Source organism: Coptis chinensis, chromosome 3 (genome assembly GCF_015680905.1).
Source record: "Coptis chinensis isolate HL-2020 chromosome 3, ASM1568090v1, whole genome shotgun sequence".
Classification (NCBI taxonomy): domain Eukaryota; kingdom Viridiplantae; phylum Streptophyta; class Magnoliopsida; order Ranunculales; family Ranunculaceae; genus Coptis; species Coptis chinensis.
Window position 1 is genome coordinate 86,920,359 of NC_141458.1, and position 72,089 is coordinate 86,992,447.

General features: G+C 37.4%; 3 protein-coding genes and 3 long non-coding RNA genes across 6 annotated transcripts; 5 read left to right on the plus strand and 1 right to left on the minus strand.

The window, feature by feature from the left end:
- The first annotated feature begins 21,847 nt into the window (after positions 1-21,847).
- LOC147511359 (uncharacterized) lies at positions 21,848-25,864 on the plus strand. Its single transcript, XR_015216978.1, has 2 exons — positions 21,848-22,701; positions 25,531-25,864. It is a non-coding gene; the product is annotated as an uncharacterized LOC147511359 (long non-coding RNA).
- A 1,390-nt stretch (positions 25,865-27,254) lies between these two features.
- Positions 27,255-28,214, plus strand: LOC147511360 (uncharacterized). The gene is made up of 4 exons (XR_015216979.1): positions 27,255-27,666; positions 27,761-27,830; positions 27,925-27,997; positions 28,091-28,214. It is a non-coding gene; the product is annotated as an uncharacterized LOC147511360 (long non-coding RNA).
- A 4,257-nt stretch (positions 28,215-32,471) lies between these two features.
- Positions 32,472-34,005, plus strand: LOC147511361 (uncharacterized). Its single transcript, XM_086598441.1, has 5 exons — positions 32,472-32,675; positions 33,021-33,346; positions 33,419-33,514; positions 33,604-33,702; positions 33,786-34,005. Exons 1-5 carry the CDS (start codon positions 32,472-32,474, stop codon positions 34,003-34,005), a joined length of 945 nt encoding a protein of 314 aa, XP_086454567.1.
- A 612-nt stretch (positions 34,006-34,617) lies between these two features.
- Positions 34,618-35,331, plus strand: LOC147511362 (uncharacterized). The gene has a single exon (XM_086598442.1). The coding sequence runs from the start codon at positions 34,618-34,620 to the stop codon at positions 35,329-35,331; it is 714 nt and encodes a 237-aa protein (XP_086454568.1).
- A 12,944-nt stretch (positions 35,332-48,275) lies between these two features.
- On the plus strand, positions 48,276-49,731 carry LOC147511363 (uncharacterized). Its single transcript, XR_015216980.1, has 3 exons — positions 48,276-48,562; positions 48,871-48,930; positions 49,050-49,731. It is a non-coding gene; the product is annotated as an uncharacterized LOC147511363 (long non-coding RNA).
- Positions 49,732-51,692: 1,961 nt separating this feature from the next.
- Positions 51,693-53,167, minus strand: LOC147511364 (uncharacterized). Its single transcript, XM_086598443.1, has 3 exons — positions 52,994-53,167; positions 52,618-52,792; positions 51,693-52,033 (listed from the first exon to the last, which is right to left on the minus strand). Exons 1-3 carry the CDS (start codon positions 53,165-53,167, stop codon positions 51,693-51,695), a joined length of 690 nt encoding a protein of 229 aa, XP_086454569.1.
- Positions 53,168-72,089: the final 18,922 nt, after the last annotated feature.

Consider the following 72,089-nt stretch of genomic DNA (forward strand, 5'->3'; position numbering starts at 1 on the left):
TTTCCATTTGTTGAAATCTCTTCTTAAGGAGGAGTATGGGCATATCAAAACCACCATTATGTTTGGGAAGAATGTTTTGAACTATTCTAAGGTGCAGACTGCGTTGACTAGTTGGGATATGATGAACAATAATGAAAGGGAGTCAAGAGAGTCGACTAGCACTACTTTTGTGGTAAGAGGAAGGTCAAATGACCGCCCGAATTCTGGTGGAGGTAGAGGCAAATCTTGTTCCAAGTCGAGAGGGAGAACTCTAGAACGTGATGAGTATGCCTTTTGTCATGAGTTTGCACATTGGAAAAAGGACTGCAAAAAGTTGAAACACAATAAGAAAGATACTGAGCATAAACAACCCAATGTCAACATTGCTCAAGGAGGTAATGATTTAGATGGTTCCAATTTTTCTTTTGCCATTATATCTAGTGTTTGTTTCATTGACTCTAGTGAATAGATTTTGGATACGGGTGCTACCTATCATGTTTGTCCCATACAGGAGTGGTTTTCAAGTTTCAAGGGGCTTGATAGTGGAGATGTGTTGATGGGGAATGATCAACCTTGTCGCACTCAGGGGATAGGTAATATTCGTCTCAGGATGTACGATGGAATGGTTTGGGAATTGGACGATATTAGATATGTTCCTGCATTAAAGAAGAATCTTATCTCTGTTAGTTTTTTGGAGGCTAAGGGCTACAAGGTAGCTATTGCAAATGGTGTTATGAAGTTAGTCTCGGGATCAATGGTTTTCATGAAAGGCATACAACAGAATAACTTGTACTGTTTGGAGGGTAGTACAATTACAGGGGAAGTATCTGTTACTGAGCATTCAGAGACAGTTGCTAAAGAGGCCACCAGATTATGGCATATGCGTCTTGCACATGCAGGCGAGAAGTCATTGCAAGAATTAGTGAGGCAGTGATTGTTGAAAGGTGCTAAGACCTGTAAGTTAGATTTTTGCGAACATTGTGTTCTGGGCAAGCAGACAAGGGTGAAGTTTGGCACCGCTATCCACCGTACACGAGGAACCTTTGATTATGTTCATTCGAATGTTTGGGGTCCTTCCAGGAATGCATCTCTTGGAGGGAACAAACATTATTATGTGACCTTTGTTGATGATTATTCTAGGCGTTTGTGGGTATATACCATGAGAAACAAGGATGAAGTCCTAGATATCTTTGTGAAGTGGAAGAAGTTGATTGAAACTCAGACTGGCAGAAAGATCAAAAGACTCCGTACTGATAATGGTGGTGAATACACGAGTGATCCGTTCTTGCAAGTATGTCAGGATGAGGTAATAGAGATACGCTTCACAGTGAAAGGTATGCCGTAACAAAATGGGGTAGCTGAGTGCATGAACCGTACTTTAATAGAGAAGGTGCTATGTATGTTGTCCAATGCTGGATTGGGCAAAACATTTTGGGCTGAGGCTTTGACTTATGCATGCTACATTGTTAACAGGTTGCCTTCGTCTGCAATTGAAGGAAAACTCCTTTGGAGGTTTGGTTAGGTAAACCTGCTTAGGATTATGATTCCCTTCGTGTGTTTGGGTGTCCTGCTTACTTTCATGTCAAAGATGGTAAGTTGGATCCTAGAGCAAAGAAAGCTATCTTTGTGGATCTGAAAGGTGGAGTTAAAGGTTATAAGCTATAGGATCCGCAAGATAAGAATTTTGTCTTGAGCAGAGTTGTGATATTTGATGAGGCTTTTATGTTGAAGTCTACTGACTCTCAGCAGGTGGAGAGTATGGCCAAAGAGGTATTGCAATAGGTGGAGATTGATGCATCTTCACGTAGTCCAGATGGTTTCGTATCTAGTTGATTGGTAACCATAGGTAGTCAGTCAGTTGATGTTCCAGTTATAGACACAGAATTAGTTAATACAGGTGATGGAACAGATGATGATGCAAAAAATATGGCTCCATTAGAGGAGCTGATTAATGTTGGTCCTTTGGCTCCAGTTCATGAGCCTATTGCAATTGGTAAATCTAAGAGAAATGTTCATCCATTGTATTGGCTAAACGATTATGTTGCCTATGCACTTCCCATTATTGAAAGCCTTGATGAAGACGCTCCTTCCTCATATTATGGAGCAATTCAGTGCTCGCAGTCAGAAAGGTAGAAGACAACTATGGATGAGGAGATGCAATCTCTTCATAAGAATGATATATGGGTGCTTGTAAAGTTACCTAAGAGTAAGAAGGCGATTGGCGGGAAATGGGTGTTTGCATTGAAAAAGGATATCTAAGTGGTGAGTTACGTTACAAGGCAAGATGGGTAGCTCAAGGCTATGCTCAGAGGGAAAGGATTGATTATAATGAGGTGTTTTCTCCTGTTGTGAAACACTCCTCCATACGCATCATTTTGGCCTTGGTAGCTCAGTATGATTTAGAGCTAGCCCAGCTCGATGTAAAAACTGCTTTTTTACATGGTAATTTAGAAGAGGAGATCTATATGACTCAGCCGAGTGGGTTAAAAGTTGCAGGAAAGGAGGATTTGGTGTGTAAACTGAAAAAGTCGATATATGGTTTGAAACAGTCTCCCAGGCAATGGTACAAGCGGTTTGATCGGTTTATGCTATGGCTTAAGTACACAAGAAGTCACTATGATCATTGTGTCTACTTTCGCAAACTACATGATGGTTCTTTCATCTACTTGCTCTTGTATGTTGATGATATGCTTATAGCCTTAAGAAGCAAGACTGAGATTGATAAGCTGAAACAGCTTTTGTCCTCAGAGTTTGAGATGAAGGACTTGGGTAAAGCTAAGAAGATTCTTGGCATGGAGATTTAGAGAGATAGAGCAAAGTGCAGAGTTTGTTTGTCTCAAAAGACATATTTGAATAAGGTATTACAGAAGTTCGGTATTGATGGGAACACTAAATCTGTGAGTACACCTCTTGCCCCTCATTTTAAACTTAGTGCTACTACGCCTTCGAATTCTGATGAGGAACGTGAGTACATGACTCATGTTCCATATGCTAGTGCGATTGGTAGTTTGATGTATGTGATGGTGTGTACTAGGCTGGACATTTCACAAGCTATTAGTGTTGATTAGTAGGTATATGCACAATCCTAGAAAGAAACATTGGCAAGCTCTGAAATGGATTCTACAGTACATTCTTGGTACTGTAGATGTTGGTTTGATGTTTGAAAGGGATACTAGTAAGCTCTGTATGGGTTATGTGGACTATGACTATGGAGGTGATTTGGATAAGCGTTGGTCCACTACTGGGTATGTATTTACTTTAGTTGGTGCTCCAGTGAGTTGAAGGTCTACTTTACAGTCTACGGTTATATTGTTCGACAGAGGCAGAATATATGGCAGTGACTGAGGCTATGAAAGAGGCTATTTGGTTACAGGGTTTGTTGGATGACTTGGGAATTGTGCAGGATCGGCTTAAGATTCATTGTGATAGCATGAGTGCTATATATTTGGCTAAGAACCAAGTTCGTCATGCCCGAACGAAGCACATTGATGTGCAATTTCACTTTGTCAGAGACATTTTGGAAGAGGGTGATATCTTACTTACTAAGATAGACACCAAGGAGAACCTCGCTGATATGTTAACCAAAGTGGTTTCTGTAGTCAAGTTACACCATTGCTTGGACTTGATTCGTATCTTTCATTTGAGATGATTTGGCTCTCATGAGCATATGTGAACTATGATTTGCTTTATCCCATTTAAAGGGTACGTAGGCAACCATTATGTGGTGCAGTCGTTGTTGGTAGTTTTGGACATTTGTTTGGTTCTTTGGGACATTTGTTTGTTTGGTTGGGTGTAGCAGATTGGTCGGCTCGAATTTGATAAATTCTCGCCGAGGTGGAGAATTGTTGGGATAGTATCTTGTTACTGATAAAGTAAGTTGGAGATGGTAACTTGTTACCAAGCAAGTGAAGCTTTTTCAGTATCTTGTTACCGAATTTGATTTTGGTATTGAGAAAGACGAATGTTTTTTTGGTATCCCAATGCTGAAAGAAGTATGACATCTCGGTATCCCAATACCGAATGTTGTCTGATATTTTGGCAGCCATATGTCGAAATAAATTGAAATTTTGTATTCCACCAAAATTTCAGCTACACTATAAAAACAAAGTTTGGGTTTTAACCCATGGAGTATAAGAGATTTGTGATTTCTTCTAAAAGGGGACTGACCAACCTCTTTTTGTGTGTGAGATGTGGTATGGTCGTTGAACAAAAGATAAGCGTATCAAAACCTAATTATCCCTCAATAAGTAAAGGATGAGTAGGGTATCATTCCACTTTTAAGTGTATGTTTATATGAAGGACAGGACTGGAAAGGGGGTTTGAGGGATTAAAAACTATAATTGTAGAGATTTTAGATTCTAATGCTAAACTAAACTAAACTAACTAAACTAACTAAACTTATACTAAAGCTAAGAATTGGAAATAGGGAGAGAATATGAGAGAGATAGATTCAAAAGATTCAAATTCACCAATGCTTTTGATTCAATGACTTTTTGCTTCATGTTGTTCTCTAAGTAGACTACAATCGGGCAATCGAGCGAGTGCCGATGCCTTTCTGGGTGAAACATCGTTAAACAATTAACTCTACTTAAGATTGTTCCTATGTTCATGTTACTAGTATCTTCTTTCCTTTTATGTGAGCTTGGGTAGCTATTCAATGAATCACCATCTAAGGCAAACACAAGGAATACTTCCCTTACTCTAAAACACTACACAACTAGAAGAAAAGTAGAGAATAATAGTATAATATTCAATTATAATAAATAAAACTCTATTCTAGCATTATATTCAATTGCAATAAATAAAATCATGTTACTAGCAAATATTCAATTGCAATAAATAAAACCCTAAACTAGCATGATATTCAATTGTAATAAATAAAAACCTTAATCTATACTTCCATCTCCTGGTGTGGGCAATGGAACTAATAACTAAAAACATAAAGAACTAACCTGATTGAAGAACACCATAAACCAGAAGAATCATTAAACCTTAAGCACCGGCTTCATCTCCTCCCTTGAAGGAGAAGATTAACCTTCCATATAGAAGGAAGAACACGAAGAACGAGAAGAAGAAGAGTCGAAGAACATAAGACTAGAAAGACTAATTTATTAAGACTCAGCTAGTTAAAACCGATATTTTATTATTAATCTCTCTCTGCCTCAAGTTCTGGAGACAAGAATATAAGTGAATTGGCAAATTACATGAGGCACTTATGTCCTCTATTTATAGGGGTTACAACGAGCTCTAGAAGCATTCCAAACAGTCATTTGTTTCCTAATACAAATAGACTTCTTTCAGAGTCCAACTTCGTCTCTAAAACTGAGAAGGAATTGGCTACAGTGTCGATTCATGCATCTGGACTCATTATCCATGCGTCTCAGACTCAATAAATGTGTCTGGACTCACGATCTATGCGTCCCAGATGTGAGCATTGAGTCCAGACTTACGATCCATGAGTCTTAGACTCAGAAGTCTATTTTCCCTCTTTTGCTCTATCATTCTATCCTCTTTTGCGGGCTTTGGTCCAAGCAACGAATCCTTTGGCCTTGGGCTTCCAAATAGGCTTTAAAATAGGTCCAAGTCGCATCTTTAATAGCTCCAATTCCTTAGCCTTCTCCATGATTGTCCACGGCTTCCCATGTGATCCTTAATGCTCCGAATTGCTCCGTTTTACCCCTTTTTCTCTAATATTCTACAAAACTCTCTTTTTCACCTGTAGAATCTTAAAACACAACTTATAAACACTATTAGACTCTACTAAGATGGCTAAACAAGAGGCATAATCGAGGGTTAAATAGCACCTTTTGAGCACTTATCACAACTCCCAACTAGCCATTTGCTAGTCTCTTAGCAAATAAGATAAAAAATAGATAAGTGATCAAAATCACATCCTAATAACAAAAATAAAATCCTAACTCATTTTCGCAGGCATCACGATTGCATTTACCATATACAACAAGGCTTTAAACCTTTAAATTCCCCAAAAAGGACGAGTTATAGTCTCGTGAGGGTTTTCAGGTGATATACCACAAAATCAATCAATAGCATGTTCAAGAATGATATTATTTTTCAGAGAGAGAAATTCCTTACCCACTTAGTACTTACTCCAATAGACAATCTCCATTGCTAACTACATTGCTGCAAAGACTCATAGATTATGATGGGAGATAGTAAAAATTGACAAAATTCTCAATCAAGGCTTATGTGTGTACTTAGTCAATCTCTTATACTCTCCTATCCAAAAAACGGAATCCCTAGTTTACCATAGGTAGATAATCTCGACTTTCAATCCTCACTGGTCATACTCTCAGAAAAGAATCTCTTAGAAGATGGTCTACTATTTTACCTCATGTATGTGGGGAAAAGAATAATGCATATGAACATCCCACATACTACTTTGAAAAACAAACTTCTGAATAAAAGTAGTCTCATGGAAAGAATGTCAATCACATATGAAGTGTCGGGTCCTTCACTTTAGCATCCTCTCACCTATTCTAGACTTGGTACCATACTGTAGTGATAAGCCATGGGTTGTAACTTGGCTTGGGTATTGGTTTATGAAGGAAAGGTAAAAAGGATTCTAAGGTTGTTTCTGAAAAACACTAAAGGTTTTGCTTCTTTCTTTGGAAGATTTCTTCAAATTATGTATTGCAGAGAAAATTCTTCCTTTCTCTTAGCTTTTCCATCCATTCTGTTCAACATTTTTTTTTAAAGCTTAGTGGTATATCCTTGATTAGTACTGGATATGCTTGTTTTCCACTAGCTTCTTTCACTTTGAATAGAATGATGGTCTTCATTGTATCTCTCTGATATTTCCTTGTAATCTTCCTTTTGTGGTCCTTGTTCCTCCTTGTGCCCCTCAGATTCTCGTAAAACATATGGGTATGGTGATAAAGATTTTAGCTATACTCCTTGTCTGGAGTTGGGTAAAGGATAAAGGGTTTTGGAAGAAAATGGCTTATTGTAAGGCTCAAAAGGGTTTAACATGATGGTCTTACTAGGTGGGATAAAGGCTGAATGGGTTCACTACTTGGCTTATCAGTATGATACTCTATTTCTAATAGACTACAAGACCTAATGGCTATCTCCCCAGTTGATGTCACTTCGTGATTAACCAAATCAACAAATAATGAGACTATATTACAACGACATAAAGAATTGAAAGATGTTGAGTCACTAAGACTCGGATTTTTCATAAGAACTCTCCAAAGAATGGGTATAAAGCTCAAGTCTTACGGGTTAAGTCTAAAAATTCTACTTCCAGTTTACTAGGGGTTTAAATCTCTCTTCTAGCAAAAGTATACAAAACTGATCAAGTATTATGGTGGTGCCTTGATAAAGAATTCTATCTACAAGAACTATGTCCGAGCATAATAAATAGTTTAAGCGGTAATGAAATCAAAAATATCAACTATCTATCAAACTCAACACTAAGTAGTATAGAATATATATCCCAGACTCATCATTAAAATTCATTTATCTCATGCTGCTGATATAGAAACAAAAATATTTTTGTTTTTGAAAACTAATTTTCGAAATTCATTTCTCAAGTACACCCTCCCCCTACTTATGCATGCATTGACCTCAATGTATAAAGAAGTAAATGAAATGGATGAGAAAAAGGTAGGATATTACCATTGATGCCAAATTTTTAAGTCTTTTTACGCCAGATCCCTAAGACGTAATGTGAGTCTTTTAAAGTCAGATTATCAAGACTTTATATCATGCATTATCAATTTGGAGTGAGGAGATCAGATTTTCTCACCCAAATCTGACGAATGTTTGGAGGGCGAGGAGGTCTCACCTTGTGGGTCATCAAAAATACTCCTTGATATGCTGGAAAGATTGTTGGTGAAGTTGCTTCTCTACCTTGAACTATTTTAGGTCTGATGATTGTGTGATAGGCCTTGTGGTTCCCCTGTGTAGAAGGTTGACAAAAATCTCTTTCTAATAGACAATAGTATCCGATGTGCCCTTTACCACCACAAGTGATGATAATAATGGATGTCCGGGTGACTCACTATTTCGGGGTGGAAGTGATGACGGGTTCACATACTTCTCTTGTTTCGACAATGATGGTGTAGAAGAAGCTTCAACAAGTGCAATTCTCTTTATCAATATGGTTCACTTTTCGCTTTAGAAGACTCATTTCAGGTTTCTAGATTACATTTGTTTTTCTAAAACTTCTTTAAGCTGATTTTCTAGTAAATGATTTTTAAGGGGCAGAAGTTTGTTGTTCATCCCTGAAATGTAGAGTTCATCTTCTCAAGATATGATACTCTCTCGTCAATTTTCCATTATGCTCACTTAAATCCTGAATTTTCTGCATAGATTCTAAGAACATGGCTAGCAACGCTCGTGGTGGGGTTCTCGGGTTCATCGCTTTTACGTAGATTGAGCACTTTCAATTGTATCTTCGAATGGGACGAATTCTTGTATCATACTATCAAGGAAGTACACCTCTCCACCTTCGGCTTCATCACAATCTTTATGCAACAGGTGAAAGATATTTATGTCCATGGACATCTTACCAAAGTTGATCTTCATTTCACCATTGTGACAATTTATCAAAGCTTTTGCGGTAGCGAGGAAAGGTCGACCTAGAATAATTGGAATTTTATCAAAGGCCTCCTTGGTGTCTATTACAATGAAATCCATTGGATAGTAGAAATCAGCTACTTGAACAAGAACATCCTCAACTATGCCTCTGGGAATCTTGGTAGAGCGGTCAGCTAACTTCAATTTGACTTGTGTAGGCTTTAGGTTCTCCAGGCCCAACGCTTGGTACACATGATAGGGCAAGAGATTAACACTAGCACCAAGGTCTAAAAGAGCATTACCCGTAAATTTTTCTCCTATCTTGCATGATATTGTAGGACTTCTTAGATCTTTGAGCTTGACTGGAGCTTGCTGATGGATAATAGATGTTGTTTGTCCAGCTAGAAACGCTCGCTTTGGAACATGAGTACTTCTCTTTATGTTGCATGCATCCTTCAAGAATTTGGCATATGATGGCAAATCGCTTGATTGCTTTTGAGAAGGGGATATTGATGTTATCTTTCTCAAATGCCTCCTTCATCTCTAAAATTGCTTGTCCTTTTTGCTTTGAGCAAAAACATAGGAAAAAGGTGCCTTTGGTACAAACACAGTATGTGTTTGCTCTTCTTTCTCTTTGGCTTTCTTGCATATCTTGTCTTGGTCATCTTGACAAATGGGAGTGGAAAGGATTTCCCCACTTCCTTTTGAACTTCATTTGAAATCTTGACCGATTGCTTCAGAAGCAATGTCATCATGAGAAGGTAAGTCAACCTTGTTGTCTATCTTCAATCGATCCGAGAGTAGTAATCGAGCTAACATGATCATGGAGGTGATCAATACTAGAAGTTGTCCCAATGTGGCATACATCTTCACTCTTCAATATTGGTTCCAATAAGCTAGGTTGAGTGGCTTTGTGTCTTTCTGCACAAAGCAAGTGGTGAGTTGGTCGACCTTAGCCTCTAGAGACTCCATTCTAGAACATTGACTTGCCCGAGATTGCCGGAGATTGAAATGAGTGCAAGAAGCTCTAGAACACTTTCAAACTTCTGATTTTTCCGTGATAGCAAAGTAATTGCATTCTCCAGGTTGGCGGGTGTGGCATAATTTCTCCTAGTATCGCACTAACTCTCCACTTGTATTGGAATTCTGGCCGGAGAGTATAATTGTTGTTGAGGAACCAACTGCGGAAACTTGACTTGTCCGTGGAATATAACTTTGATCTTGAGAACCGGGGGTCCAGCCGTTTCGTCTCCAATAATTGCCTTGAAAGTTATTACCACCTTTGTTGGGCCTCGAAATGAAGTTAATATTGTACTTTCCAACCGATGCATGTTGATAGTAACCAGGACATTCTAGAGTTGTATGAGAAGTGTCCGAACAGACTTCGCAGTATTGGCTAGCTTGCATGACTGGGAGAGATTTAGCTTGAGACTTGTTGAACTTGGAGGGACTCATAGAGAACTAATTAAATTTCTTACTCAGAGTTTCAATGCTGGTGGCCAGGCTGGCCAATGTAGACTTCAGTTCTTGATCTGATTGTTCATGTGCTTGGTAACCAAATTGCTTTGGCTCCCCTTCCATGCTAGCGACATCCTCGTTGCTAGTAGTCCATTGTTATGTTTCTTCAACTAGATTCTCGAGAAAGTTGTAAGCTTCCTCTCCATCCATTGATGTAAATTTGCCTTTGTGCATGGATCAGATCATCCGCTTGTTCATCATCGAGAGTCCTCGATAGAAAAAATGAGCCGGTGTGGCTCTTTTTCAGATCCATGATGTGGACATGAGACTAGCAGATTATTGAATTTCTCCCACTTTGATGATATTCTTCACCACCTTCCTTTTGAAATTGTTGATGGCTTGCTGCATGGCATCCTTCAGGGGTGGGTAGAACTTGTTCATAAACTTTGTTCTCAACTTCTCCCAGTTGTTGATTGAATTGATCGGTTGTGCAGTTAACCATTCAGATGCTTTACCTTCGAGTGAGAGTGGGAACATAATGATTTTGATACTCTCATCCCTGATATTCTGGTTCTTGAAAAAGTTCGGTGGTCGATAGAAATTTGTTCATGTGAACATAAGGCTGAACATTGTCTGAACCATTGAACTTTGGAAGCATAGAGATTATTGATGCTCTAAGCTCAAACTGGTTAGCTTCTGTTTCTGGAAAAACAATACTGCTGGGTGGGTCTCCAATGATTGGCGAATAGAAATCGCTCAACTTCTTCCTCTGTTGTGCTTGCATGGGTGGGATAGCTTCAGGATTATTGGTGTCCAAAACACCTCCATCATCAGTCGTCGCAGCATTATATCAATCCTTCTAGTATTCTTGCTATGGCGAAGATGATGAAAACTATCCTATTATGCTTGAATGCAATTAAACTAATATGCAACTATTCTAAATTATACTAATATGCAAAACTACTTTCCTTCAACTTGGTTGGGCTTTGCAGCTAGTATTTCGCCCGTTGTCTAAAGCTGTCTCTTCTAGGGTTATGGTGAATCACTTGGATTGCTTAAGTACCACGTCCCACAGACGATAGTCCGTTTGTCAAAATTCAGACAAGAAACACTAGAGTTTGATATTTCACTGTGTTGGCTTACAACTTCAATTGTTGAAAAGATCCTAAATGAAATTATACTAGAAAGCAATAAAACTAAACTAATTATGATGCAACTAAACTAAAAATGAAATAAAAAGAATGAAGATTCGACTAACCTGGATGGTAGATCTTGTTTTCGAGATGTCCTTCAAGCTTCTCTCTTTCTCAAAAAGATGGATGATACGGCTAAAATTACCTTAAGATCCAAACTTCAAATCTTGAAAGAAAACGTTAAACATAAACAACTTAAAACGGCAGCGGTGCCATTTGACCAGCCTCTTTTTGTGTGTGAGATGTGGTATGGTCGTTGAACAAAAGAGAAGCATATCAAAACCTAATTATCCCTCAATAAGTAAAGGATGAGTAGGGTATCATTCCACTTTTAAGTGTATGTTTATATGAAGGACGTGGATTTGGAAAGGGGTTTGAGGGATTAAAAACTATAATTGTAGAGATTTTAGATTCTAATGCTAAACTAAACTAACTAAACTTATACTAAAGCTAAGAATTGGAAATAGGGAGAGAATATGAGAGAGATAGATTCAAGAGATTCAAATCCACCAATGCTTTTGATTCAATGACTTTTTGCTTCATGTTGTTCTCCAAGTAGACTACAATCGGGTAATCGAGCGAGTGCCGATGCCTTTCTGGGTGAAACATCGTTAAACAATTAACTCTACTTAAGGTTGTTCCTATGTTCATGTTACTAGTATCTTCTTTCCTTTTATGTGAGCTTGGGTAGCTATTCAATGAATCACCATCTAAGACAAACACAAGGAATACTTCCCTTACTCTAAAACACTACACAACTAGAAGAAAAGTAGAGAATAATAGTATAATATTCAATTATAATAAATAAAACTCTATTCTAGCATTATATTCAATTGCAATAAATAAAAACATGTTATTAGCAAATATTCAATTGCAATAAATAAAACCCTAAACTAGCATGATATTCAATTGTAATAAATAAAAACCTTAATCTATACTTCCATCCCCTGGTGTGGGCAATGGAACTAATAACTAAAAACATAAAGAACTAACCAGATTGAAGAACACCATAAACCAGAAGAATCATTAAACCTTAAGCACCGGCTTCATCTCCTTCCCTTGAAGGAGAAGATTAGCCTTCCATATAGAAGGAAGAAAAAGAAGAACGAAGAAAGAAGAGTCGAAGAACATAAGACTAGAAAGACTAATTTATTAAGACTCAACCTAGTTAAAACCGATCTTTTATTATTAATCTCTCGCCTCAAGTTGGAGACAAGAATATAAGTGAATTGGCAAATTACATGAGGCACTTATGTCCTCTATTTATAGGGGTTACAATGGGCTCTAGAAGCATTTCAAACCGTCATTTGTTTCCTAATACAAATAGACTTCTTTTTTGAGTCTAACCGTCTCCAAACCGAAGGAATTGGCTATAGTGTCGATTCATGCGTGCGGACTCATTATCCATGCGTCTCGGACTCAATAAATGCATCCGGACTCATGATCTATCGCCCCAGATGCGAAAGATCGAGTCCAGACTCACGATCCATGAGTCTCAAACTCAGAAGTCTATTTTCCCTCTTTTGCTCCATCCTTCTATCCTCTTTTGCGGGCTTTGGTCCAAGCAACGAGTCCTTTGGCCTTGGGCTTCCAAATAGGCTTTAAAATAGGTCAAAGTCACATCTTTAATAGCTCCAATTCCTTGGCCTTCTCCATGATTGTCCACGAGCTTCCCATATGATCCTTAATGCTCCGAATTGCTCCGTTTTACCCTTTTTTCTCTAATATTATACAAAACTCTCTTTTTCACCTGTAGAATCTTAAAACACAACTTATAAACACTATTAGTCCACTAAGATGGCTAAACAAGAGGCATAATCGATGGTTAAATAGCACTTTTTGAGCACTTATCAGGGACTTTGGGTACGTGTTCTATTGAACAAAGTGAGTGTGTAACACTATTTGATTCTCTCAATTTGAAGCTTCTCATTTGGTTGTGGATTAGGCATAAGCCGAACCATGTAAATCTTTGTGTCTCTACTATTTGGTTGGTTATTTCTTACATAGTTGATACTTTGTTTGCTTTGTTTGTTTCTGATTCATCACCCCTCTCACATTGTTATTGTTGTTTGTCATTGTTATCGTCATTTGTAGTTGTTATCGCTTCCGTTGCATAACACGAATTCATTGGAATGATTAAGATCAATGTTGTAAGCAACACTGTCTAAATTAGCTGTCAGAGTTGTGGTGACTAGTGATCCTTATGTATCCTTACGCTTGGAAACCAAGTAAGTTTCTTTCCCTCTTGAAGTTTTACAATATTTACATACTTGGCTATATATTACTACCCAGAAAAACAAAAGGCTATATATTACCAAATGGAAGTTCATCAATTAAAACACGCACTTGTAATTAAGAGCGATGGGGAATGAAAGGTTAATGCTATCAATTCGGATCTGATCCCGCCTCACGAAGTTAGTAAGTTCACCCTTCCTTTTTGGAACACTTAATCTGGTTTGGAGTAGAACTAACAGTTAAAAACAACATGCACCAGGTCACCATCACCACTCTGAACCATCAAGCACACTTCTAATAGAATAACAGAAAATCCACTTTAGGCAAGGTCTTTAATGAAGAGAAACTGAGTGTACTATTTTATTTTCTTGTCTATTGTTTTACAGAAAGTGTATGCATGACAATGATACATTCACAACTCCTTGCAGTGAGATTCTTTTTTTCTCCAGAAAATGTCGATGGAATTAAGGAATTAACCAAATGAGCCCCACAAAGAAGAAGAGGCCTTTTCTTTCATTGATTTGCAATATCCAGGAAGAGGATCAACACCATTGAGGATGAAGGTTGCAAAAGATGCAATTTAGAAGGTATGAATGCTTCCAACTGGATGATAATAACCAATAAATAATAGTAAGTCAATCCTTGCAATTTTCGTTGACCATGCGCACATTATTGTTGGCAATTACTGTGAGTGCTTTTGCTGGAATATATTGTGCTAAACCTTGTGAACCTTTTATTTAGCCAAGGGTGCTTTAACAAACCTAAATATAAAGATATGGTTCTCGGTGTAAAACCCATAAATTTTCATAGGCAATTTGGGGTTTCGCATTAGACTTTGGAGATGAGCAAGGAACATTGTAGAAAAGGGGGGAGCTTGCTTAAATGGATGAATTCGTAGGCAAGTCACTACACCAGATTTAAAAAAAAAAACAAAGCTACCGACACTTTTGTTTTGTCTTTTTGTGAGCACGCCCACCACGTGTCGTTGAACTCCCCCTAAGCATCGGATCACATTATAAGAAAATAAGAAAATAAGAACCTGTTTCTTCACTCTTTCGTTCTCTATCACCAAAATAAGAAAATTACAACAAATCTCAAAATCTTCATAATATTTGATCGATCCTCAAATCCCTATCTTCAACAAATCACTCTCTTTATCAAATCTACAATCTCTTCAAGTAATTTCAATTATTTCTTTATCAAATCTACAATCTCTTTATCAAATCTAAGCGATTTCGTTTAGATTTTAACGTTTTTTAATCCGTTAATGATTAATTCATATAATCTTTAAACATGTAATCAGATTCGAAATTAGTTAAACAGAGTAGTATTGTAATCAGGTTGAAATTAGTGATTCATTGATTTGTAAATTTGGTTTTATGCGTTTGGTAATGAAACCTAGATGCATAATTAAAAGTTAGAAATTAAAATTACCAAATTCAACATTGTGATGATATTCTTTGAAGTATTATTTGTTTTGGTTTTCATGCCATACTCGGTTTTCACTTTTAATAGTTACTAAAATTGAAATTGATATTCTTCTATTTCAGGATAGCAAACAATCTCTCGAATCGGTGAAGAGCTGTTAGTGGCCTTGAAGCATCATTTGTTTAAGATCTACTTAGGGAGATCGAAAACATACAAACTATTTTGTATATAGATCGCAACAGAACTGGATCGTTTCTAGGTGCATTATCAATTTAACTTCTTGTCACATTCAGATCGAAGTTTTACGTGTTTTACATTCATCTTAAGGATCGGTGCAAATATCTGTTTTCTTTCTCGTGTGTGGTAAAAGTTTAAGTTTAAGTTTTCGGGCGTACAAAAATTATGCACGATCCACAATAATAATGGGAGGCTTAATATACAAGAGAGTAAAATCAAGTAACCATTTGTTAAGTCAGATATTTCTCGACTCTGTTCTCTCATCAAGCCGATTTGGTTAAACGTTATCTTATTTAATTATATTTCATTGTTAGGTTAGCAAACAGTGAGACCTCTCGTTATTTTGAAATGACTTTAGTTAGATTTATCAGACACTTGAACATTCTGTTGTCGGCAACGCATCAATAGTTTCGAGGACCATTGGCTGGCAGGACTCTCTGCAATCTTTTCTCTCAATTGGTTGATCCAATTGAAAAAAAAAAAACAGATTATGTTATAGTATACATTATATTAGAAATAACGAACTAGTAATGGAGTTATTAAAGTGGTGGTGTCTACAGAGTATAGAATATGATTATGATGTATTTAGTTTGATGTGGTTTGCTAAAGATTTTCTAGCTAAAGAGTTCATGCATCAGAACCAGTAGTACCACATGTGACGCATAGGATCCAAGAGTATATATATATGATATGCTAAGAGAACGAGTCACTCGCTCACCACGGTTGTTTGGACTTTGGGCATTATTCTCAAATTTTGAATCAAACTTTATGACCTCCAAACCGTAGCAATGCTCAAATGGGGCCATCACTTCGATTTTGTTCAAACCGAATGTCAGTCACACCTCACACCTCACACCTCACAAATGGTGACTTGTAGAATTCCTAATGGTGACTTGTAGAATTCCTAATGAGTAGCGTGGGAGGGTTATCACCAACTCACCTGTACGCCATTGCCACCCTTAGCATATTATGACCAATTCACATGGTGCCGAGTGTAATATAATAACCTTAGCAAGATGAGTGATACATGAACTTATGAACGTCCTTTCTTCACTATTTCATACTAACACTTCCCATCTATGACTTGCTATATACTAACAAGCAACTCCGTGAAGATCTGCATGATTGCATCGTGCAGATCTCGTTTTTAAATGCCCTGCCAAGTACCACCCTCTGTACTAATAGGAAGAGCCCAAATTTCAGCCATAATTCTTTTCCAAGTGGGTCACTTATTCCTTAGACCAGTTAAGGATACGAGATAACCAATACAGTATACTCTGTGCCAATCTTTGATTTGAATTATGGAACTAACTACGAAATATGATTGTATACTTGTACGACGATGATGTATTAATGCTTGTCGATGAAGTAGTAAGTTAGTACACAATGAAATATGAAGCGATTCCAAGTATGAATAGATTAATGGATAAGGTTGTATCAAGAAGGCCAACATGAATTGAGAGAGAGAGGCCAACAGAGAGAGAGAGAGAGAGAGAGAGAGACTTTGGAGAGAGAGAGATTATTTGAGAGCGAGAGACTTTACATTTATTTGAACTCAATTTATTTGAACTCCAATGTATGTATATTACAAACGCTAAAGACATCTGGCCCCGAATTCAACCTTAGCTAACCCAGTTTAGAACTTTAGATATACAGCTTTAATGCCAAAAATAATAAAATTTGAACAATTGGAAGCTTAATCTTTTAAACTTCTTTCGTTCCTGATATTGCGTACCTAAGATTATTATAAGCATTTTGTATTTTTGACAACTTCACGTGATTAAAACTAGAGAAAAATTCATTGATCAATCGGCTCCCATGCACTTGCTTCCACTTTGGTAGCACAAGCAGTTCTTCAATTGCTTGATTTGTTCCAAATTTCCTCGAGTTCTCTAGCAAAATCCTCCTGCCTTCCTACTACAACTGTGACATGATCCTTCTTCTCAATCACACTAACACGAGCTCTCGGAATTCTGTCTTGAACGTTGTAGCTACACTCGACATAATTCAGTTGTCACGTTGTACGGCACACATAGTGATCTTATTATACATTTCCATTTCTTTATTGTTGTTTACTTGTTTATATCAAAGCCAGGGTTTAGATTTTGCTACTAGCCGACTTGGGTTTACTTTATTTTGATGTTTTGACATGTTTTATTAGTTTCGATGCATTTAAATGAGGATTTTTGAATGAGCATGTGAAAATTTCATGAGTTTTTGTGAGTTTAAATGGATAATGAAGACTTATTATTTTGTTTTTAGTTATTGCTTGTTCATAATGTTGTGAAATAATATGTACTTATCTACATATTGCATTAAGTAGGGATGAGTTTGTCACGTCCAGACAGAGAGTGGATGAAAGAATCAGTGGGGAGTGATGCATATCTAGATGGAATCGAATCATTCCTTGAATTCATGAGGGATAGTTTAGGAAAAGGAACTTGGTCTTCTTGTCCGTGTGCCAAGTGTTGCAATGTTCGTGGAATGGTTGATCCAAAAACCATTTTTGTTCATTTGGTTCGTTATGGATTTGATGAGTTTTACACTACATGGTATTTTCATGGGGAGTCATTTGTAAACAATGTTGGGAATTTTGAACCTTTTGGTTCATCCTCTCATAACTCTCTCGAAGATACCCATCCTCAAGAAATTAACTTTGTGAATGAAGAGCTTAGGACTGTCCAACTTGATGATTTGGATGAATATGTAGATAAGATTAGTTCGGATGAAGATTTCAATGTGGATGAGATAAGTTCGGATGAAGGTGTGGATGTCGATTGCCATAATGAACAATGTAACCAAAATCCAATTAATTTAAAAAAGGAGATGAAGTTCAATAATTTGTGGGAGGATGTGAAGAGACCAATATATTCCTCATGCAGACAAGAAAATACTAAGTTATCAGTAACAGTTGAGTTGATGAACCTCAAGACAAAACATCAGTGGTCCGATAATAGCTTCACAGAATTATTGGATACGCTAAGAGATATTCTTCCTGAAGATAATACATTGCCTCTATCTGTATATGAGGCTAAAGGGCTGATTAAATCTTTAGGTATGGACTATGAAACAATTGATGCATGTCCCAATAATTGCATTTTGTATTGGAAAACACTTGAAGCTCTTCAAGAGTGTCCTAAATGTGGTGTGAGCAAATGGAAGAATGTTGAAGCTGTTGATCTTACAGACAAAAAAAAGGCTAAACCCGTACCAGCAAAAGTCTTGAGATACTTCCCATTAATACCTAGGTTACAAAGATTGTATAGGTAAGGCTTTGGCTTCAATACTTATACGTTATCGCATTTACTTCTTACCCTTTGAATCAATCAGTTTTTAATGAAATATATGTATATATTTTTTTTTAGTGTTCCATGGATTGCGGAGAACATGACATGGCATTCGAGGGCCGTGGTTGACGAAAATAGAGTGAGACATCCGGTTGACTCTCTCAATTGGAGCACAGTTGATGCAAAGTGGCCAGAATTTTCTGCTGAGCCACGCAATGTCGTCTGGGACTTGCGACAGATGGATTTAATCTGTTTTCTCATTCTAATAGTTCTTATTCATGTTGGTTCATTATGATTGTTCCATATAATCTCCTGCCATCTCTTTGTATGGTTAAACAGTTTATTATGTTGTCCATGTTGATACCTGGGAAAAGTAGTCCAAGGAAAGACATTGATGTCTATTTGCAACCCTTAATCTTCGAGTTGAATGAGTTGTGGTCTACATGCACCAAAACATACGACTCTCATAGTAACACCACATTTACTAAGAAAGCAGTTTTATTGTGGGCCATACATGATTTTCCTGCATTCGGCATGTTATCGGGTTGTAAGACTGGTGGAAATTATGGTTGTCCTCCATGCGGTGAAAAGACATATTCAATTAGGTTAAAACATGGGAATAAGAATGCATATATGGGCACTAGGAGATTTCTTCCAGAGGATCATCCTTTTAGGCGACAAAAAAGACCATTTGATAGGAAGGAAGAACATGGGGAAGCTCCAAGAAGATTGAGTGGTTCCGAGGTAAAAAGCAAAGTGGAAAGTTTTGAAACAGTTTATGGAAAGGTAGCACAAAAGAAAGGGAAAAAAAATGTTGATGATGAGGGCGTGACTGCATGGTCGAAAAGATCAAAACTCTTTGACTTCTCGTATTGGGAGGTAACTTAATTTTCCATTTCTTAATTTGGTTTGTTGTACATCATTATACATCATTGTAATTTGTGTGTTTTCGTGATTAACAGTTCTTGCTTAGTCCTCATAATGTGGATGTAATGCATGTGGAGAAAAACGTAGCCGAGAACCTTATTGTGACAATTTTGGAAATAGACAAGAGCAAGGATGGTTTGCAAGCACGCTTAGACTTGAAGGAGATGAATATAAAGCAACACTTGTGGCCAAAAGAAGTGGGAAATAAGTTGTTGCTACCAAAGGCTGATTTTACTTTATCCCAATCTGAAAAAAAAAATTGTTCTTTGAGACCTTGGCCACATTAAAGGTACCTATAGGATATAGTTCCAATTGGAAGCGGGTGAGCAAGGAAGATTTTCAATTAAAAGGCTTGAAGTTGCATGATTATCATGTAATGATGCAACAACTTTTGCCGTTATTACTCATGCATTGCTTTAAAGAACATAAGCAATTGCGAGTAGCAATCCGACAATTGTCAACATTTTTCAACATCCTTTGCTCCAAAGAAATATACCTCGATGAGTTTGAATCTGCTAGACAAAGAGTGATTGAAGCGTTGTGCATTTTTGAGAAGTATTTTCCTCCTTCATTCTTTGTCATCATGATGCACCTTGTTGTGCATTTGGCGGAAGAGGTAGAACTTTGTGGACCTGTTTGGTGTCGGTGGATGTATGTTTTCGAACGGTAAGTTTTATGAGTGAGCTATCTATATTTTTGTTATTTGATATGAGTAATATATGTTGTTAATTTGTACTAGGGTGATGAGAGACTACAAGAGGTATGTAAAGAATCCAACACATCCTGAAGGTTGTATTGCTGAGCGTTATGATGTCGAGGAATCAATAATGTATTGTATGGAGCATATGCCTGATGGTTCAAAGGGAAGCTACAAGCGAGGTAAAGAGAGATTCATGGATGACACAGGAGAGCTGACAAATGAGAAACCTCTCAATAAGAAAGGCGTATATAGATTGAGTAATGTGCAGTACGAACAAGTACATAGATGGGTGTTGCAATGCTTAAAACTTTCTATTCCATGGCAAAAGTAAGTCTACTCTTGTCATGTTTATAATGTTGTATATGAGACCGTGAAACTATAAAGACCTATTTAACTTGTCTCTTGTGTCATTTCATTGTAGGAAATACCAAATATACTTGCAAGGATTTAAACCGAGTGGTCATAAAAGAAAAGGCAACACCGAAACACCAATGAGTTTTATTCCTTGGTTAAGGGAACAAGTATAGTTTCAGTACCTTAGTAGTCACTTAGAGTAACAAGTAGGATCATGTAGTTCTTGCATAATAATATTAGCTTTTGTGGATTTTTTGACAACTACAAAATGAAGAGGTTTCTCCCATCAAGAGACCTGCTGATGGTCCCAACTTCCAAACGATTTTGTATAACACATACCAAGCCAATGGATATGTGTTTTCTACTGTTGAATGGGACACTAACAAGACAACTCAGAATTTTGGAATTAAAATGAATGCGATGACTAACTTTCGTGCAAGTGCAAAGGATAAGAAGCTCGTGTCTGATGATACTACTTATTATGGGCTCATTAGACAAATTCTCGAACTCGACTACTTTGATTTTACTATAACTATTTTTTGTTGTGATTGGGTTCGTGTGGAAGATAAAGTGAATGGATGTTACACTGATCCGGATATTAATTTAACATTCATGGATTTGAGCAAGTTTAAAGGAAGTTCGAAGATTGTAGATGAGCCATTTATTCTTGCCTCACAAGCATCACAAGTTTTTTATTGCAAAGACCTAACAAGGAGTGGTTGGAATGTCGTGTTACATGCTCCAAAGAGAATGACTAGAGACATGGATGCGTATGAAAACCCTTTAGTTTTTGAATCAAGATTGTAACGAGACACTTTTGAGTTCATTAGTGTTAGAAAATAAATGATTGATGTTCATTGATATTAGGTAATATCTAAGTCAGGTGGCTTAACTAATACTGTCTTATAATGTTCATCTTAGTACAATGTCTTGACATGTTATTGATGATATACTTAAATCTGATTGCACGTATGACATTATTTGCAAGTCAAGCATAGTGCTTTCCTTCCAGCTGTGTTGGGGTTTCTACTAAGTGCGTATTCTTTGAAATCCATAGGATCAAATATGTCGGGACAGGAGAGCATAGAGGTACTTTCTTTTAAATACGTAAAATTTCAGTTTGATCGGTCATGGCCATCACACTTTTGATACTGGTTGCTGGGGATAAGTAGAGACTGCTGCCAAAGTAGGGGAATCAATGGGGGAGTTAGAGACTGCAGTAGGTCCATGATCATGAGTAGATCTAGGGGAAGTAGGAACATTGCTAGCAGGTGGAGGAACTGAATCAACTGATGGTCCTTTAGGAAGTGGAAGAGAATCAGCAGTTAACTGAGGTTGATTAGGAGCATCATCAGCAGTGGATTATTTCACAGTTAACTTGTGTAGAAACTTCAAGCAGAACATTCTGAGATTGATACTGGTTAATCTCAGAATCTCGCAAAGTCAGGGTTGTATGTTGTTGCATTATGGTACTGTATGTACAACATTCCCTTGTAGTCCATTGGGGGTCTCAAAGGAGGCTCTGAACCAGTTGATACCAAACAAGCTGTGGTCACGATGTCTTCATAGTAAATGAACCAGTTGAACTAATAACTTGTAGTTCATGAATTTTGAGGTTCTTTTAAATACGTAAAATTTTAGTTTGTTAATGGTTGCTGCCTAATAGTCTATCTTTTATCCTATTAAGAGCTCAAAGCAAGTGGAAAAGAGGGCTAGGAAGATAATGTTATCACGTGAGGCTGTGATGGCTAGAGATCTCAACGGTAGCATACATATTTCTGATTCAGGTACAAAGTTTAAATCTAATGAAGGGTTGGCAATTATAGGCACTCTATTTAATCAATACTAAGTTCGCTAGTCCTTTTATACTTGCAGACTCAAGGCCTTCCTTAGTATCCTGTTTTTTTGAGCATCTTGGGGGTAGGGATTTCCTTGCAACACAAATAAGAAAAACATTATAATCTATTAAATGTATTGCACCTGTATCTGATAACATAACTTTTCTTGATTCCAAGATCATCATCTAGTGATTCCCAAGTTTCTGGAGGTGGAGGTTCTTGTGGTACATATAGTATTTGTTTAGTAATTTTATTTGTTGATAGTTATTCTTTTATATATTCCCACGAATTGACTGACATATTTTTGCCTTTTCAGTAATTTTATTTTTTATTTTTATTTTATAGTCTGTTCAAAGGGAAAGAAGAAAGTTGAATTTGACTCTAACGGACAGCCTGTTGGAGACGGTTCAAAAGAATTTTCTAGTTTGCTTGGTGGGACAACAAAGACACATTGTCCTATCTCTTATGAGAGTTTCAAAAATGTGCCTAGTCCAACAAAAAACATAATCTGGAGTAGCGTTGTGGTTAGTCTTCTGCTCTTATCCATTATGGTTCTCTCTCTCTTTTTTTAGTGTGAGTCATGCATGGCTTGAAAGACCCTAGATATCTAGTGTAGTGCTGGATACAATTATTTTATCTTAAATGCTGAAACCAGCCCTTTACTCTTAGACTAATTATCACACCTCATGTCTGTTGGTAACTGCTTGTACGTACACACCAAATATGTGGATATTAGTACCTATCATTTCTACATCTATTTTGCTAGGAGTGGGGTTTCATCCAAAAGACCAAAGCCTTAGACCCAAAAATTTTCATCACTCTGCCACTGTTTATTAGATAAGAATAATTTGTGTTTGTATGGTATGCGAATGAGAGTTGGGAAGTAACATTACCAGCAGAGGAAGTTCCGGCAGAACTTCCTGAACCGGCTTTGAGGATTAATTTTGCTAGAGATGGGATGTCACCCCATGATTCTGTATCCTTTGGCTGATTGAGGTAAGCTTCATAGGTTTCATCGTCATTTGCATTGACTGTTTCAAATGTTTTTTATTAATATTAGATTCTTATAAAGAGAGAATACAATGTGGATGATGCATACAAAAAGATAAATCTGAAGAAGGTTGCCAAAAGCTTTAGGGAGTTTAAGCATCATCTCCGCGTGAAGTACTATGACAAGTATGACAATGACGTCGATAGGAAAAGGAACTGCCCAACAGGAGTGAAATTGGAAGAATGGGAAAAATTCGTGGATAATGAATCTAAACCTTCGAGAAAACTCATGCGGACAAAGGGCAAGGCGGCTAGAGAAGCTGTGAAGGCTTTACATACATAAGGTAGAAGGGGAGCAAAGGGCCGGTCCATGATATGGTACTAATCTACCTTGTCAATTGTTAATTTTATTCGTAACACCATATTTACTTCTAACCGAGTTGGTAATGTTTTGTAGAAATCGAAAAATCCGAATGTTAAAGTGACTAGAACGGATTCATATATGGCTATCCATACTCACAAGGATGGCTCTTTTATTGCCTTTAAAGGATGGTGAGTTTGACTGCCTATTTTCATTAATGATGAATCTGACCACCGCCTATTTTCTGTTCTCTTTTATATACTGCTTCTGAAATTTATTAAATGTCTAATATGTTGTCATGATAGGAAAGAATCAAGGCTATAATTGAGGATGACCCTGCTAGCGTAAACTTGGACCTAGACCATGATCCAGTTGCTCAAGTGTGCAGCCCTGATAAATTTGGTCGAGTGCTGGGTATGAGTGTTGGCATATCAAAGACATCCCTTGCATCATCAGCTCCTGCTAAAAAGCAGCTTTGCCAACAAAAGCAACAACACTCGATGCTTGAAGAGCGGTTTGGAAGTTTGGAGCCACAAATGGTCACCATCACTAAGATCTTGTTGGAGACAAGAGAAGAAGTGGCAGGTCAGCAATCACATAGAAGGATCGTTGCAGATTCATCAGCGACGTCAAATGTATGATTTAAATGTGAGACATTGTGCCTAGGGGCTTGAGCTAATTTAGGAGATAACTAAATCGTGGTTTTGTCTTTGTTAACTTATTGCTTGTAGGCGAGGGATCCAACATGCTCACAATCACATGGTGATTCTTCTAGAGGGATGGAATTATGTGAATTGATTAACATGCATCGAGAAGTTGTTGCCAAGGGAAGGGCAACAAGAGCAAATATCATTCTTGATGCAACTCTGGATACCCCAATAGACATTTACAACGTCCGTGTATGCCTTGTCATTGACCTTGACCGAAGCGCTTTATTTGGATCCAAAAGAACATTCGGGGAGCTACACCTTCCTACAGCAGTCAAATGGCCGAAGGATTTTACTCGTTTTCTTTAGGTACGGTATTCTATTTGTCTGTGTTATCATTTCTTTACTTCTTGTGTTTGTGTGTGTATGACTTGTCTTTATTTCTTGTGATTTTAGGATAAGTGTGATTTTCGGCCAAGTATATATACTGCTTCTAGTTTAGCTTGTTTTTTTTAAGCTGAATATAATAACATACAGTTTTTATGGTACGGAAGAGTTGTTGCACATGCATGATTCATTGCCCAATACCAACTACTGTATCTTATCAGAGGTCAAAGGATGCTTGTGCCTCATAAGTGTCTCTGACGTTGAATTAGATATATGGTGTTTGGAGGACAAAGTTAACAATTTATGGACCCAATTGTATAACACTCATCTGCACTGCTTCTCAAACTTACCTACTCACATAAAGAGTTATTCATTTTCAACTATTATTAAGCCAATGCGGATCTGATCTTTTAACTGGAGATTCCCCTCTCATGTAAAAATCACCTGAATAACTCTAAGAGTACTTCTTTTAACTGGGTGCTGTGGTTTCTGAGAGTACTTCTTTTACACTTTCTTCTTGATCAAGTTGTGGTAGTAGTACTGATCGATCTCAAGTAGTTTCTTTGATATGTTGAATAGTACAATCTGTGGCTAATTATGAACTGCAAATAGGCTGCATTCAATTCTTTCCATCCTTGTTTGGTCTACCAATTTCTTTACCATAATAAAAAGTACTAGTAACATTTATGGGCTTCCTTGTTACATGTAAACTGTTTTGATTCTTATGGACTTTTTGGTTTAGTGGAAAATTTTATTGGATGAAAATTGTGATAGGACTTAATTCTTACTAGAATATTGTTTGTTAAGTGCAAAAAGACTTAAATAAAGCAATTGGGGGGTTGAGGTTGGTTTGTATCTGTCATATTTTGTATGTTGATAGTATTTGTTGTCACTAGTGTTTTGTTCTTTCAGTCTCAGGCATTTAAAGAGTTCTGTTTTTAAAAGAAACATCTTATTATTTGTTTCAGGTTCTATTGAGTTTCCATTAATGAATACATAACAAGAGGCGGGAAGTCGAGGATGGAGAATTCCACCAAGATCTGATGTATCTTAAAAGCAATTGGTACTAGAAGAATACACTATTTTCTGTTTTGTTTCTATGGATGGATATCCTAAACTTTTTAGGAACTTAGTACCATTTAACGACTAAATGTTTTGGTTGAGTTTTCTGTTTTGAGTTTTGGTTGAGTTTCTATGGATGGAATATCCTCAACTTGAATATGTTATGAGAATCAGTGGTAGTGTTAGTGGGTTGTAAAATTACTAAAAGAAGCTGCGATGGTTTGTTAGTAGGAGCTGAAAGTAACTTCTTGATGGGAACCTTTAAGCATTGCTATTAGGGTCGAAGTCATTTGAAAGTAGGCTATAAAATTGTTTCTATTAGCCATTTGATGATGGATGAGGACTGGGCTTTGTCTATTACTGCACACTTCAAAAGGCACAAGTATATGTTTATTACTGATGCTATTAATGCTACAGAACTGTAGGGGCATTTTTTGGCCCTGATTCATCCTTTTTTAAAAAATAAATGAAAAAAAAAAGACACTTGTCAAGTGTTGTAGAAAAAAAAAGACTGCAAAAAAAACGGGTCACCATACGACACCCAAAAGTGTCTTTTTTTTTGGAAAAATGACATCCAAAAGTGTCTTTTTTCAACAGATATGGTGTAGTGAGTGATTCTACCCTCACTTCCTTATCAATAGTTGGGTTTGTCCATTTGTTAGAGAAGAAACCTAAATAAATTTTAACGTGTGAAGCATGCTAGGTATTCTAGAGACCTAGTTGATTTATTATCATTGTGTATTGGAATGTCGGTTTTAACCATAAAATCCATTGATTTTTGTTTGATTGAAATTGGGTTTTCAGTTCATAGGAAATTAGTTATTTATATTGTGAAAGGAATGTTTCTTACAATGGGTCCAATTTGATGGTGCACTCATTTGAGTTCACATTGGTTCTTTTGCTATGGTTGTTATTGTGCAATTAGACTTTATTTTGGGCATGCATGTCCGGCATAGTGTAAATTGGGTTTCTTGTCTAAGGTCATGAAATGTATCAAATTGTACTTATATAAGGACAATAAATAATGGACATGTACACCACAATATGCTATAGGTACCTTGCAAAATAACACGTGTCTGGTGTTGGATGCTCTTTTGGATGTAGATGTGAAGGATGCACTTGAATCCCTAATCTTGTCTCGCTCCGCGATCGATCAGTAATGAGATGGAAGAAAAGAAAAGTGAGTTGCGAGTTTGAAATTTTAGGGGTTTTAAAGAAGTTTGTCGTACTTGGAAAAATGGTGAAGTTACCAAAAGAACAAAAGGAAAGTGTATCAATAAGTGGTTCAAACCGAGGACAATTCAGTTGGTGGTATTAGATTTAGTTCACAGTTTCAAATAGAAATTGTGCTCTATTTGTTTTAAAAAAACTGGACTGGATTTATAGCATAAATTTCTATACAAATGGACCACATTTTTAATAAAAAAGGCTTGAAATTGGTGGTCTATTCTTTTCTTACAATTTTGAGTGTGGATTTGGTTAGGTTAATGGACTACATCTTAAAAGGAGGGTGTGGTTTATATGTTGAATGGAACACATTTATAAAAGTGGTGTGGTTTAAATAATAAATTTCAATATAAGTTTAGGGTCAGCCCCAAATATATTTATCATATAGATCGATCACTATCTATCTAATAAAACACAATGGTGTGGGGCCCGCAGGGCCTCCATCCAGTGGTTACCATTGTCTTTTCTAAGTTGTGACATGGCACTTTCAAATTCATCTAGGTGGTGTGCTGCATTTCTAAGTTAATTGTGGTTCTACCATATCTCTTTTTCTCTCATTTAGAGTAAAAAAACATAAAGAATTGTTTCCTTCCAACATCTGCCCTAACCGCCGCCATCATCGTTTCCTTCCATCATCTGCCCTAACATTCCCTCCCAGAAGTTCAGGGGTGATGTTAGCTACTTCTCAACGTTGTTTGCTAATGCAAGTCAGCACTTCTCGATGCTAAAACTGGTTTGCCGAAGTAGATAAATGATATAGCTACTTTCCATGTGATCTATGTGAATCTAACTCCTCTTGGATGCAGTTGTGATTGGTAACATTGATTTCTGAGCCTTATTCAAAATTTCTAGAAATCTTTCTTGGATGTGTATATAATCCATTTACTAATTTTAGCCTGTTGTTTACAGATTGTTCTCTTCTGTCTTACTTCTATAATAGGTTCAGCTTCCTCACTCATTTACTGAAGGTTATTTATTGGTATGTTACCTTCTTCAAGAAAAAAAAGAATTACACGGATTAGCAATGTTAGCAATTAATTCCCATTGCACGTCTCCTTTTTGTGCCATTGCAGCATTGAGTTTTAAAGTGGAAATTGTTAATCGCAGATTCAGCTTCCTCACTCATTTACTGAAGGTTATTTATTGGTATGTTACCTTCTTCAAGAAAAAAAGAATTACACGGATTAGCAATGTTAGCAATTAATTCCCATTGCACGTCTCCTTTTTGTGCCATTGCAGCATTGAGTTTTAAAGTGGAAATTGTTAATCGCGGATACAAATTGGGAATCCGAATTTGAATGTGGAAAACAAATGGCTGTCTTGAAACAGTGGTGCATGATCTAGAAATTTAGCTTACAAAACGCTAAACCTGGCATTAGACGCGTTCGACTGTTTTCTTCACAGTGATGATAAATGACCCCAGAAGCTTGGAAGTAGTGAGGGTAGGTGTTTTAATTTCATTCACATTCAACATCAGTATACAATGATTTTGTGAGCTGATCTTTGCTGAGTTGTTGCGTGTTGTATTTGTAATGTTTGTTTCCTCTTTGCTAAGGTAATGTGAATTATTTTCTTTGAATTTTATATGTTGCCTTCCAAAATCTTTTCTTTGAATTGTTGATTTACTCCTTACTTTGATGATATAGCTACTCTCTCTCTCTCTCTCTCTCTCAATTTGATTTTAGTTTCTTTGTAATGGTTGGAAAACTTCATTGCCGCTATGAGGTTGTTCATTTAAGTCCAACTTACATACGGGTTTCAATGTATCTAACTCCAATGTATCTTTTTAGTGACATGTATCTAACGCAATGCTTTGAGAAATGTTCTCGAGTTGTAGAGACAACTTATTTTATTACTAATTTGATACTAATCTTGTCAAGTATACAATTCTGAATTAGGTGGTTTCGAGACTGTTTCTTTTGTCTGAAGTTAAATTTAGTTTAAAGTTTAGATTAATCCACTTTTGAATGCTTCTACCTACCTAGGCTTAAAAATAGAAGTAAAAAGGCTCTACACACGGATCATGTGTGAGGTTTTTGAAGCATTGGGCGATGCATGTAACCGCGGGTTTTAAAATAGCTTTAGAAGTTTAGAATTAGCCAATTCAAACTAACAAATTCTATCTAATAAAAAAAATGGTGTGGGGGCCAGGTAGGGCAGGAATCGGGTCGGTAGAGACCCGACCGACCTCGACCCGACACCGAATACATCGGGTTCGGGTCGATTTTCATATCTGTTTATGTGTTCGGGTCGGATTTGGATTCGGGTATGTCAGGTTCGGATATAATTTTTGGGCTTTTTTTGAATTTTTAGTGTTATCTGATTGGGTTAGTCGGATTCGGATATTAAATTTCGGATATAATCGGGTTCGGTTTGGATTCGGATTCGGATATAGCCATATCCGACCCGAACCCGACCCGATCCCTGCCCTACCCGCAGGGCCTCCATCCAATGGCTGTCATTATCTTTTACCAAGTTGTGACATGGCATAATCAGCCGCTCCTAAGGAGTATGCTTCCTTATATCCAATACTCGGATCTACTGGATCTTCTTTCCTCATATTCTTCAAGCAAAACATCTATGTCCTATTCTTCTTCCCCGCTGTCACTCCTCACCACCACTCATGGGTCGTCGAGCACAAACCACCAAGATAGGCGCGGCCTCCACAACCAATGCTTCATCTTTGTTAGGTTCCACAAGGGTCCCCAATGCCTTCAAAATGTCTTTTTCAGCAACAGAAGAAAACCGAGCACAGTAAATTTTTCTCCCATCTGCTTTTCCAATAAATCCCGTACACTCTATAACTTGAAGAAGGCGAAGCCAGGTTCTATCACCTTAGTTGCTTACCACTTTCAGAGGCAACTCTGCTCGCACAAACCAACAAGAGGCAACTCTGCTCGCACAACGCACAAAGGAATTTCCTCAAAAGGTTATTACCTGATTGCGCCACTCCTTTTTTTCTTTTAGAGCTCACTCTCAATGGCTAAAGCAAAGAATACCTTCCAGACTTTATCAAAGTCAATGTCTACCAAATGTTTTTGGATACATCTGCTCTTATTTTGCTATTCACGCTAAAGCAAATGTTTTTTTCCTTTCTTTTACTTTTATATACATGTGCTCCACCCTCCACTACCCCACTACTTTTATATATGTGGTCCTTTCAGCTTTTAGGCTCCTCCCACTTACAATGTTGACTTGTACAAGATTCCAAAATCACCAGGATTTTTAGATAAACTTCTGTCCTTCAAAAATGCATGAGGATATTGGATTGTCTTCCAAATGCTCTTCTTTGGGGTCCACCTTCTTTTAAACTCGAACAAATGGCAGTGATTTTTTGTCTAGCTTAAAGATTGGATTGACTTTTGAGTATAGTAATCAAAGTTCTACTATGTGTATGCTGAAATGTTAAATATGTATGTATCCCTTATAGAGTGGACTTCCAACTAATAATTATTCGGAAAATTTTCTTTAACATAATGTGTGATTATTTTGTTTTCCTAATTTATTTTGTTTTATCAAACTTGTTCAACCCTTTGTAGTTTGGGACTTCAGCTCATTATACTCACCGGTTCTCCAAAAAGTCTCATGGGCGTATAGGAGCTAGAGTGGGAAGGTAAGCAAGGAAACCTTTTAGAGCCTTTAAATGGTCAACATTTATGTTAGTTCTCCTAAAGTTTGAAATGTATTTTTTTTTTGTCTTTGGTTAAAAAAAAATGAAACTTTGAGTTGGAGAAAAGCAAAATAAGAGCAGATGACATCCTGAATAGTGTTTCGTGTGTAGTTATATGTTTTTAGTACTCAATTTAGTCGTATTTTAAATGTGTTAATTTTATTGTTTTAAAATATAGGGGGTTAGATGTCACTCAATTAATCTAAGTAAAACTCTTTCTTTCTTATGGAGGGGAAAATTTCCACCAGAAGCGATGTGACAGTTGAAATTTAAAAGCAGGAGAGAAATAGTAATTCTTGATGGGTCAGGTTATGATGAAGCAAGTAACTTACATGGGATGTTGATGGACTTTTTCCTGAAAAATTTGCCCAGGATTAAGCCCAAGTGCCAACTAGCCTACATTAATTGAGCATACAACTGGTGGAGTCCAGGTGCGTCTGTTCTATATAAGTTAAGAAGCTTACCCTGTGGAGGAATGTGACCGTGGGTTTGGATAGGGGCCACAGTAATTCCACTCTACTCCTTGGGGGGTGTCTCATGGTGGAGACATAGGTGTGAACACTATTCGATTGCAATATAAGAGATGATGGTTATGAACAGGAAAATTCTTTTCGTTTATCTATGATTGTTCCGGATAGAACATGTACTAATCAATTTACTGATTTAGTGTGTTTTTAAGTTGCCTTTAGGTTTTGATTAAGCTGATCAAGTACATAATCACTGCTACTTTGTCTTTTTTTTAGGCACCATTTTTTGTTGCAGATTTTCCTTTCTATGGTATGTTATCCCTACCTATCCTTTTTATGTTTGTTTCTACAGGTTTTATTGAGTATCTAGCTATTTCTATTTGTTTCTACAGGATTCCATAGATAAGGGTAAACGTCTAATGGACCCTTACAAGAAAAACAATAATTATGTTCCAGTTCAAGATGGACTCTACCTTCAGCCACGTACTCCTCAACGACTTGCTCGCTCCTAGGTATTACTATCAACAATATACGTTACTGATAACTTCTATTAACATACTTTGAGTTACCCAAATTATCTTAACACTATTATTGGTTTCACATCACGTTTTTGAACTCTCTTTCAAATATTTATAGCTTCCTACGCAACCAATTCTTGACAAAGGAAAACGCCCTATGGACTCCTTTAAGGAACCTTCAAACCAAAACAAACATGTCTTTGTTGCCCCCCAAGATAGGCTCAATCTTCAACCGCCTCTTGGCTTCCAGGTATTTCTTGCTTGCATTGTATTATGCTAAGTTGCATTGCCTTATTTATTTTTCTACACTGTTGCTTATGTATATTGCATTGTCTTATTTCTTCTTTTATTTGTTTTCTATCTCATCTCCCTCCATCGGTTCTCATGTACAACCAATTCTTGACAAAGGAAAACGCCCTATGGACTCCTTTTAAGAACCCTTCAAACCAAAACAAACATGTCTTTGTTGCCCCCCAAGATAGGCTCAATCTTCAACCGCCTCTTGGCTTCCAGGTATTTCTTGCTTGCATTGTCTTATGCTATGTTGCATTGCCTTATTTATTTTTCTACACTGTTGCTTATGTATATTGCATTGTCTTATTTCTTCTTTTACTTTATAAATGTGCAGCGCCCATCAGATAGTGTTCCTCTATCTCATCTCCCTCCATCCGGTTCTCATGTAAGATGAGCTTTAATTAAAATGTAATGCTATAATTGCTCATGCATTGTCCAAAAGGTGTTTTTGTACACTATAATTGTAGTAAATTCACTGCAATTTAATGCATGCTTATATGTATACTATTTACCCACTAACTGTGTTGCATGTGGTCATCCATCTATTCATTTATAATTTGCTTTTGTTTTTTGGGTCTTGATCACTTATTATCCTTGACTACTTTATTCATATATTTACATTCCACTAATACTAACCGCCATATTTGTGAGGTGGTGAGATAACAAATAGAATGCTAGGACAAATAAGGCGTGCTTTCGGAAGGGAAAGAGAAAGGAGCACCAAACTAATTGGCAGCTCAAACTTCACCATCCAAGATGCACAAGTAGTCACACGTCATGTCATTGACCACCAACTAATGGGTTCAACATTGAATGGCTCTCCTTCACTTCCACAGACTCCACTTCAAACACTTCTCCCGCCATCCGGTTCTCATGTAAGATGAGCTTTAATTAAAATAATACTATGATTGGTCATGCATTGTCCAAAAGGTGTTTTCGTACACTATAATTGTAGTAAATTCACTACTATTTAATATCTTCCATTTAATGCCTGCTTATATGTATAATATTTACCCACCAACTGTGTTGCATGTGGTCATCCATCTATTCATTTATAATTTGCTTTTGAGTCTTCGATCACTTATTACCTTTCACTACTTTCTTCATATCTTTACATTTCGCGTTTTCTACTTTTAATACTAACTGCCATCTTTGCTATTATCCATGCATTCCTCTTTCTCCCAATCTATTCGGTTGATTATACTTATAATTAGGTGCAGATAACAAATAGAATACTCGGACAGCGTGCTCGAAGGGAAAGAGAAAGGAGCACTAAACTAATTGGCAGCACAAACTTCACTATTCATGGTGCACAAGGTTCAACATTGAATGGCTCTCATTCACTTCCACAAACTCCACTTCAAGCTGACAAGCATCAAACACATAATAGTCCAGTTACACCTCATGCAACACCATACCAACGTCTTTCTTCTTCAGAGTCTATTCGGAAATCTCTATCATTCCTTAATCCCGTAAGGCTATTTACGCTCTCCGAAGAACGTGTCACATCAAGTACCCATGCTGATTCATCGGGTCAAAACAACACGTGAGTACTTCATTTAGCGGTTTTCCTTAATCAAAATCTATATATAACTCACATGTGCAAGTTTCATTGCAGTACATGTATCTCTTCTGCTTCCTCATCCTTACCTCATGCAATTCCACATTCAACCAATGAGAACTTTGTACCAACAACGTCTCACCAAAATGCAAGGTTAGTACGTGGTTTATTACATCTTTCTCTTGGTTCTTTGTGGTTTGGTTACCATAAGATCCTACCTAACATCACAAGTTTCTTCGCAGTACGTGTAACTGCAGGTCTTCTACCTCATCCTTTGTCCATCCAATATCACATTCGACAAATGCAGCTTCTGCATCATCATCAACTAATCGAAATTCGCGGTATACTTCTTCACACTTATTGAAATTGGAATACCAAAAAAATAGCACATTCGTCTAAATATATACAATTATTTCTCTTGTAGACAACAACCATTTGGGGATCCTGCACAATATTGTGAGGAGGTTCACAATAATGGTTTTGACCGTCCAATTTCTACTAATAATGCTGACATAAGTGATGATGAAGACGAAGTTGACAATATTGTTTCTAACCATCTCATTGAACAAGGAAGACACTCCTTGGGGAGAATGGATGTTCAGTGTCCATTTTGTAGTGCACTCCATTGGATGGATGAACCATAGCTAGTAATTCGCCGAATTATTCACGAATTATAAGGTTTGGTGAATAAAACGAATAATTCGGTGAATTTTTGAACGATACGGTTTAATTCGCGAATTGGTTGGGTCGGGCTTATAATTGCCGAATTATTCACGAATTATAAGGTTTGGCGAATAAAATGACATTTGTATTATTTTTTTATGAATAAAATTGTAAAAATAAAAATAAAAACGTTATATACTTATATATCAAAATTTTAAATGTAAAATATATAGCCGAATTTTAAAGAAATATATTCAGATTATACCCGTTTAAAACACGATATCGTATTTTTACCGTTAGCGTTTTATTAGACTGAATATTTAAAAGTATTATTGTTGAAAATTTCGAATCCTAGGCGAATAATTGACGTACCGAACTTTTGCCGTCCACGAATTTACTAGCTATGGGATGAACGACTAAAAGATTCATCATTATCACGTCCTCGATTCGGGACTTGTTGTTTGCAAGGGAAAGTCAAATTGCCTCCACTACGACCATTACCTCCAGCCCTTAAAGCTTTATATGATGGAAATGATCGCAAGTCAAAGTCATTTCGGAAGTACATGAGACAATACAACCAAACTTTCGCATTTATGAGCCTTGGAGGAAATGAGCGTGTCTTTACTGGACGAGGTCCAAGGCCTTTTACTATACATGGCCAGTTGCGTCATAGAACTGGATCTCTAATTCCTGACACTGGGCGGCAGCCAACTTACTCTCAGCTTTACATATATGATCAGTCTTTTGCATTGATATATCGTCAACTTCGTAATCCCCGTTTGAACACAGATGTTCTGAAGATAATTCATGCAACTATGCTCCAGTATAATTGTTTCTCTGCTACTTTTCACCACGCATACGATGTTCTTAGATCTGCCACTCTTCAACATGGTGAGAACTTTAATGTACCTGCTTATTTGCATTACAGTGCTACTAGAGATAGACGTCGTTACAACTTGCCAACCGCAGATGAGATTGCTGTCATTTTAATTCGGGGATGGCGTGGAAGGGATAATATGAGGGATATTGTGATATATCTTAAAGGAGGGCAAGAATTCATGCAGATCAGTGAATGTCATCCATCTTACTTGCCTTTGCATTATGTGCTAATGTTTCCTTACGGAGAGCTTGGGTGGTCACCTGATATGAGGCGTTCAAATACTAATGACCGATTGACACAGATGGATTTCTACTCTTATCGGATATTTGAACGCCCTGGAGAATATTCTGTAATCTTACGCGGGCACAAACTGTTTCAAGAGTTCCTGGTGGATGGATGGGCAAAGGATCGAAACGTAACAAAATGAGATATTATAGGCTACAAACAAGACAAGCGGGCTGAACTTTATCAAGGTATCATCGATGTTGCGGTGAAGCTTTTCGACCCAAACCAGATTGGAAGACGAAAGTGGTCTTACCAAAGATCTTGTGTCGGCAGACCCTAGGCACATGTTCGAAATTTTTCAGGATTCAATGGCCATCACACGCGTTACAATAAGCATCCCGATATATTTCTCACAATGACCGCAAATCCGCGATGGGGACGAAGTTGTCGAGGCATTGTCGAGCACCAACCGCAACTCATCGACCGAGGTCATGGCCCGTGGTCTTTGAACTAAAGCCGAAGGGCCTTGATGAAGGAAATTAAAAGAAAGGTGTGCTTGGTAATGCTTGCGTTGCACATGTCTACACCATTGAGTTTCGAAAAACGCGGGTTGCCCCATATGCATGCACTTATATATCTTTGACATTCGACAAGATCCGTGATACCGCTCAAGTTGATCGTGATTGTATGTGCAAAGTTTCGATCCGTAAACCGAACTCGAAGTTATTTCGACCGCCTCCTCACATGTATGGTTCATGGTCCATGTGGACTAAATAATCCTAACTCTCCGTGCATGGTAAATGGTAGATGCAAGCATCACTATCCCGAACTTTTGCAGATGCTACCACCATGGATAAAGATGGATATCCAATCTACCGTCGTCGTGACAATGGTAGATCATATATTAATGAGGGGCATACAGTTGATAACAGGGGATGTTGTTCCTTATAATCCTTATCTTTCTAAGATGTTCAACCGCCATATTAATGTCGAAGTTTTCTTTGGGATCCGTTGTGTTAAATATATTCATAAGTATATATTTAAAGGGCATGACATGACAACAATAGTGTTGAATAAGTTGGATGAGATCCAACAATACTTGGATCGCGAGATACATTGGCCCACGGAAGCAGTTTGGAGATTATTAAGTTTCCATCTACATGAGGAGATTCCCACGGTTATGCGCTTTGGCACTTCATCTCCCTCGAATGCACCGCGTAGTTTATAAAGCCGATGAACCAATACATGATATACTATCAAGGGCGAGCACCAAAAGTCAACTTTTGATGCCTTCTTTGATTGTTGTGCATCAGATTTAAGAGCAAGAAGCCTCACTTATCAAGAGTTCCCCGAATACTATGTCTGGAAAAAACAATCTCAGACTTGGACAAGAAGGATACGAGAGGGAAAATTTGCTATTGGTAGAATCTATTTCGCCAGTCTTAATTCCGGTGAGCGATTTTACCTGCGCTTACTTCTAACCGTTGTAAAAGGACCTCAATCATTTGATGATCTGAAAAGGATTGGTAATGGTCCTCCACTTCCAACTTTTAAAGATGCATGTGTTGCACGTGGACTTCTGGAAGATGACAGCGAATGGGTGCAATGTCTACAGGAAGCTTCAATCATGCAGACTGGATATCATCTTCGCCGACTATTTTGTGTTATTCTCGCAGAGTGCAATCCTTTGCAACCCTAAACATTGTGGAATGATTTTTGGGAAAATGTATGTGATGGCTTTCCACATAAGCTTCGCACAATGTTCAACATTCCGTAACCTACCCACAATTTGAAGTGCAAGATTATGGTTTATTTCTCTTAAATGAGATTTTGATGGAGTCAGGTAAATCACTGGCTGATTTCCCTCTAATGCCGCTGCCTCTGTTAACTACAAGATGGAACTTAGTTGTTGCAAACCGATTCATATGGGACTAGCGACAATTTTAGTTTGATCCTCAAAATGCAAAAGCACATGGCAACAGGGTTCTCCTAAATGCAGAGCAACGCTTTTCATATCAAACAGTGATAGATTCTGTTTCCCAAAATCTAGGGAAACTCTTCTTTTTGAATGGAGCAGCAGGAATAGGCAAAACTTTTGTTTACAATACAATTGCTGCTACGTGTCGTGCTGAGGAGCATATTGTTATTATGGTCGCTTCATCTGGAATAGCTTCATTACTATTGGCTGGCGGTCGTACTGCTCATTCGACCTTTCGCATCCCACTAGATATTCTTGATACCTCTGTTTGTGGGTTTAGTAAGAATTCAATGCATGCCGAATTATTCAGGGAAGCTAAACTTATTATTTGGGATGAAGTCCCAATGCAAAATAAGTTTTGTGTGGAGGCAATTGATCGCACACTTTGGGATACTCGCGACAATAATAAACCTTTTGGTGGAATAACAGTTGTACTTGGTGGTGTGATAAACATAAAAAATGATAGTTTACCTACGAAATGAACGATGAAACTCAAAACGTAAGTAAACTAAACTTCCTACGAATCTATATTTATCAAGGTTTCTACTCTCTTTCTATTGAACAGATATAGTGGAGTAACAAGTTCGTTCCACTCCTAGTTCTTTAGCATGTGATGTTTTCTAGTTAACTAATCGGTCTTAAGTCTAATGAGAGTTTTACGAGGGGGAATTATACTATGATGCAACTACCCACAAGATACAAACTATAATTGATTCAACTACGGAAATACTATGTTGATTCTATAATAAGGAATTAGGGGGGATTGATTCCACCTTAACTCAACTTAACTCACTAACGATGAATTGTCGTAATCCGAATTGAACTGCTACGCAGAACAATTGGTTCTTCCTAATCCCTAATTACACATGACATTTCTACCAATTCATAACTAGCATGTGAACGATTAAACCCATTCTCATGGTGAATTAATCGTTTCTAGAGTGGAATAGAAATTACGATAACTCTACGATAATCGGAATCAAGCTTTCATCAAGGCTTCTCAACCCTCTCTAATGGAGGTTTAGCCGAGAATCATTCCGCAATCATTTCCATATGAATCTAAACTAAACATAATATCAAGATTCGAAATTTACTAATCTAAATTAAACAATAATTAAATTCTAATTAACAACTAAGAAATGGTAACCAACAATAATTAAAACTAGATCTAATAGATTGAAATAACAAAAATTGAAATGACAAGAATAATAACTATTTTATTTATCTAATGAATGATATTCAATGATTCAAAAAATTAATCTAAAACAAGAAATTAAATTCTAAACTAAGTTCTAAAACTCATTAATGGAGGCTAACTAATCTAATTCTAATCTAGGTCTAACTATCTACCATTAACAAGAGTTAAGCTTTTGTTTTTATACTTTCAAATCCAAAAATAGTGCATGGGCTTGGAGCCATGTTTTGGGCCAGAGAATCAGGCCCAAAACCCAATTTCTTTAGTCCAAAATGGGCTCTTCAGCTGCAGTTGGCTTCGACAGATGTTTCATCCACTTTTGCTCCTCTGATTGGGTCAAGGCTTGGACCATTGGAAAGCTCTTTTTGAGCCGGTCGTTTTGACATAAGGTAGGCCCAATTCTGAGGTCTAAGTCCAAAGATATGGTCTTCGGAAGTTCTGCTGATTTTGTGTGTTGTTTCTGCCCGCGTTGACTTTGACTTTTTAGCTTTGATCGGGCTTTAGAAAGGCTTTGTCTTCTTGAATCTTGGCCTTTAATCACAGAACTCCTTAGCAACCAACCATTGCTCCTTTATCTCGCTAAAGTGGCACATTTCTGCACATAATAGACTTTGAAGCCTGAAATGCATAAAAACACGTAATCAGTATTAACTCTTACTTATTATTCACATAATTGGTCTAAAAGTATGATTATTAAGGGGTTAAAACTACAGTTTTGGGCTCTTATCAAACCACCCCCAAACAGCATTTTGCTTGTCCTCAAGCAAATATGAGAAATTAGCATAAGTGACCAAAAATGGAGTTCTATCTACTCTCATTTCGCTGAGTGCGATTGCATTGACCATATGCAACAAGGCCTTAAACCACTAGGAATTCCCTAGTGGACGAGTTATAGCCTTGTGAGAGTTTTCCATTGAAGGTACTCACAAACTTCATCTATACTACAACGACTAAGAAAGAAAACTATTGTTTCCTTATTCATGCTCCAAATTATCTATACATCTCACTAGCTATGAACAAGAATAACCAAGTCAAAAACCTAAGCTAATATATGCATAATAATCAATCATCTACAATAAACATATATACAATGAGTAATACTATGAAATGCAATAGCAGGTCCATTTATGAAACTCGGAATAGCGTCCTTAAGTAGGTTCTCACAATAATAGTCAAGATACAACACTCTGACTTTTCCACTCAAGTTTTAGCTACTCTAGTCTAGTGATGGGCACACTTTACCTTACAATCTCAATGACACACAAGGAAGCCGGAGTCGATCAAACACATCTGCCACTTACTATCACACTAACCTATTCCTAATTGAGCTAGAGGTCTTTATTAGGTGTTTCGGGGATTAGGAGATGGTTTAAGAAGGAAGAAAATAGATATTCAAAAAGGACAAGTCTCAGATAATAGAGTCTTCATATTATGTAACTAAAGAAAACCTTGTTATTTACTTTTGCTTCTACACTTTGTTTCCATCCTTAGCCATTTTTTTTTTCTTTGGCTTTTGACTCCTTTTATTCTATTTTTTGGAGTTTTTATTTTATTTCTATTTTTATTTTTCTTTTCTTTGGATGGAAATTTATTTTCTTTATTTTCTGAAGCAACTAACTAATTTTTGTTTACACAGGTTTTTTCTCTTCTTCTTTCTTCCTCATTCTATTCTCAGACTTATTCTAAATTGGGTAGGTTGATTTTTTTTATTTTGTTTTGTTTTTGTAACAGGGTAAAGGATTTGTGGTTTATGAAAGACTAAAGAAAGGCTCGAGGGGCTTAATTAGCGGAAAATAATTCATAGGTTTGAATTTCTGGCTATATCGATCCAAAGAGGGCCTAAATTCTCGCTTAGGATATGGTTTAGTGATCAAGCAAGTGGACGTGTGATTTCTCTATCCGGATTTTACTTCTCTATTGTGTCATTTCTCAAATGTTTCACTCTTATAAGGCTTTAGGCTATATTCTCACGAGATTTGTAGAATAAGTACTCTAGCCTAGATTTCAGAAACTTACTGCTAACAATCATAGATACTCATGTAATATATTTATAGATAGATGCAAAGATTATTACCTACATATTAACCTAAATTTCTAAAAATTATTCTAATGCAAAAGCTACGTGAGACTTCTAGATTGTTAAGAACATAGAGAAAGAAAACAATACCAATATTCCTAAGTGTATAGCATAACTTATTTATTTATATTTTTGAATTTTTGAAATTTTAAAAAACAAGTGCATATTATACATATCTATATCGTAACAGATGCCTTAATTACACGTGTTTCTATGCCCACCCCCAAACAAGAAGCATGCTTTGTCCTCAAAGCATTTAAATAAAGAGGGTAGAAAAATACCATGGAAACGCGTGAAATTATGGAACATCTGCAAAACAAGGTTAAAACATACTAATATAAAAACTGACGCAACTCTATAAGAGTTCCACCCATTATGGGGTTAACAGAATTAAATTGCTTGGGACATAAGCAGACACTAAATGGAGTTAAAAACTTACCTTATCTCCCGGACATGCATATTATCTACCCAATAGCACCATGGGTCTTGTATTTTAGCGGGCATGGCAAGTCTAAGAACAAATGCTAGCAAGAACCATAAGCGTTCCCAGCCTACGTGTGTGATCACCTCGCGAGACCAAGCACCATAAGTAGTGCTTTGGAAAAAATCTTCGAAAGACTGTTCCGGTATTATTGTAGGAGATGTCATCTCGAAACTACGCTCTGGAACAGCTGCAAATGACCCAGGAACAACCCGCAGAAAACTGGAAATTTTCTGGTCTACGGAAGTCAAGGCCCAGCTGCTTCACTTGGAGCGTTTTTTTTTTTTTTTTTTTGACTTACAGTGTTTTGGCGCGAGGCGCGCTCAACTTGGGCGCAAGTGCGCGCAGTGCTAAATTCAGAAAAATGTGTAGGGCGCAGGTGCACTCTACTTGGGGTGCCGGTGCGCTCCGAGGTGCTGATGGTTGAAAATTGAGACGAACAACGGGAAACGTGGGAGTGAAAGGTGAGTGATGGAAGTTAGGTGTAGTGTGGGTTGTGAGTGTAGAATGAATAAGGTTTATATAGGTTTTAAGTTGCTAAAACGAATCGGGAAGTTGCCAAAAAGCTTTTCCGACAATTTTCGGAAATACTAAAATTTCCGAACCCGAAAACGGAAACAACTCATTCTTGATTCTAAAACAACCCTAATATCTTTTAGGTTGAATTTAGGATAGAACCTACCTATTTTATCGAGATTTCATCCTACCATGATATTTATTCATGGATATGCCTATTCGGCAATATTCTCACCCTGACTCCGAAATAACTTCTAAAAAAAAAGGAGGTCATATAAAAATTATGATGGACTACATAATACCACCCCCAAACAATTTGGGAAAGTGGGATCAACATTAAACAACCACGCACAATGAAAATAACCACATTATATTAATATTGTCATTCAAACAACATTTCACTACAAATATCAAAATTAACTACGGAATTTAACAACGTAACATCCTATCTACTAAATATAATAAAAAACAACATCAAAACAACAAACAAGAAGAAATCTAGCTACTCTTCAAGGGAGCGAGGTGGGGGTAAGAATAGGAATTTGAGTGATCAAGAATGTAAAAACCAACACCCCACCCCCAAACAAATTTTTGAAAACAGGTTTGTAAAAATTTGTTTTAAAACGTGAGTCTTTTAAAGTCAGATTCCCGAGACTTGCTAGATTACTATTTTTATAGCTTTAAACTTTTTTACTTTTTATGAATTAGGTTTAATATAAAGGAAAACAATAAGCAGTAAAGACATAATTCACACCATAGAGAAACATGACTCAAAAACCAAGAAAACATGCAAGAGTGGAAAACGTGAATTATGTGAAACGTGGACTTAGGATCCGTACTTACAACCACACACTCCATAGGGAGGGCCCGGTTACCTGAACGGTGCATTCACCAATATATGGAAATGAAAGGAAATGCACCAAACACAAAAATTGAGTCGTTTATATTCAGATACTCGAGACTTTATCTAAACATATGTATGAATATGCAGTTTATCATATATCAACAACCGAAATAGTTGTGGATCGTTCGATAAATAAATATCACAGAAAACATATCCAAACACAATCAAGCACCAAGATTTCCTACGACGCAACCTAGTGGAATGAAAGTGAAGTCGGATAGACCTATAACATAACCGAGCATGCACCTTATGTTTCATCTTTGAACGAGAGGGTGTCCTAGTGAATAAGTGTGGAAAAGTGAATGGTTGTGGAAGATATGGTGGATTGGGATAAGTTTTAAAGGGAAAACATGGAAAAAATGAGGATGTGGGTTTAGTACAAAACTCATTCTTGGTGTAGTTAGGGACTGTCTCAAGTCTGAAAATGAAGGTGTCAAGTGGTTTATCCTTGGGAAGTATTTGTTTACTAGGTGGATTTAAAAAATCATGAAGCACGGGAGAAACTAAAAGATCGAGTGCAAACTCGAGGTTCCTTTGAAAAGGTGGAGGGTGGGGAATATTGGTGATGGAAGGTGAATGATTCTCAGCTAGAGCTCTCAAGTCCATATCATCAGAAATCTTGATATATGCAAGACATTCCTCAATAGGTGGGTCAAAAGGATCACTGGGATTGAGATTAAAAAATTCATCTTCCGTCATAGCATCAAGGGATGAATGGTTGTTGGCAAGGGGGGACTCACGAAGTGGTAAAGAAGCAGTGCAAAAGATTTGCAGGAATTCTTCTTCGATTTTGTCTACTACCAGGGAGTCATTGTTAAAGTTAGAATTTTGAAGGAAAGGAATTTGTTAATTTGTTTCTCCGAAAATATGTTTTTGAAGTAATCTTGAGCTAAGCTCTCGATCATGCTAACCTCTCCATTTGTAGATGAATCGATATCGCGGTCCTCGCTTTGAAAACATTTACCTCAACAGAAAAAGATGGCCAAAGGACAAGGACATCGAACCATCGTGGCGCTTTATGAGAGCGTTGGCAGTAGCCAAGAAGGACGCCCTAAAATGATAGGTATAGAGTCGTTAGTGACTTCGCGGTCGAGGATAACGGTCATTTGGGTAGTAAAAATTTTGGACTTTAACCAACACGTTTTCAACCACACCCTTAGGATACTTAATAGACCGATCGACTAATTGCAATGTCATTTTAGTAGGTTGCATCTCCTCTAGACCTATTTGTTTATACAAATAAAACGGGAGTAAGTTAACACTAGCCCCCGTGTCTAGTAAAAGCGGTCGTCGTGTGAGAATCTCCTAAGGTGCATTATGCATGGAAAGAGATCTAATTGTGGTCCTTGTACTTAACAATTCCATTATTTTCGGATAAAAGTTGGGAACTGTTCAGTTAGAAAGGCGTATTTAGGTATGTTGGTCTTACGCCTAGCAGTGCACAACTCCTTAAGAAACTTAGCGTGGTTAGGTAGCTTTTTTATAGCTTCGAGAAAAGGAAGGTTTATCGTTAGATTTTTGAAAACATTCCTAATCTCCTCAAAGTTAGTATCCCTGGTTAGCATGGCTAATTTCGAGGGAATGGTGGTTTCGCCTCTATATTTAGCGTATGGCTCGACTTGATGTGTAACCTTGGCTTTCTGTTTCTTAGGTTGTGGTTTAACTGGTACCTCTATAGTGGTAGGTTCTTCAGTTTCTATTTCGGTATCTAGTTCGATATCCGGTGTAGGGAGTACTGATGGGGTAACTATAGGCATAGTTACTTTGTTATCAACCACTCTTCCAGAACGGAGAGTGGCGATGGCATTTAGCTCACCTACGGTTGTAGTTTCCATACTAGTATTACCGTTTATCTCAAAGGCTGTGTTTGCTGTTCTAGGGTTGGGTATCGCTTGGCCTGGAAACACGCCTTTTGGTTGGGCTTTCTCTTGGGCTAATTGTTGGTTTAAATTATTAACGGATTGTAGAATGTGTTGGTTAAATTGAGCCATGGTTTGGAAAAGTTGTTGGCTCACTTGTATGAAGGTGTCAAGACGATCCGGTTGTGTGGGTGTAGTAGTCACGGGTGGTATGACTGGAACTATCTCGCGTTGATTATTTATGGGCGGATTGTGATAGTTATTATTTACCGGAACGATACCTCTATTAGCATTTAATTATTATAACTACATTGACCTTGTGCTTGACCTTGTCGAGATTGCGCTTGGTTGTTATAATTATTATAATTATCCTGATCCTGTCCTTGTTGTGGTGGAGCTTGGTTATAATTGTGCGTTGGCCTAACATATTGATTATTGTACCCTATAGGTGTGACTTGTTGGTTATTTCTCCAACCGAAGTTGGGATTTTGTCTCCAAGGGGCGTTAGGTTCACTATTAATGGAACAAGAATATTCATAGGCTATAGGGCAGTGGGAGTCGAGATGCTCAGGACTCCAACAGAAACTACATGGATTTGAATTTACATTCATGATGGGGATAGTCTTTTGTTGAACAGAAATAGCCTCAACCTTTTTAGTGAGGGATTCAATTAGAGTTTTAAGCTCAGGATCTGATTTAACCTCAAACATACTTGTAGCCTTAACTGTTGAAGAAGAACTAGCAGAGCGGGAGTAATCGTCACTACCCCCCCAATTATTATTACGCTTTAGTCCGATCTTCCAAAAATTTATATGCCTCGAGGCTCCTTTACTTAGGAAACTACCCCCATTCATTATGTCTAGGACTTCTTTATGGTGGTGTAGAAGTCCTTTGAAAAAAGGCACCTAACTAACGTGTCTTTGCTAGGTGATGGTGTGGACACTCTATAAGGAGATCGGTGAAACGATTCCAAGCCTCAAAATGATTCATGAGGATTACGCCGAAAGAAGTGAATCTTGGAAAGCATTTCATCCGCCTTTAGGGGTGGGTAAAAATGTTCCATAAACAGCTAAACAAGTTTGACCCACGAGTCCATAGAATTAGGCGCTTGGGCAGTTAACCAAGACGCCGCCTTATCAGCTAAGGTGAAAGGGAATACCCTCAATTTAATTTGTTCCGCACCAACCGTAGGATGGTGGAATGTTGTAAGGACTTGTTCAATCCTACGCATGAGCTGATAAGGTTTTTCATGGTCTAAACCATGAAAAACAGGTAACAAATTAAATATATTTGGGGGGATGCAGAAATCCCCCACTGGGTCTGCTAGAACGATGCAAGATTTAGGGCAAGATTTAGGGCTATCGCTCAAGGCTTTATAAAAGTCAGAGAGAGGAGTCTCTCTTTCTTTAGCCATAATATCAGGTGGTGTGCGTGAAATAGTAGCTAGAGGTGTAGTGGGTGGGAAACTAGATAGACTTGTTTGTTGATGTTGCCGTGTAATTACGTTAGTTGTTTTTCTTCGACCGGACTTTAATCTCATGCAAGACTAAGTCGAACTTAACTAAACATGCAACACTCCAAACAATTCTCGATATACTAGTAGAAACCTCTAACCGGAGATGCGAGGTGTGGAAGAAAGGAATACTTGATTACGCCCTTGCTTCGCTTTATGAATAGCGTCTTGTTTACGCGTGTTCAGGTGTATATAACAAGTTAAAACACTGAAAAACTTGAAAAATCGGGTTCAAAACAAACCCGTGGAAAACCGCAAATTTCAGCTTTAGGCGGCTGGCGCTTTCGCTTTGAAGCGGTGTGCCGCTCGAGTTCGAGAACTTAGCGCTGGGTCGCTTCGGTATGGGGTGGGTCGCTACCAAGGTTCCAGCGTTTGGGCCCAGTGCGCCGCTTTGGACGCCGGTCCGCCCGTAATTTAATTTTTATGAACTTTTCAATGCTGAATCGGACAACCACAGTATGAATCAAACAAGGGTGGGTGGGTGAAATGGGACTTAAAAATGACTAATTATACTACGAAAACAATGCTAAAGGATGGTAGCCGGCGACTCTGACTTTAAAAGACCCACGTTTTAAAACAAATTTTTACAAACCTGTTTTCAAAAATTTGTTTGGGGGTGGGGTGTTTGGTTTTTCCATGCTTGATCACTAAACTTCCTATTCTTATCCCCACCTCGCTCCCTTTAAGAGTAGCTAGATTTCTCCTTGTTTGTTGTTTTTTATTATTTTTAGTAGATAGGATGTTACGTTGTTAAATTCCGTAGTTAACTTTGAATTTGGTAGTTAAATGTTGTTTGAATTTCAATTTTAATATAATGTTGTTCTTTTCAAATTGTGCATGGATTTTATTGTTAATCCCACCTTCCCGAATTGTTTGGGGGTGGTATTATTTATTCTATCATGATTTGTAGAAGATCCTCCATTTTAGAGTTTGTTTTGGAGTGAAGGTTGAGAATATTGTCGTGAATTGGCATACCTATAATTAGATGTGGTGGTAGGATAAAATCTAAGAGAGTTTAGAAGTTACTATTCTAAATCCAAAGATAAAAGATACCATGGTTGTTATAAAATCAAAAATATGGTTTGTTTCCGTTTTCGGGTTTGGAAATTTTCTATTTCCGGAAATTGCCTTAAACAATTTGGAAACTTGCCGATTCGTTTTGGAAGCTCAGAACCTATTTAAACTTCCTTCATTCTACACTCACAACCCACACTACACCCCACCATCATCTCTCACCTTTCACTCCAAGCTTTCCTTTTTTTTTTCCTCTTAAACTTCTGCTTCAGCACTTACGAGCGCACCTGCGCCCTAGACAATTTCAGAAAGTTTACTCAGAGCGCGACCCGCCCCCAACTTGAGCGCAACTCGCGCCCAAACACTGTAACTCCAAAAGCACATGGCAACAGGGTTCTCCTAAATGCAGAGCAACGCTTTTCATATCAAACAGTGATAGATTCTGTTTCCCAAAATCTAGGGAAACTCTTCTTTTTGAATGGACCAGCAGGAACAGGCAAAACTTTTGTTTACAATACAATTGCTGCTACGTGTCGTGCTGAGGGGCATATTGTTATTATGGTCGCTTCATCTGGAATAGCTTCATTACTATTGGGCGGTCGCATTGCTTCATTCGACCTTTTCGCGATCCCACTAGATATTCTTGATACCTCTGTTTTTGTGGGTTTAGTAAGAATTCAATGCATGCCTAATTATTCAGGAAGCTAAACTTATTATTTGGGATGAAGTCCCAATGCAAAATAAGTTTTGTGTGGAGGATTGATTGATCGCACACCCGGGATACTCGCGACAATAATAAACCTTTTGGTGGAATAACAGTTGTACTTGGTGGTGACTTCCGTCAATGCCTTCCAGTTATACCCAAAGGGGTTCGAGAACAGATTGTGCGTGCTTCCTTGCGGTCTTCCTTCCTCTGGAGTCACATTCATGTTCTAACTCTTGCCCAAAACATGCGATTGGAAAATGGAAAACTCGCAAATATTGCGATCATAAAATTTCTTAATGGAGGTACCAAACTGTGTATTTTTCTTTGTACTATTTTGCTTAATATTGATATTCATTTACATCATTCTTTGTACTATTTTTATTTGTACTAATATTCATTACTATTTTCTGGTTAATTAGATAGGAAGTGACCCAAGCGAGACAATTGAACTACCATCAACAATTCATCGATGTGCAAATCTTCAGGATCTCATTTCTACTACATATCCTCAGCTAAATCAACCTACCACAGTTACACCGGAATATTTAACTGAGCGCACAATTCTATCTGCACGCAATGATGATGTCAATGATATTAATGCAGCAGCTTTAAATATGTTCCCAGGGGAAAGTACTCTCTTTCTAGCTGCAGACAAGATGGCAGACGAGGATGCAACGAATCCAGCCAATATTAATCAATACCCAAATGAGTACCTAAACTCACTTGATCCAGCTGGTCTACCACCATTTCGTCTCAACCTAAAAGTCGGTTGTCCTATAATGTTGTTGCGAAATATTGCTCCCAAAGATGGATTATGCAATGGAACCCGATTGATGGTGGTCCACTGTAGACCTCACGTTTTTTTCGCAAGAATTTTGACTGGTAAAAAAATGGGTAATCATGCATTTATTCCAAGAATATCTTTGTCACCGTCGTCTTCTGATTTTCTTTTACATATGACAAGAAGACAGTTTCCTGTGCGTGTTGCTTATGCAATGACTATAAATAAGTCACAAGGACAATCGGTGAAGTATGTGGGGATTGACCTTCGCACTGAAGTTTTCAGCCACGGTCAATTATATGTCGCACTATCAAGGTGCACTTCTTCAGACAGAATCAGTATTCTCCTCCCTCCAAATTCGGAAAGTCACACCCCAAACTTTGTTTACCCAGAAGTCTTACTATAATCCGTAAGTTCTTTTCATTTATAGTCACGTGTTGAGTAGTTACTCATTGAATTTATAGTCATCAAATTGATACATTTGTATTTGCTCTTACTTGGTTAATTTGCTTCGTTCAAATTATGTAGGTTTTGCGAATTGGTGTGTAATTACATTTTGTCAAGATTATGCGTTGAAGAACTTTTTTGCTAACCTTGGTTATTTTTTTTTTTTCCCCTAATTTCTTCTTTTTGATCTTACAACACCTGAATTTATAGTTCTATACAAATCTATTTCAATTCCTACTAAATGGTGACGTCTGTTTATATGGTATTTAGCTGAACGAAGAAATTTCAATTCTCATATCTTCAAACTTAGTGATCTCTGCTGATTCTCAGGTATGTTCCTTTTCATTTTTTTCATTTTTTCTTCCCTGGTCTTTCTCTACTTATTGTGTTGTTTAATTTTTTCATCCATGAACATGGTGATGGGACCTTGGCCAATTACTATAACTTAGTGATCACTGCTGATTCTCAGGTCAAGTGAAACAGGTAACATCTCTTCTCTTATAACTCAATCTCTTTGATTTTCCATGTAAAGATTCAGTTCATTTTAAAATCGTTTAGCCAGAGATGAATTATTTGTTTTCTTCTATGTAAAGGTTTAGTCTGAGCTTCTTCTGATGTTGTTACAGGTATTTATTTGCTTATTTATTTAGGGTTCTATTTTTTGGTTTTGGGTTTGTCGAAAAGTATTAATTTTGATTGATTTGAGCTTTGATTTGGTTCTGCTGCTTTTATAGGTATTTTAGTGCATGTAGCATTTCGATGGCTATTGTTTGTTCTTTGATTTATTAGTGTTGTTACAGAAAGTCGTGTTTATGGAACTACCCCAATGGAAACTTTAGGAAATATGGTATATGTATACATTGTAAATATCATTTGTTAAGGGTGTAGACCTTTTGATAGTTATGGGACTCGAATGTATGTATTTTACTTATGTTTTCGGTAATGACTTTGTATGAGGTGCTTTGATGATCTGGCATTAGTCGAGACATTCAAATACTTTGGCGTACTAAGTCATAATGTTGAAGTGGTCTCATTTTTGTAAGTCAATTATTTGACTGCTTTGGCATCTGTCGAGACGGTTAAGTAACTGGATTAACCAATGAGAAATATATGATTGTGATTTTCAGGTTATGACAGGTTTATATTTATGAAATATCAAAAATACAGAGGAGATGCTATCGAAATTTTACTATAAAAACCACGTGTCATAGGTTTATAATTGTTTGAGTTTTGGGGCGTTACATATTTGCTTGTTCCAAAACTAGAAAAGAGTCTAGAGGTGAATACAATCGTTCATTGTTTCACTTCTAAATTGTCAATTTCTTCTTCCCTTCAGTATATATAGTATTTCCTACTCACTCTATTTAACAAATTTAAAACAGATAATTACATACTTCTTCGATGAAGTTTCCTTAAGGCTTGGGATTTATGATAATGACCTTGACATTGGCGAATGAGGATGGGGTTTCTGGAAGAGTTATGATTGTCAACAATGGTATCTGTACTTTTGCTACTTTTTTTTTGTACTTGGCGTACTTTTGTGGGTGCTCTTTTTGGTACTGTTTTGATGTCCTCATTCAAACCACTTGTGGGAGTCTGATTATGTATTTGTTTCTCATATTGTTCTTATTTCATATGGTTTAATTGGTGTTCTTCTATGTTTAAGTCCATTTAGATGAATGAATCTAGAGCATCTGTGCAAATCACTACCGGATTTATTGAATGAGAATTGTCTTTACAGCCTTTTAACATGATCCAAAACATTGGAAAGTCATAAAATAATGGGGAGGTTCTATCCAAATTACCCCTCAGGTGGTTCAAGTTAGTGTGATGTCGAGTTTCTCAGCCTAATAATCATTCTTGACCATAAATGGAACAATAGCCAGTATAATAGAATCAAAACGGGAGAGGGGGGGTGTTCAAGTTCAGGCTGCTTCTACAAAGTTAGCGTCGCAGGCAACTCTATCAGTGTCGTACGGCATGGGCATACCCTAGTCTATCTAACAAAACAGGGAGGAGTGGGAGGACAGATTCCACGTCATAAGGTGAGGCGTGGTCGACACACCCCCTAACCATACCCACTCAAAACTCATGGAGGGTGAATTAAAAAACTTTTATGGGGTGAGTTAAACAGTTTTTCTCACCTCACCCACCCCCACACAAAAAAGTTAACATTGGACAAAATTTTTATGGGTTGAATCTTTTATGGGCTTGGAACCATGAGCATGGGCTCAATTAAAAAAAAATTGTAATAGTGGGGGTAGGCATCCAAAAATCAGCCAAAAGGCTGGGCTTATAAACTGTTGGGCCTCCAAATTTGACATGGTACTGCACAATTGGCTGACCCAATTGATGTTATTGGGTTTATGGATAATGGGCAATTGGGCTGGCCTTGCGCCGCAACAAGTTGTTTCGCGCTGAAGACGCACATACACCTTGCGCCGAAGGCGCGACGTGTTGTTTCGTGCCAAAGACACGCGTACGCCTTGCGCCGAAGGCACAACGAGTTGTCAGGGTATAGCGCGGCAGGTGCATTGAGGTGTCACGGGTCGTAGGCACATGCATACCCTAGTTCCAAATAAAGTGTGATCCTAATTATTTTTGCAACTGTGTCACGTGTGACCGTAAAAACGGCTCAAATGGCCATTCAAACTGACGTAAAAGCTGTGTTTTCACATTGAAAGGTCACATCAAATGACTTATGGAGAAACTTTCTAATAATCAAAAGAAACAAAATCAACACCCCAACCCACGTTATGAGTTTGTAATATAGTATGAAAAAGAGTACGCAATGAAAAATTGACTCATCTGTGGTGTGTAGTGGCGGAGCCAGGATTATATTTTAGGGTGGGAAAATTAATATGTAACTCCTTAGAAAATCAATTCAAAATTCATTACACCAGAAATTGGAAATTCCAAACATGTGTACATTCATTATCTAAAAAAGAAATTTTTCCTAAAACTCAAAATCAAGCAAAAAATTACAAGTGTCCACGACGAGTATCCATTTTCTAAAAGTGTTGCATGATTGTTTCATAATCAATGCTTTTAAATATGTCTTTCTCAATGTATATTACTGAGCAATCGTTCAACTACTCATCTCCTATATAATTCCGGAGTTGATTCTTCACAATATGCAAAGCTGAAAATACTCTCTCAACAATGGCAGTAGCGACTGGCATAATAAGTGATAAAGTAGCGAGAAAAAAAACTAATGGAAACACAATGTTCTTTTTAGTCTCAACCATCTTCATGGCAACGTCACTGCTCCCTTTCAAATTCAGAAACTCATTGTTAGAGCTAACATCAATAATATACGTCTCCAGTTGATCAGGTAGTACCATGAGATCCAATTTAGAAAATTCAGAGGGATAAAACTGGGTGAAATGAACCAGTTTTTGCTTATCAAAAGTAGCAAAATGACCCACATGGACTGAGACAAACCATACAGAGAAGCAAATCAGTATTTGCTTTGTTAAAGCGATCATTTAGCTCTTGTCTCTGTCTGTTGATGCAATCATAAAATAGTCTAATGCGGTAGTAATGTAAGTTTGTAATTTCTTTAGTATTACGCCGAGGTCTCTCAGGAGCTAAAAACTTATCATCCATATGAGGAACATAAATGTTATGCTTAGTACATACTGAAGACACTTCATTTAGGAGAGAACCCCACCCACTATCTCTCATTATTTGTAATCGTGTCTTAGTTACTTCAACAAGTCCCATTGCATTAATAATATGTTGGTCCTTTCACTGCAAAGCTTTCGACAAATCATGGCTGATTGCTAAGATGTCCTTCATTAAGTACAAACTCAACCTGAAATCAAAATATTGCAATAAATTTAACAATCCATATTCTTCACCTCTTTGTTCTGCGTTTGAGCCATCTTCAACAACATTTTCAAGGACATCAAGAAGTGAAGAGAACATAAGAATAAAGTTCAAAAGTGATCCATAATCCGAGCTCCAACGAGTATCGATCTCCTAAGCATTTCAGGTTTGTCTCTTGATTCTTACCTTTTCCACTTGAAATTTCTCCCTTCGAAAGTGCATCAAGAATATTTTTAGCTTGTTTTTCTCGAAGACCGTCATGACGCTTACACGATGCTCCAACAATATTTATCACATTAGAAACAATACTAAAGAGTAACGCAATTAGTTTTTCACTCTTTGCAGCATATACAAGAGCTAACTAAAGCTGATGAGCAAAATAGTAGACATAGAATGCACTTCCATTTTCATTCATGATGAGTGATTTGAGGCCATTAAACTCTCCCCTCATATTGCTGGCACCGTCATAACCTTGCCCGCGCAAACTAGCAATACTCAAACCATGAATTGTAAACACTCGAGCGATCTCATTCTTAAGCAAAATAGCACTTGTATGACTTACATGTACAATGGCAAAAAACCTTTCAATCACACAACCTTGTGAGTCGACATAACGGATGACAACAACCATTTGTTCTTTGATTGATACGTCATGAGCTTCGTCAACCAAAACAACAAACAAAGAATTTCCACAATCTTTTAGAATGACATTCGTAGTCTCCCACTGCATTTGCATTTATGATATCCCCCGAACAACACTGTCAATAGCTTCATTATGCCTAGTTGTTTACTTCAAAAGTTCAAGAAAATGTCCCTGGTTAATTAATTTCTTTGATTCATCGTGACCACGAAACGCTAACCCTTCTTGCAAAAGAAATCTACAACAATAAACAATTGCATTTAAGCGAACCCGATAGTCACTTCAAACTTGGTTTGATTGCCTATTGAGAAAAGTTCCATTATGCTGGGTTTGATTCATCAAGACTTGATGTAACGCCCGTATTTAAAATACGTATTTATTTATTTATTTATTTATTAATTTAATTATTTGATTGGATTTATTTGGGACGCGGGCCCGGTTTTCGCCCGAAGTGCGTGTTGGGCTTGGGTTTCAAACCCAAGTATATAATCACATTGTTATAGAGAATAGGGTTCTTAGAGAATAAAAAAAATAATAAAAATGGAGGCAGAGATAGAAACTCATTTGCTGGAGCGTTGGAGCGCGACAATTCGGACGATGAGGGATTCGTCAGGTTTTAATACGGGTGAGTAGATTAGTTTTCTATTTCACAAAATATGTTAATTATTCTGTTATTAATATTCGTCCTTTCATTGGTAAAACTGTCGTTATTAAAACTGATTAAAATCTGTTGAAACTCGGAAATTTGATTGGAACTGGTGGAAGCTTGAAACAAGCTGTTAATGGCGGCTCGAGCCAAACCAACGGTTGTTATTTATATTGTTGTGTTGGTTTATTAAGGGTTAATGTTGGGTCAATTGAGTGTTGGGTATGCTGAAGGGGTGTGTAGGTGGGTGCTGTTGCAGGTGGAAGAAGGCGTCTATTTTTTAGTTTTGGGAAAACTCGGTTGGGTTGTTTTTAGTTTAATTAGAACTGTAGTGCTTTCATCTAGATTAAAAATCGATGGGTTCATAGTGATTGTAGTGTATGTGGGTGGGTTGTAATAGGAGCTGTCGAAGCTATGTTAATGGCGGACGAGATGTCGATCTAGTGTGGAGGAAGGGTTCAATGAAATTTATAATGTAGTTGTGTTGGTTGTCGATTGAAGGGGGTGTGTTTGAGTGTGTGGGGGCTGTCGGAGGTGATAGAAGCCATTAATGGCGGACGGTCCAGATCTACTTTGGAGGAAGGGGTTTGATTTAACTAATGGGAGTTTTGGTTTTATTAAAGGTGTTGGGTTTTTCAAATTTAGTCAAACTGGTGTGATGAAGTTGGAGGAGGAGTGGAGGTTGTGGTGGTCGATTTTGGTGGTGGTGGAGGAAGAGAGCTGATGGAGAAGACGACTGTAGCTGTGGTTGGGCCTTGGGCCGAACCAATTAGCTACTTGGGCCGGTTTCAATTTTGGGCCTTGGTTGTTTTGTTTGGGCCCGGTTTTGATATTAGTTAGTGGGTTGGGCCATTTTTCTATTTGTTTAGTTTGGGCCAGTTTAATTTAAAGTTTTGGGCGGTTTTAGTTCAATTTTTGGGCCGAACCACTTAACTGTTTTGGGCCAGTTTCTAATATTGTTTGGGGCCAGTCCATAGGACTTAATATAGAGATCCAAATGGGTGTTTCAACATTTAGACTTTCGGGTTCTAAGGTTTGGGCTTGGCTAGTGTGTCCGAACCATGACCTTAGCCATGAGCCCATAAACCATACACCTTTTACCTTAGCCATGAACCATGACTATGACCATGAACTTGTTGAACATAGAAACGACAGTTTGACTTTGACAATGACAGTTTGACTTCGACCATGATGTGTTGACTTTGACCGTTGACTGTGGAATGTTGACTTTTTCCAGTTTTTTTTTCACATGTTTAAAAATATGGACAAATGTAGTAATAAAATATTGTCGAACATGGTATAATTTTTGTTTGTCTTTATCTAATTAAGATTTGACGTGAGTAGTGTGTAAAACCTATAATATATTGGCACATAACAAGCGGGGAATTTTTATAGGACTTAGATTCATGGACTTTGATTGTGGACTATGGACTGTTTAATTGTGCTACATTTTATGTTGTAAATTGTATGGACAAATCAAATGCTAAAATGCTATGGAAGCTTGTATAAATTTGGTTGTCATTATCTAATTAAGATTTGACGTTGATATTGTGACATTATATAATATGTTGGGATATATATATTAAATGCAATAGTTGTGGATAAATAAATGTATAAACCCTCCATTATTTTATCTGTGAGATGCTAGTAGAGATATTTTGTGGATATTTACATTGACCGTGAAAGAATGTGGTGAGATATAATTGAGTGTAATAATACATTGACACGTGAAAGAATGAAAGTGGTTAAACAATAAGGTAGATATAATTGAGATATTTCTAAATATTGGTGGCTTAGTGCAATAAGGTATTTGACATGCATTGACGTGATATAGTGAAATTATTATGAGTCATAAATGTATGACACTGAATAAATTACGAACTAAAAATCCTAGAACCTAGCGACCACAACTCATGTGATTTGCCCTGTGTGGGCATGTGCAATTTGATTGGCCCTTATATAGGGTGTATAGATAAGATGTTGATTGACCCATGTGTTGGGCAATCGTAGCCGAATGGTGGCTTGATTATTCCGTTCACAAAATAAGAACGAGATGCGGGATATTTTATGCCGAATAGTGGCAGTACTTACATAATGGCTTTCGTGTGAGGGTTACGGTGTCGCGGCATCCCCGCCGTGGTAGTTACGTACGGAGTGGTTCATTATGTAAGGGGAGGCATGTGGATGTACATGTTCGGCGTTGGGAAGCGATTGTGGTAGCCAGGGAAACTAGGTAAGACATAGATACGACATGAATTTTAGGGACACACAAAGAAAGCCTTAAATAATATAATTATGGTAATATGTTGGTTAATGATGTATCTTTAGATAGATTATTTTATATGGTTTTGCAGAAGTGTGGGTCAAACTAATTACTTGTGCAGAGACGACCCACTCTGTAATTGAGCATGGAATGAGGTAAGTATATAATATGCTTAACTGGTTATAGTTTAGTTAGAACCTAAGGCGCCTCATGGAGGAACTAAATGCCTTTTATTATGCGTATGGGTTGTTGTGTGGTTAGTGGGAAGCTAAGGTGCCTCAGTGGAGGAACTACCTGCCTTACTTATTGTAGTTAAGAATGTCGTATTAGTTGTTGGGAGTTAAGGCGCCTCGGTGGAGGAACTAACGGCTTTATGGATTGTGTATATATATGTATAATTATATGTTGTGTTTTAGGGCTACTCACACCAGCATTTTTATAATGCTGACCCGATTTGCATGTTTGCTTATCGGGTGTGTTCATTAAATGAACATAGTTGATAAGTCTTAACATGTTTCATGTTGAAGAAGGTTGGTTGTTGATTGTGGTTTGCTTTAGCGTCGCATTCAGGATATGTTTTGTTTTTCCTTAAGGTGTAATAGATTTTCAGTTGAGACAAGGTTATTTGTATTTTTATTTGTAAATTTAAATAAAGAGTTATTGAAAAGAGATTTGTAACCTAATCTTATTTGTAAATTTTTTGTAATGAAGAGGACTTTTGTTTAAGTTAAAATTTTTATTGGTTTTAACTATCCGCGTATTTAAACTGTTTATGGGTTTTTGGTAGTTGAGAGTGCGTCACACCTCGGAGATCGAAGAGTCGGGAATAAATATTGTTTTTCCGAATTTTGTCGAAATTCGGGGTGTGACACTTGAGCTGACTTGTAAGCTTCGTAGTGAGCACTCCCAAATTTCCCAACATGTTCTCGCAATTTGTTCTTCTTTCTCCAATTAGTAAATCCATCAAGAGTAAAACAATTTCCACCCCCTAGTGATCCAATCCTACATCTGAAGAGATAACAATAATACAAACAAAATGCTTCACAATAACCCTCTATCACATGTGGAGTTCGTGTAAAACATATGACATAATAAATGTCATACTTCTACAATTTCATTTCTAGTTCCATATTTTTGCCTCTGCCCCGACAGTATCAAATTAAGAATAATCAACCAAATCTTAAACAAAAAACACCAAATTAGTGACGATGAATTTCTACTCTATTTTTTTAGTAAAGAGTTTCTACTATTTTTGGAGCCATCTTCTTTTTGTGGTTTTATGCACTTTTTGTGAACAGTTAACACACCCCGTAACAAATGGGGTGTGTGACTATTTGAAAACAGGGTGTGGAGAGAGAGTATCGGTGTGTGACGAGTATTACTCTATTTGAAAGTGAGGAAACACTAGTGCTAGTTCTTAGAGCATATCTAATGTACACCTCCAACATATATAGGTGTTATTGGGATTTTACAAATGGGTACCCTTTACGAATCACAACCCACCTGATGCAGTATATGTTGTTGCCAGGCAGTGAGACAATTTGGATGTCTCACTAAAAGGTAGTAAGGTTACTGGTTTGTATAGTGAAACAGTTCGGGTGTCTCACTAGAATGTAGTATTTTGGGCCAAAGTTTTGTTTTCGCTATATCTTTTGCTAGGAAAGTCCATTTTCAATTTGGTTTGTTGGGTTAGTTCTATTTTTATTAGTACTTTCTTAATATGCGGTTATCTCAAAACTTTCTATTTTTTAGAAATTTTCAAATTTTGTGTTAATTAGGGTATTTCGCCTATATAAAGGTTGGTAGTCTGTATTTGGGTTTCAGTTTTTCATTGAGTTAATAATATTGGGAACACAATTTTCCATGGGCATTTTTACCACTTCCACGGATTTTCAGTGCATTAGACAAAACTACCCCTAAATATAATTTGATATGAAAATATGAAAAGAGTGGATGTTATGGGTATTTATGTCTAATATTCTAAAAATCCATGGAAGTGGTAAAAACGTTTGTGGAAAATTCAGTTCCCATAATATTAAGAGTTTTTTCTCTTATTTCCATTGTTTTGGTATTCTTTGTATGCGAATCAACAAACTTTGAAGCCATTAATCCCTAACATTTCATAAGAAATCAAAAAGTTTTAGTATAGGTTGTGGAAATATGCAAGTTATAAGTTCTTCCCCTCATCATCGCCACTTAATTATAGTTTGTGTGTGGGAAATCATACTCGTCTACCCTTGTTTAGCACGGAGAAATATTTGCTTGATTCACATGTGCCTGGTTATTTCAACAGAGAGTGACTCTCCAGGATAGATTGGGGGAAAAAGTAAGTCTCTAAACCAACTTTTTTTTAATCACTCACAAAGACCGAGTAGATGAAAGGTCAAGTATACCCTTGATGCGAAATTAAAAATGGCTCGAGTAGATGAAAAGTCAAGTATACCCTTGACGCGAAATAATAAATGGCCCGGCCCAACCGAAACGACCCGATGTATTGTTCATTGTTCATACCCCAACTAAGCTAATCACTGTTCATATGAACAATCCCTATTCATACTTCAACATAATGTATGATCAGTAAGAACACCTATTGGAGTATGAACAATCATTGTTCATATCTATTTGGGTTGTTCATACCTTAACATGAGCTATGGACACTCATTATCGTTCATACCTATTTGGGTTGTTCATACCTTAACATGAGCTATGAACACCCATTGTTTATATGAACAATCAACCTACTTTTGGGTATGAACAATCACTATTCATACCTCAACATGAGCTATGAACACTCATTGTTCATACCTATTTGGGGTATGAACAATCACTGTTCATACCTCAACATAATGCATGATTAGTAAGAACACTTATTAGAGTATGAACAATGACTGTTCATACCTCAACATGAGTTATATATGAACACTCATTGTTCATACCTGCTATTTGGGGTATGAACAATCAATGTTAATACCTCAACATAATGTATGATCAATAAGAACACATATTGGAGTATGAACAATGTTCATATATTAATATATTGTATGAGGTACGTTCACAAATTAACTTTTCAGGTAGAGCAATGGGGATGATTTTAGGGGAGACCGGGTGCGAGATAACTTAAGCTATTTCTTGATCCAGTGCTCTGCTTTCTTATAGAAAATAGTAAAAAATACATTTTGCTGAGTTTTCTTATCCTTATTATCCACCTCTTTCTTTCCACTATTGGTAAAATCCTCCATTGCATACAGTGAGAGTTCTTTAGTGGAATCAAACAAGTTTTTCAGGTAAGTTCAAAAGGATGGAAAATAACAAAATCACTGATGCTTCAAAACCAGGCCCACGAAACTGAGAAGATACTGATGACGAAGATGGGGAGACGCACTACACCAGAATTTGTGATTTGCGACGGTCAAATCCGTCGTTTTTTCTGATTTGCGACGGATTTTAGTGTCCCACGTTCCCGTTGTTAATCGCCCTGTCATTAATATTTGCGACGGGATAGTCCGTCTTAAATGGAATTAGGAAACGACGAAAATATTCGTCGCAAAGAGAAAAGACGGCCTTAGCCGTCGTTGTTTAGAAAAATTATTTTAAAAAAAAATATGCAGGCCAAATGACCTGCAACTGCTAGAGCGGCTGATTCAAAAGAGATCCCCCACCCTTACTACACAAATAGACTAGACAATTGTCACACACCAAATTTTAACTTCATAACAAAAGACCACATATGAGTTTCTTAGATAACTATAAATACATTTAAAAAGCACATGGTAACTCCATTGCATAAATAGTATTATTTGCTAAGTGACTCTTTCAATCAATAATTTAAATGAACAAATGATTAAAAATCAAAGAGCTATTAACTAAACTTCATAACAAACTATAGGCTTTAGCTTTCCATCACTTGCACCATGCTTCCATGCATATTCTCGATAAGCTAGCCCTTGTGTAACATAAGGAGCCTGCACCGACAAAAGTTTTTTAAAAAAAGATATAACTTGATTCTAGAATCTAAAAATAGGACATATCTAATAAACAAAAATTGTTATAAAAGGGAGCAAACACGAGTTCATCATATTTGAAGACGCCAAAAGCTAGAATATAGTTTATTCTTTAGACAATTCTAAGCATGAAGTAAAACAATCTTCTTCCGGTCAATACCACGCACACATAGCTGCATACACTTTAACATGCATCATAACTTTATAAAATAATAAATAGACTATCCCTTTGATAAATCTAACTTCAGTAAATCATTTGGCTTATATGATACTAGAGGCATAGAGCTAGAATTCCGCCAACATCAATAAGTTACTATGTTAAAAAAAAAATGTATAACCTTAGTTATACTGGTTGAAGCAAAATCCCATTATTAAAATCCACCATGTTTGGAAAAATGAAGCACTTTATAAACGATGTCAGCGCATCAACAGCAGGAAACCATACCCTACATAGAAATATCACAAAAAGGTCAAAGTCTTCATTATTTTTAGATGGCCAAAAAAATATTGAGTAGTTCTAGGCAGTCATCTTTATGCATTAATATTGTCTTTATCCATGAGTAAAACTAACTGAATACTTGAGTTAAACCATATAGCTGTAAAAAGTTATCAATATCGTGAAAAATAAATTTCTTGGGTTGAAATTAAACTATATGTCAATCACAAGAACATAAAACAAGATCCAAAGGCAACTTGAGACAGCATCATCTTGCTTATACAACCATAAAGTCAACAGATGGAACAGAAGATTTTTAATAAAATTATGAAAAAATATAATAAAGAACCAACCAGATTTCGAGGAAGACAAATCTTTCTCCTTCCTTCAATAGATAGTCAGAAATTCCACCAAAAAGGGGAGCCCAAAGTGACAAGATATCAAACACCTGGTCTTCAAGTTCCCGGTGACACAAAGACAAAAGCCCCTATGAATCGAGAAAGACCTAAGGAGTCCAGTGACCTCTGTGTCAAGAATCAAGACTATGGAGGTTGGGCCAAGGCCTTGGTTCAATTCCCACCTTCACCAAGGAAAGGAGTTTAAGAGTGTGTGTGTGTAGAAGATGAGTAGGTACCTCCTTTGGCATAGAGGTTATAAGTGATGCCAAAAGCAACCATCCAGCTTCCTTCTCCACAAATGAAGCTACTGGGTTCCGACTAAATTCAGTCAACATCTTCTTTGAAACTTCAAGCACCGACCGAGGTAACTGGGTATGTCAATGTTGCAAAACATAACCATTAAGGAGAAGAAAATCCGGAAGGGGATTCAAGACTCTATGCACTTCAGGCTTCCCCAATACCTCTAGATGAAAAACAACTTAATGATTAATGACATACATAAACAGATAAATAGTAACGATTGTTATTGTTGTCATTAATATTATCATTATTACTGTAATTATGATTACTACATTTTTTTTGTATCGGTGAACTAAAAGAGTATATTAAAAATAAAGAAGTAAGTCGAGAAAACCTACAATTACTATTAAAGAAAGAAAGAAAGAAAGAAAGAAAGAAAGAAAAAGACTGCATTCTTATTATATTGTTATTGTTACTATCATTATTAGTATTATTACGATAAAGTGGCATTTAAGACACAGACAACAATCAATCAATCAATCAATCAATGAGAACAAACTTCAATAAGCATATAAAACGATCAATTTAGACAAAGAAGAAGTCTTGTAGATATAGGCATGAAAAGAAGACTGCTAGTAAAGAGGTTTCCAAAATCACACCACAGGCTTAAAGCAAAAGGGGATACATCAAAGAGAAAAGAACATATATATACAAAAATAATCTAAAACAGAGAAAAACATACGCCTAGCCTAGAGAAGTAAAGAAACATTTTGCGTTTTGAAGTCCATTGAATAAGAAACATTGGCTAGTATAAATTTGTGCATCTTGTACAGAGAGGAAGCATCCACTGAGGCACCATAATCCCTTTGTGAATCTCTTCAATCCCCCAACTCTCCAAAAAAAGACTGGGTCATACCATAATATCCACTGAGGCACTCAGAAAACAAGGGCGCAACAAAACAAAAACCAAGAGTGAAAAAACAAACAAACAAGGACGCAAAGATATAACTGAGAACCATGCAGTGCATGTGAAAGGAAGTATGTACTTTAACTGAAAAACAAATAAATAAATAAATAACAGAGAAGAAACTTTTGCATGGTATATCACTATCTATTTAATAAGCTAGGGTTTTTTCGGGCACTAGAAGACAATAATAAACAAAGGATGCTCCAGATCAATTCTGGCACCATAAAACGGCTCCTGTGTGCTTATTTTCCTCGAGATATGTGTGATCATTAATAAAAGTCTCCTACATATCGCGAAAGTTCCTTAGTACCAGCGGTCCGTTGGGCGGTTCACAGGCCTGGGTTCGAGTTGTTCTATTGTTTTTTTTTTTTCTTTTAATTTTTTTCTATTCCATTTATGATCAAAAGTTAAAAACAAAATAAAAGGGTGAACTGGGGGGACTTGAACCCAGGTTCAATAAAAGGAAACCTTAAGCAGATAACCAGCTATCCATTATACCACTTGCATTAAGGTGGAGACCTTTTACCTCATATTCTTTAGCGACATTTGCTTTTCATTGTTCTAAAATGTGTTAATCTTTACAGGGATTTTCTTATCATTGTTCTGAAATGTGTCGATCGCTCGCGCTGATGAGTGCTTTTTAAGGCACGGGGCATATACTAGTATCTATATAAGCAAAGGAAAGCTCACCTTGCTGGATAACCAAAAGGTAGCTTTGGGGAAATGGATACAAGAGCTGCTAGAACTGTGGCTTGACCATGCAATGAATCAAGCTCAACTTTTAAACTGTTTCCCTATACAACATAATAGACATAGTTAATTTTTTATCCTTACTTTCATGTATAGGAATATGCATATCTTTTAAATGCATCTTAAAGAAAAATGTTGAAATAACCCTTAAAAGAAAATCTCCACGTACGACAAAACAAGATTAAAGTGTTTTGTCCATAACAAAATATAATACAATAACTTTGGTTCAGAATTAGGGAGATGTAATGGCATTTCCAAAATCCATTGATCTAACACTGTACAAGACTACCAAGGGCCACAGTCACAAAAATGCTAGGTTACATGGACACGCCAAAGAGTCCATGGCAAAGAAGAAGCACCAGCCGGTCCATGGAAGAACAGCAACAAAGAAGAAGCAAAGAAAAGTCCATGGCAAAGAAAGCACCGGCAAGTCCATGGCAGCAAAGAACACAAGCCAAAGAAGCAAAGAACACAAAGACAGCCAAAGACACAAAGAAAGACAAAAAAAAGCAGGTTAGAATGGCATAACCAAAAGTAGTTAGAATGGAGCAATTTGAACAAACCAAAAGCACGTACTTTTCACTTAATGGCATAAGAAAAACTATTGAAACTAAATGACACATGAGTACTCACAATTCCATAAAGCGGATGAGTAAAGCAACAAAAACGCCACACCAACTGAACAATGAACCATCGTCGTCTCACAAACGTTTCAACCTCGTCCCCACTCAAACTGTAAATCCATTCCTCGAAACCAATTGCAAGAGTGCATCAAAACAAAGAACCGCCAACGTTGGAATTTTTCGCAAACAAAACAAGAGTGATCCGAGTATAATTCAACATTGGAATTTTCTGCTCCAAATGAGTGTGACGAAACAAGTTCTAAGATTTTTTCTTGTCAACCCCAACACGAAAATCAATTTCTCAAAGACCGCCAACCAATTTTTGAACCCTAACCCACAAACAAACAAAAAGAAAAAAAGAAAAATCAATCCAAATGCTATTAACAATTAAATAGAGTGTCTCCAATTAATTGAGAAGAAAAAGTATACCTTGAAGCAATAGGAAGGAGATGAAGAATAATCGGTTTTCGGTTCGAAGCGAAGATTTAATGCTAAACTTTATTTTTGAAGGGAAATAGGGTTCAGTTGAGTAGCGACGACATCGAAGCAAACTAGAGACACTTTCGCCCTTCTTAGATTAAGGACAAAAATCTTGGTTCGCTTATTTTTTGGGCCAAAGCCTTGCGACGGGTTTTCTAATGTTTGAGACTCAAAAGCCCGTCCTAAATTTAAGACGAGGATTTATGTCTTAACGGGTCGTCCTAATTCAACAATTCTGGTGTAGTGACGATTGCAAAAGAGTTTGCGAAGAAGTATAGACAGGGCTCTCTTGAGGAATTCATAAGGAAAAGAATGCACAAGATTCATAAAGAACTACTGGTGCAACATGAAGAAGAGGAGAATGACAAGCTAGATTTGAACAAGGTTGTGTCTATCTCTTGCACGCCAGATACACGAGAAAACATGGAAGCAACAAAGAAAGGTGTATTGAAATTGAGTACCTTGCCTTTTGGTTTTAAAGGAAGGAGGAATCAACTCACTTATACCAATGAAGCTAATCTTGAGGCCAGTTCCTCTAGAACGGTGTCTAGAGCAGCCATTGCAGAAGGGAAAAAGGTTGTTACATATGCTAAGGCAGTAAAGGAAAAGCCAAAGCGAAATTTAGTAGACCTCACTAAGCTGATAGGGTTATATACTAAAAACATTACTTTTGTATTAACTCTAATTCTTTATATTTTGAATGAGAATCATATGGGCAAATGTTATGCATATTATATATGTTATTAGTTATATGCATGTGTCTAATACTTTATGTTGTAGATGATATGGAGTGAACACACAGAAGATCATATCATCAATACCTTATAAAGTATAAGTAATCGTTCACAACCTAGATGGATTTGCACAAACCATTAGTACGGTTGTAGTATAATATGGTATTAGTTTATCTTGACTATAGGATTACACTTGTACACTTTGTGTGTATTCAACAGGGCCAAGTGAGGTTGTTTCTCTTTATACTGACTATATAAGAGAACAAACGCCTATGTTATTATGGATGCTTGTCCTCTTAATCCGGATATAATAACGAGCACTTACGTGCATTGTACATTGCTTTAAATCATCAATGAGTGATATTTATTTGTGAGTTAACAAACTCGATGGATTGGGTAATGACATTGTATGTAAGGTGTGCTGTTGATTATAGAAGGAATCCCGTGACCTACAGGAAGTCGGGTTGATGATGTCCCCTTGAGGAGCTCAAAAAGATTGTCATGTAAACCCTGCAGGTGGATTTATTCCGACATGACAATAAGGTTGAGTGGTACTACTCAAGGACATAAGAAGTTAATTAATGTAGTTGTCTGTAACTTGACTTAATCAACGGACATTCGATATCTTAAACACAGGGAGATCAACGAGCATATAATATGGAGCCCATAAACGCTGACACGTAATTTGGGATTAGGGCGGTAGTACAACAATGGCCTTTAGTAGAATAAGCCATTTGTTGATGGACTTGGGTCGTGTGTTCTGGGCGAACATGGGAAGCCCAAGCCCGTTAGGAGGCCTAACCCTAATTTCTCCTCATGGTCCCTGTTGTATCCTATAAATAGAATCTCTTTCTCATGGCGAAATTCACTATTTCATCTAGATTAGAAAAAGAGGCAAGGAAAGATAGATCCAAAATTGGATCTAGCTTTGTGAGAAAGAAGCAGATTGGTAGATCGTTGCCCACACAACGTCCAATCTATTCTAAAGGAATACAACAGAAGATCAAGGGGTAGATTGTTGATTCAGATTCATAAAGCTTGGATTCTCAGAGTTATCTAAACTGGATCGAAAAGGTATGTTTTCTATCCAAAACCATGAACCCCATTGATTCCGCTGCGCGTGGGTTCTCGCGGTTTGTAGAAATATTCGTTCTGAAATAACGGTTCCTACATAAGCTACCGGTCCCTTCTCTTGGAGGAGAAACGCTGTCTATCAAGATCTCAATCAACATGGTACAAAAAGGTATCGAGTTTTACAAGTTTGCACTTATTGGTCAGTTGGATTTGCATGATAATACAATTGAAGAAGTAAGAAAACATGTGAGGGACTTCTTGAGTATTAACGCCAAAATCTCACCACTTGGGAGAGGCTATTTGTTGTTTAGATGTGAAGATGAAGAGGAGTACATGAAGAATATGCTAGGAGGGCCATGGTTCATTAAACATAAGCTTATGAGGTTTACACCCAAACTTTAGCGTGGAAAAGCATAAGGAAACAAATGCGTTAATTTGGATTAGATTCCCTGGCTTAAGTATGGAGTACTGGGAAGAAGAAACCTTGATGTCTATGGCCAGAATAGTCGGAGGTCTGATTAAGGTGGATAAGAACACTCTAGATAGGGATATGGGCTATTACGCCAACGTCCAAGTCGATGTGGATCTTGCGAAACCAATCTCAGACCACTTTATGGTTGAAGTCGAAGGGGGAAAGGATTTTTTGCAGGAAATTCGGGTGGGAAGGATTCCTAAATTTTGCAACAATTGTAAAATCATTGGGCACTTGGTCACTGAATGTAGGCACCTTCAACAAGCACTAGGAAGAATGGGAAAGAGCAAAGAAGATCTTAAGCATACTACTGGCAGCAAGAAAGTATTGGAGCAAGAACCTCTGGTAAACAATATGACAAACAACTAGAGAAAGAGATGGAGAAAAAGAATATAGAAATACATGAAGCAATAGAGACAACCAATGTTGAACAAATAGAGGTTGAAACTAGTATTTCGAAATTGAGCTCAGAAAATGGGAATGCTGGTACCAGTGGGATTGGAACTTATCACGAACCAAAAATGGAACCGGAAGCATGGTGAATTTAGATGGGGAGCATCAAACCGAGGAGAATCTTGGTGGGTTTTATGGTTCAAGGGCAGTTATTGTGTATGCGGGTACTGAGGCTCGGAATTAGTTGGAATTGAATGCTCGTCCATGCACTAAAACCGAGATTAGGGAGGAAGCTGGGAATGAGTTGACTCTTGAGAATCAACGGAAGGAAGTGGAACATGAAGAATTCAGCAAGGCTACTGTGAGTTGGGCTGATAGAGTTGAAAAAGAGGGTCCAGAAGCAGAGATGCATAACGAGATCATAGTGGAGCCAGATGGTACCTCTCGTATAGCACTTCCGTGTGCTGAAGTAATTCCTGGACCTCAAGTGGGAGTGATGCAAGAAGCCAATTTCATTGCAGCAAGATTGGAGACAAGCCACGGTCTAAAAACGAGCCTACCGCCCAAAGGTAAGAATGAGAAAAAAGTGTCAAGTGGTGGTCAACTAGTGACAAGGTCTAAACATAAGCTTCCTGAAAAATCCGGTTCTAAATGAGAGTTTTATACTGGAATATTAGGGGAACTAGAAAGAATAAAGCTGTAGACAGATTAAAACAAATGTGTAGCTCTTTTGAACCCGATCTCCTTTGTGTTGCTGAACCCAAAGTCAGACCGAGTGCTCACATTGTTAGTAGTATGGGAATTTCCTAGATTACAAATTTTGCACAACGATGAACCAGACAGAAAGGGCAATTTGTGGGTATTTTGGCGGAGGGGTTTAGATGTCTCTCTGGTTTCTAAATCTCATCAGCAAGTGTCCATCTCGGTGCAAGGCAGTTTGGTTACCTTTGTACATGCAAACTGTTTAACAATCAGAAGGAGGGAGTTGTGGATAGAGATGAGCAATTTATATATTGATGAACCTTGGCTTGTAATAGATGATTTCAATGTCATTTTAAGAAACGATGAAAAGAAAGGGATTAGACCTCCATATAAAGTTGCAGTGGATGAGTTCTTTTCACCCATTTGATAGGGTTATATACTAAAAGCATTACTTTTGTATTAACTCTAATTCTTTATATTTTGGATGAAAATCATATGGGCAAATGTTATGCATATTATATATGTTATTAGTTATATGCATGTGTCTAATACTTTATGTTGTAGATGATATGGTGTGAACACACAGAAGATCATATCATCAGTACCATTGTAGATGATATGGGTAATGACATTGTATGTAAGGTGTGTTGTTGATTATAGAAGGAATCCGTGTCCCGCAAGAAGTCGGGTTGATGATGTCCCCTTGAGAAGCTCAAAAAGATTGTCATGTAAACCCTGCAGGTGGATTTATTCCGACATGACAATGAGGTTGAGTGGTACTACTCAAGGACATAAGAAGTTGATTACTGTAGTTGTCAGTAACTTAACTTAATCAACGGACATTCGATATCTTAAACACGGGAAGATCAACGAGCATATAATATGGAGCCCATAAACGCTGACACGTAATTTGGGATTAGGGCGGTAGTGCAACAATGACCTTTAGTAGAATAAGTCATTTGTTGACGGACTTGGGCCATGTGTTCTGGGCGAACATGGGAAGCCCAAGCCCGTCGGGAGGCCCAACCCTAATTTCTCCTCATGGTCCCTGTTGTAGCCTATAAATAGAATACTCTTTCTCTCTGGCCAAAATTAACCTATTTTCACTATTCACCTAGATTAGAAAAGGAGGCAAGGAAAGATAGATCCAAAATTGGATCTAGTTTTGTTAGAAAGAAGGGGGGTTGGTAGATCGTTGTCCACACAACGTTCAATCTATTCTAAAGGAATACAACAGAAGATGAAGGGGTTGATTTCGGATTTCATAAAGCTTGGATTCTCAGAGATTACATCTAAGCCGATTCTCAAAGGTATGTTTTCTATCCAAAACTGTGAACCCCATTAATTCTGCTGCGCGTGGGTTTTTGCGGTTTGTAGAAATTTGCATTTTGAAATAACGGTTCCTACACCATTAACATGTGCCATCTTCAGGAGAGTAGTTTTAAGGGTTTGAAGTTCTCTTGGTGTAATAACCAAAAAGGAAGGAATCGAGTTCTCTCCAAGATTGATAGGGCTATGTTTAACCAAACTTGGAGTGAGAAGTTCAATGGGTGGAGTTACAAAGTTAAACATAGATTGTTTTCTGATCATGCTCCCCTACTGGCCTAGGTAGACACTACCATATCCCAAGACCACTGAATGTACCTTTCAGATTTAGTAAAGTATGGCTTTCCCATGATACCTTTCAAAGCTTGGTCGCTGAAAGTTGGAGGGAGGTGTTACTGGGTACTCCGATTCTCAAGTTTACTCAGAAGTTGAAAAGATTAAAGGGTGCGATCAAAGGATGGAATGTCAATGTTTTTGGGAATCTAGATAACATAATAAGAAAGCTTCAGGCAGAATTCGATGCTTTACAGACAAGAGGTGATGAAGACTTAGAAGATCCAGCACTATCCGAGTTAGTTGAAATAAAGGAATTGCAATTGCAAAATGCTCTTTCTAATCGGGTAGCTTTGTGGAGATAGAAAAGTAGAGTTAAAGGTATTAAAGAAGACAGCAAGAACATAGCTTATTTCCACATGATGTGCAAGATCAAGCAAGAAAAACATATGATAGTGGAGATGCAAACAGAAAAGAATGTACAACTCACTTCATAAGGGGAGATAAAGGACTATATGGTCAAATATTATAAATAAAAATTTTCCTTGAGAAGTACACAGGTCAACGACCAGCTCCTGAACTTAGTCTCAAAAGTGATTACTGAACAAGATAACTTTATGCTTTGTGCAATCCCTCTAGAGGTAGAGATCCACAAAGTAGTTTTTTCTATGAAGTCAGAGAGCTCGCCAGGACCAGATGGGTTTCAAGGATGTTTTTATCACGTGTGCTGGAACATAATCAAAGATGACCTATGGGGGTAAATAATAACTTTCTTGCTCTTATTCCTAAGGACAGAAATGCTAAGAAAGCTTCCCAGTATAGACCTATCTGTATGAGTAATTTCTTTATGAAGATCTTGTAAAAAATCATGCAGACTAGGTTGAAGACGATAATTTCAAAGTTAGTCTCCATTGAGCAAGCAGGGTTCATTCATGGTAGATCAGTTCATGCTAACATTTGTATGGCGTCTAAAATGATTAATGCAATGAAACAAAAGAAAACTAGTGGCTCCATTGGTCTCAAGATTGATATATCTCAGGCATATGACACACTCAGTTGGGAATTTTTACTTGACGCTCTCAAACGGTTAAGGTTTGGGCAAAGATGGATTGATTGGGTGTACATAATTCTTGGGTCGGCAAAATTATATGTCCTCATCAATGGGGGTCCTTTTGGTTACATTGGAGTTGGAAGGGGGTTGCTATAGGGAGACCCTCTCTCCCCATTACTATTTGCACTAGCTAAAGATGTTCTAAGTAAGGGACTTAACTATCTAAGGGATAATGGGCTCATCAAACCCCTTTGCACAGCTAAGGGTTATCCTAGCCCTTCGCACCTGCTGTTCACAGATGACATTTTTATCTTCATGAATGGCAACCTAAGGGAGGTAAAAAATCTTACAGGGCTGCTCAAAAAATATCAGAATGAGGCTAGTTAGGACATTAATAGAAATAAAAGCAAGCACTTTTTGGGTGGATTGACTGAGGTCAGGATGGAGAGAATAAAAGAGGTTCTGAATGTACAAGAAGGTGTGATGACTGAGAAATACCTCGGCGTGCCATTAATGCAAGGGAAAGTCAAATCTACAATTCTCTTGAGTTTGGTCGACAAGATCAAGAATATGATTACCAGCTAGCAAGGGAAACTCCTTTCTTTTCAAGGAAGGGCAACTCTTATCCAATCAGTGCTTGGGAGCATCCTAGTTTACAATATGAGTGTGTATAAATGGCCCTCGAACATTATAAAAAAGGCAGAAACTCTTATGAGGAACTTCTTATGGACAGGTAACCCTTGTGTTTCTAAGAAGGCCACAGTGGCATGGGATAAATGTTGTAAGCCAATTGATGAGGGGGGTCTTGGATTCAAAAGACTGAAGGAGATAAATTAGCCCTTCTCATGAAGCTTGCGTGGCATGTCCTTACTGCGGAGGATCACTTTGCAAACTATATGAGAAACAAGTACTTTACAAGGGATGGTGGCATGATTACCTATTATGTCAAGTCTTCTATTTGGACCGACATTAAGTGGGCACTGGAGGAACTGAAATCTAGAACTTAATGGGTAATTGGAAATGGGTCCAAGATCGATGTCTGGAGGGATAACTGGTTGGGAAATTTCTCAATCAAGCAAGCGTTAAACCTCACTGACTTTGAACTCAAAGGCTACAGAGCAAGAGTTAACACTCTTATCCATAATGGGAATTGGGCCCTTCCTATTCAACTTCAGCAACTGCTGAGCAATGCAAGGATATCTTGGCAGAACCCACAAGGACTAGACACTAATGAACAAGATAACATGGTTTGGACCCCAAACCATTATGGGAAGTTCTCGGTGCACTCGGCTTTCGAGGAAATCAGGAGAAAAAGACTGAAACCTTGTTGGGTGTCGATGGTGTGGAGATCATATGTTCCTATCAAAACGGCAGCTATAACGTGGAAGTTGTGTAATAACTGTACTGCCACTGATGAAAGCTTAATGAACAAAGGGTTGAAGTTAGTTTCGAGGATGCTACATGTGTGGGGAAGAAGAAGAAACACTAAAGCATCTGCTTTGGGGTTGCTCCTTTACTAGAATAGTGTGGAATTGGATTTCTGAACAGTTTGGGTTTAGAAATAACTTTCAATCCCTGAATGAAGCAAAGCGGTGTGTCGAGGGTAGCAACATCATGATAAAAATGTTATGGCCAGCAACACTGATTGGGGGTATGGTAACTATATGGAAGCAATGGAATAAAGTATTATTTGAAGACAAGAAACCGAGCTTTATCCATTGTACTAAGGAGATTACAAGACTGGTTAGACAGGCACATCTCCTAGATTTAGGTAGCATGTACAAGAGCACCATAGAAGTAAGAACTCTACTAAATTGGAATCTGGAAGCAAGACTACATAGAGCTCCAAGAATTTGAAAGTGTTGGTGGAATCTACCTATTCCGGATATGGTTAAAATCAACTGTGACGGCTCGTCGAAAGGTAATCCAGGATCGGAGTTGCAGGACTAGGTGCAACATGTAGGAATCACATAGGAGATTTCTTACTAGTCATATGGAGGAAAATAGGCATCAACACAAACTACTTGGCAGAGTGTCTTGCGATATTGGAAAGTGCAGAAGTGGCGATACAAAGGAATTGGAAAAAAGTATGGTCTGAGTCAAATTCAGCCGCAGCCATTGTTGCTTTTGGTACTGGCAACATGTCTTGGAGTCTCAAGAACAGGTGGCATAAGTGCAAGAATTTCTTT

Excerpts from the sequence above, each read along its gene's own strand:
- LOC147511362 (XM_086598442.1), top strand. The coding sequence starts at position 34,618 with ATGAGCCTTGGAGGAAATGAGCGTGTCTTTACTGGACGAGGTCCAAGG.
- LOC147511361 (XM_086598441.1), top strand. The coding sequence starts at position 32,472 with ATGCTAGGACAAATAAGGCGTGCTTTCGGAAGGGAAAGAGAAAGGAGC. Across the intron at positions 33,515-33,603 it reads ACGTCTCACCAAAATGCAAG|TACGTGTAACTGCAGGTCTT; the intron begins GTTAGTACGTGG and ends GTTTCTTCGCAG. Across the intron at positions 33,703-33,785 it reads TCAACTAATCGAAATTCGCG|ACAACAACCATTTGGGGATC; the intron begins GTATACTTCTTC and ends TTTCTCTTGTAG.
- LOC147511364 (XM_086598443.1), bottom strand. The coding sequence starts at position 53,167 with ATGCAAATGCAGTGGGAGACTACGAATGTCATTCTAAAAGATTGTGGA. Across the intron at positions 52,793-52,993 it reads GGTTTTTTGCCATTGTACAT|TTAGCTCTTGTATATGCTGC; the intron begins GTAAGTCATACA and ends CATCAGCTTTAG. Across the intron at positions 52,034-52,617 it reads AGAAATTTCAAGTGGAAAAG|TCCATGTGGGTCATTTTGCT; the intron begins GTAAGAATCAAG and ends GGTTTGTCTCAG.